This window comes from Myiozetetes cayanensis, unplaced genomic scaffold, assembly GCF_022539395.1.
Source record: "Myiozetetes cayanensis isolate MyiCay16 unplaced genomic scaffold, myiCay2020 scf211, whole genome shotgun sequence".
Taxonomy (NCBI): domain Eukaryota; kingdom Metazoa; phylum Chordata; class Aves; order Passeriformes; family Tyrannidae; genus Myiozetetes; species Myiozetetes cayanensis.
The window spans coordinates 1-71,274 of record NW_026087425.1 but is presented as its reverse complement, the minus strand read 5'-3'; the positions used below and the strand labels follow the sequence as shown (position 1 = coordinate 71,274).

Genomic DNA, 71,274 nt, shown 5'->3' with positions numbered 1-71,274 from the left:
CTGGCATAGTTTGTGTCCCTGTCTCAGCCTTAGCCTTCTGAGCATGGTCTACAGCGGCTCGATAAGCACTAGCCAGGCCCCAGCACAGAGCAGAGATTTGGGTATTTGGATCCTTGTATGTAAGACAACCCTCTATTAAACGACGGGTTATCTCACTAGGATCAAAGGCCTGTGCTGGCATGAAGTCCCAAGTAATGGGAGGTGCCAAGCGCCCTATCCATTTACCAAACTCTTCCCATGCTCCTTGCCAACCAGGAACTGCCCTTTTCAAGCCCCTTTCCAAAGCTCCAGCTAATCCCTTTGAGGTACGGCCTTTCCTATAACAAGGAAACCAGCATAACACAATCTTTCCAATTTTAAATAGCATGTTCATCACATTCATCATAAACAAAGTTGTTGCCACACAATTTAGATAATCATTGGAGGCAACAGTCAGTTTGGGAATTTCTAGCATCCAGCGTTTAATGTCAAGATAGGAAGAATACCTTTCCCAAATGTCTCACCAATTGAACACTGTTGGATTTGGATTGTCCCACATGCAGTAACCTAAAACAGGTGTGAAGGCTGCTAAAAGTACATTGAAAATTAAGAAAGTGGCCATTATTTATATAGTTGTCCTCACTGTTCTTAAACAAGAGGTATATTTATATAAACAAATCCCTCTTGGCTGCGATCCCAGCACTGTTCCCAAACAAAGTCTATGTTTGGCCGAACTTGGCCACCTGCCCAGGAATTGTTACCAAAACAGCCTACTGGTATCTCGGTGGAACCTCCAAAAATGTCCCAGGTTGGACTTGGCTCCCAGCCAAGTGCCTGGACCTCAGGGACAAAACCTTCCCCCTCCCTCTCGCTCTCTCCCAGCTGACCGAAAAGATCACGAAAAACAAATCAAAAGAACCCAAACCGAACTGAATTTCAAGTGGAAGATTTATATATATAAAGAAAATTATATACATTATTACACCCACAGGGAACCCCCCAAAAGGGAAAAGGGAAGGGAAAAGGAAAAGGGAAAAAGGGATAAAAAGGGATACAAAGCAAATACTTCCTTCAAGAGACAGTGAGCCACACCACACAACCGCCGGCACTCTCTGCCTCTCAAGACCAACCAGATGCACTAGGCCTCACTCCCTCGCCCAGGCAGAGCGACAGCAAAGCTACCTTCACCTTCAGTCCGCCGGAAGAAAGAGAGCGAGAGCTTCCTCTCTCTTCTTATTTATACTCTTGCTTACGTAAAAATCGTATGGAATACTGGGAACATGGCCTTGGTTCCTTGGTTACAACCTGGTCACCAAGGAAGGCCTAGTCTCAAAACCACTACAGTCTCTTAACCTGTTTAATGGCAGCACATGTCTCACAATCATGGATAATCTGGGAAATAGTGTCCATGGTTAAATTCACCCCTTGGTCTCGTGCTCATCTATAGGTGGCATCTCTGCCCTGATGGCCTGAGGCATCATGGGTCCCTCAAGATAGGAACAACTCTCCCTTGTGCTGTCAGTCCAGATCTACCTGTGACACCTCGAGCAGCTTGGTCTGCCTGTTCATTGTTGCAATGCTCCTCATTGTCTTGATTTTTATGTGATGCCAAAACAGCACAGAAAACTGCTTAGAGACGATTTTGTGTCTTTAAACAGCAAAGGTATTTATTGCATACAACGTTGGAGAGCCCCGATTCGCATGGGACAAAGTATCTCTAAAGTTTGAGTGAGAAGTCAGGGGTTTTATACAATTCCCGTGAGGGGTTGCAACATTTCTACATACATATTCATCAAGTTCCAGCATCTAATTATAATATTCATAATGGGTGGGGTTTAGGCAGAGCCTGGGGCAGAGTCGTCTTTTGAGGAGATGTATGGGGGTTGTTCCTGTTCTTCAGCCTCAGCTTAGGGTCTTCTCTCTTCTTCCTCAGTTGAACTCTTCAACTTTATTTGTTTCTCTGACTTTGTGTTAGGGCTTGAAAAACTCCCCTTGACCCACCACCCCTCTATTTCCTCGGATGCCATCTGTATTGGTTTGGCTGGCTTTCCTTGCCAAGGCCAAACTGATCCCCCTTCCTCCCCCCCGGCTCGTTCAAGCCAGGGGAAAAAAACCAACAACCGAAAACCTGAAAGAATCCCGGACAAAACTGGATTATATCAAAAATATATATTTACATATATTTACAATTATATATATTATTTGTACATGCAATAGGGAGCTCCCGAGGGAAAAAAGGGAAAAGGGGGAGAAACAGTGACAAAATCTAAAACAAGTAACCTCCAAATACCCACCGTTAGTAGGGAGCTAGCAAATAAGCAGAAAAAAATCCCGAATTAAATACTTCCCTGAATTAGACAGAAGAAGTGTAAGAAACACCAACCAACTCCCCACACCTCCCAGAGGGCCAGAGATTACAGCAGGTCCAAGCAGACAGGCTTTGGCCCACACAAGCAAACACCATCTGCAGAGAGATCTGTCATCGTCAGCCACCGGAAGAAAGAAGAAGAACAAGGTCTCTAATCTTCATCTTATTTATACCCTGGTTTACGTAAAAATCGTATGGAATACTGGGTACATGGCGACTTCCTTGGTTATGAGCTGATTACCAGGAAGGCCTAGACTAAAACCATCACACTATCCTATCTTTATTTATGACTACTAGGTTGACTTTTCTGCTTTCTTTTACTAGAACAGAACAGAACAAACTATTTCTGCTATATTTCTAAGATAATCCTTAGAGCCTGGTCCCTGCTTCTGCTATATTTTAACATAAATATCGCATTCCTCAGAGCAAGGTCCCAAGAGCCAGATTTCGACCCCTCTAAGTTAACTCTTTAAATCCTTTCTCTGTTTCATTCCCCCTCTTTTCTTACAACTTACAATTTCTTTCGTTAAGTTCCAAAGACAAAGGGTTTTGATAGGCATACATCATTGCCCACATTACTTGGGTTTTCTTAACTATGGTACTTAATTTTCACCATAGATAGATGTTCAAGAGGGACAACAGAACCATTCTTCCCAATATAATTATAATGGGATGTATCAGATAGTGGAATATTTGTGTGGCTTTAGGGGAGTATCCTACAAGAATATCCCACCAATGATGTTCTCCAAGTTGCTCTGCATCAGCTAAGATAGATTTTATGTTCTCACAAGCATGTTTTACTTGCCAAAGCATGCATTGGGTCATTCTATTTGCTTCCTGAACTAATTTTTCTATATCTGGGTATCTGTGTATTGCTTTAAAGAGACTAATATCCATTCCTATTTCCAATTTAGGTACATCATGAAATAAAGTATAATCTACTTACAAAAAAATTAGTACCATTAGTTATTTCATGACAATTATCAATAGTAATATTAACACAAGAGGTTCTAACAAATGCACATCCATTTCTTACATAAAATACTTGTGATTGGGCCTTAATATGTGAAAACATCTCAAAAGTACATGTGCTCCCTTTGATATCTAAACACAAATCTTCATTCTCTATGACTGCATTTTCACAGATGTATCCCAGCTGTTCTCTGGGAATACAGGCTTCAGTGCTAATTGATTGCCACTTGTCTTTAGTCTGATTGTAGCTTGCCCAGACATTATGGCCTAAGGGTCTAACAATAACATTTTGGTGTATGGCTCCCAGGGTCAGATTGTCTGCTCTTTTACTGCACCAATAGTGAGTACATATGCTTCAATTTGCTCATGTTGTAGGTGAAGTTTGCTAATTGCCACCAAACCTGGTGATCTTTCTCAAACTGAGTGGTGGAATCTTCTCTAGCTATTAATTCTCTAATTTCCTGAGGTAATACTCCTGATGTTCCTTCTCTTAGTGTTCCTGCAGCTATAGATTGCACCCATTGCTGAGTTTGGGAACATTGGATAGCAAGTGCAACCTTTTTACTAATGCCCCCAGTGTAATCAGCAATTTTGATAGTCTTCAACTGTGTAATTAGCTATTAATGTCAATAATCTGACAACCAAAGACTGAGTCTCTGCCAATGTTAGCATAGATGATTTTAGAGGAACTTTGAATTTTCCCAGATTAGAGGTAACAGCACTGAGCTTGTTGATTAGTACTTCTTGATCTATGGTATTTAATACACCCAATCCTGTGCTAATCCATCCAGGTATATCTCTTTGTGTCCTAGTGTGGTGGGATCTAGTTGCTAGCCAGGCACTCCATCCTTTAAAGCTTTGTTGTATGTAAGGCAGGGAACGTTTTTGTATGTGAGATATATTTGCCTGGATATTTAGTTGAACTCTTTTGAGTGAATACGTGTGGTCTAAAAATAATTTTCGTTCATTTCACTGTCTAATCACGTGACGTCCAATGAAAGTTAAGTTATGAACACATTCACAATTTGGAAAAGGAGTTGTTGTTTCAATAAGTGAACAGCAGTTGTTTTAAAAGGTGCCTTAGTAGTGGGGCTTTCTTCTAATCTAATGATGAGTATATAGGAAGCACCTCTGTCTTTACTAACCCATGAACACATAACTGAAACTGATTGATCTAACTGTATCTTAAGCTCACACTGTGCTCCATTTTGCCTATCTTCCTTAGTGCTATCCCACAGGCAGGAAATTGGTCCTTTTCTTTTTAGCCAAACGTTATCAGTGTTTCCCTTTTGACTAAATGTGACTGGTTCTTTGTAGGTGTTATTGTTAGCTTGTCTTGTCTCTTGTGCTAATACATTTACCCCTTTGCATCCTATTTGGATCTTATCTTCTTTTTTGCCTATTATGTTATCCAGTGAACCCTGGGTCTCTTTCCAGTCTTGTTGCGTATATGACTGGTTGTTATGTAAAATGTAAATGGCTAGATTCGGCTTGGGCCCTGGGTCAATTGAGAGTGGTGCACCAGCCCATGGAAGTGACTCGACAATATGTGCATTAGACCATGGCCATTCTAGAGTGGGGTCCCGAGATAAGGTTATACTTATCAAAAGTCCAAGATTCAGCATTGGGAGGGCTTGAGAGCAGGTACTTCTCGTTTGGAAGTCCATGGTTCCGGGTGCTTCCAGGAGCTTTCCAGGTTTTCTCCTGAATCTCTCTTGACTCAGGAGTAGTGGATCCAAGTCAGTCGTTCTTTCACCCTAACTGCCATGAAGGTGGTCAGCAGCACCTGGAAGGGTCCTTCCCACTTCTCTTGCAGAGGTTTTCCTAGAAGATTCTTAACATATACCCAATCACCTGGACTGAATGGATGTAGTTTAGTCAGGCTGCTTGGGTTGGTTTTCCAACACTATTGTAGCATTTTTATTGAAGTGTTTTCCTATAGCTTTAACATAATCATACACATATTGATTGCCTATTTGATCTAAAGCTTCACTATTTACAATCTGCATCACATATATAAGATTTCAAACAGGCTCAGCTTTTCTTTTGATCTTCGCTTGACTCTCACTCTGATCAGAGCAATAGGTAAAGTTTGATACCACTGAAAGTTTGTTTCTTGGCATATTTTAGCAATTTATTTAATGAGATGGTTCATCTTTTCTACTTGCCCTCTTGCTTGGGGTCTGTAGGGCGTATCCAATTGCCATTTAATTTTTAATGCTTTACTTACTGCTCGTACAACTTTTGCACAAAAGTTTGACCCCCTGTCCGACGAGATGCTTCTAGGCACCCTGAACCGTGGTATAATTTCTTTTAACAGAACTTTAATTACTTCTCTTTCCTTGCATGTTTTGCATGGGAAAGATTCAGGCCATCTGTTGCAGTTTGAGGGGTTTCTGGAGGGTCACTACTGGCTGCTCTGTGAAAGTTTTCAGGGCTGAGATCACCCCCGTTGCCTGTCCCTCGTGGCAGGGACAGGTGGCAGAGGCACCTATGCCAGGAGACAGAGACCACGCAGCACACAGGGAATCCAGCAGCGAAGAGAGTTTTATTCAAATCTCCCGCAGCTTATAAGGGCTGCTGGGGAAAGGAGGGGATTGGCTATTCGGCTAGCCAATGCAAGAAGACAATATAATAACTATGGCAACACAGAAACCAATGTGAGTTAACAACTTCAAAACCCTGGCAACCATCCAGAAAATGTGTCTGTCAACACCAAGAGATATTTAAAACCCCCTTTTCTTGGGAGGTCAGAGAAATCGATCTGCCAAGCTTCACCTGGGAATTTCCCTTTGTTTATTGGCCCTTGTTGTATTTTAATTCCAGTATTTGGATTATTTTTCAGGCAACGTTTACATCAGGATGTAACCTGTTTTATTGTGGTAAATAGTTTCAGCCCTGCTATTCTAACTTTTAAATACTGATAAAGCGAATCCAAACCCCAATGAGTCTTGTGTTCTGCTTTTACAAATTGCCATACCAATTTTCCTGGCAATACTAGTTGTCCCGTTTCCAGTTGACCCCACCCATTGTCCAATATTTTACCTCCAGTCTTCTGTATCCACTTATGGTCTGCCTCTTGTTATTCTGGCTGAAAATCTATGTCTAATTTCTCTGGCACTAAAGCTGCTACTGATAATTCCATTTGTTACAGCAGCTAATTTAGCTTCTGCATCAGCTTTTCTGTTACCTATTTCTGGGACGGTGTTACCTTTCTGGTGTCCCTTACAATGCATTATAGCCACCTGTGCAGGGAGCTGGACGGCTTCTAGCAATTGTAGAATTTCTTCTGCGTGCTTTACAGCTTTTCCTTGGGCAGTCAATAATCCTCGTTCTTTCCAGATTGTTCTGTGGGCATGGATGATAGAGAAGGCATATTTAGAGTCAGTCCAGATATTTATTTGTTTTCCCTTTGCCAATTCAAGAGCTCGGATGAGAGCTATCAGTTCTGCTTTCTTGGCTTGAAGTCCCAGCAGGCAAAGGATTTGATTCGATTACCTGTTCCATAGTGGTTACTGTGTAACCTTGCTTTACAAATCTGCTGCCATCCAAGAACCAGTTGTCTGCATCCTGAAATGGTTCTTCTTTGAGGTCTGGGCGGCTGGAGTACACTGCCTCAATAGTCTCCATGCAGTCGTGCTCAATCGGTTTCACTAACATTCCTCCTTTTAGGAATGAAGCTGGATCGACAATGTTAGTCACCTGAATGGTTACATCATCTGACTCAGCTAGGATCGCTTGGTATTTCAGGAACCGGGAAGGTGACAACCCATGGTTACCTTTTTTCCAATACAGCTGATACAGTATGGGACACCAACACAGTAATTTTCTGTCCCATTGCGAGTTTCCTGACTTCTTCTATGTTCACAACCACTGCAGTCACTGCTCTCAGCCAGGTGGGCCATCCTTTGCTGACTTCATCCAACTGTTTGGAGAAGTAGACCACGGTCCTTTTGTATGGCCCTAATTGCTGGGCTAGGACCCCTAAAGCCATTCCTTGGTGTTCATGCAAAAACAGCCAGAAAGGTTTGTGACATCAGGCAAGTCCAACACTGGCGCTCTCATGAGCTCCTGTTTTAATCATTTAAAGGTTTTGTCTGTTTCAGGGGTCCAGGTTATGTTATTTTTGGTCACTTTCAGCACATCATATAAGGGCTTAGCGAGTACTCCATATTGATATATCCACAAACGGCACCAACCTGTCATTCCTAAGAAGGCTCATAGGTCTCTCACCATTTCTGGTCTGGGAGTCTGGCAGATGGCTTCTTTTCTCACCGTTCCTAGGGATCGCTGACCTCTAGAGACTTCATATCCCAGATATATTACCTTCTCTTGTACCAGTTGTGCTTTCTGTTGGGAGACTCGATGTGGGAAACAACGTGGAATATATACAGTGGACACATCAGTCATAGAGGAGAAACAGACACAGCACAGAAAACTCCATATCACAAATTTATTGTTCCGGGCCACCCTATTCTATGTACAATTATCCTCTCTCCCCCCCCCATCCCCACATGGTGGCTATGTGCTGCGCCATTCTTGTCCTGCCCACAGAGCCAGGCCACGCCCCTATCCTAACCTCATTGGTTGTCTCCCCTGCCTCTCCCCAGTTCCTGAGTTCTTACTGGGTGTTAACCTCCTGGTCCCTCTCGCTGGCTAGCCAAGTAGCTGAGCCCCTCCCTTCCTTCCCACAACCTTATAAACCGCGGGAAATTTGAATAAGCCCTCTTTGTCTCCTGATTGCCTGCGTGCCGCGTGGTTCTCTGCTACGTGCCTTCACCGGGACTCTCATCACAGCAACTCCGTCTCTGCAAGATGGAGCGCAGAGAGGATTTTCCCCGCAAACCCTGTCAAATGGAACCCAATGTGATATTGAACTCCGCCTGCATTTCTACCATGTAGAAGTTTTTTTGGACGTCTCTGGGCTCAAGCGATGAAGTGAATGTTTGGCTTCCCGCTTGGACAGAATCTACAACTCAACTTTGGATTTCGACCTGCCCATTTCTTGAGGTAGGCCAGCAGTTGTACAGTCCCCTAAACTCTGCTACCACATTTTAAAATCATGGGTTCGCTACCCTCTAAAAGAGATCAGGATAGCTGCAAGCGCTTGAAAAACTTTATCTACCTTCACGGACACCCACTAGATAAACAATCCCTGAAAGCGCTCATTAAGTGAATTTCTAAGAATAATCATACTGTTCCCTATATAATAAACTATGAACAATGGGACAAGCTGGGACTTAATTTGTGGAAAGCTACACAGGCAAATGACACTCTCGCATCTCAAGCTTCCATTGCCTGGCGTTTAATTTTAACCTTGCTAGAAAAAAATTAAAATATAAACTCTGTGGTGAGAGAGGGGGAGGTAGAACAGGGACGTGATCATTGCGCATGTATGGCGTCGGGAACAGCTGTAGGGGGGAAAAATCTAGCCCTTGCGCCATCATCTCAGCAGCCAGCACCAGCCCATCCCACAGGACTGTGCTGCTCCTCCTGAGCTATCAGGGGGAACTGCAGCCTTTTTGGCTGCATCTCCAACTGCTGGCAATTATTCTGTCTCGCAGCCAGGTGGTGCAGTCTCGCCTTCCATACCATCGAGTTTTTCCGGTCCTCCGGAAGACAGGCCACCCCCACAAGCCTCGCCCACATCCAGTCTTCCGGAAGTGATGGCCTGTCAAAATGGCCACACCCATGAACCCACTATAACTGGGCCATGTGATCTAACAAGTAAAGGCGGCTACCCTTTACAACAGGAAGCAGCCCCAGATGATTTCTATTTCAACAAAGCATACCCTGTTTTCCACCGCGGTAACTGTCCTCCCCAATGGAATCCATTGCCACTTCCAATACTTAAAGATACAAAAAAAGCAATAGGCGATTACGCCCTCAGCTCGCCCTATGCTCTAGAGATTCTGAGGTCATTATTTGGAGCTTACAACCTCACTCCAAATGATATAAAAATGTTATCAGAAGCATTTTTAACAAAAATGCAAAACACTTTTTCTGCAAGAGTGGAAAGCTTTAATCCGCAAGCATGCAGAACAGGTCTTTCCTACCACAAGTATCCCAATTGACGATACCATTAATATGATGTTTGGCACTGGGCCATATTCCTCTAATCAAACCCAAGCCACAATCCCTTTAAATGAATTGCAAAGATCTAAGTTCTTAGTTTTTGATGCAATTCGAAATATTGCTGAAACCTCTGAAGTATCTCCGTCCTACACACAAATGTGACAAAAAGTGACAGAACCTTTTATGGATTTTGCCAAGAGATTAAAAGATGCTCTCGCAAAACAATTCAAACATCCAGAGGCTCAAGATTCTATGTTCCAGAGATTAGCTATCGAACAAGCAAAGGAGGAATGTCAACGCATCTTAAGGACACTGAAAGATCCTAGCCCTATGAATATGGTTAAAGCATGCCGAGATGTGATACCTAATACCCCCAATAAATCCCCACAAGCTGAAGCCATGGCTGTACAACACCAATGAACAGTTCCTACTTGTCACTATTGCAAACAACCGGGTCATTTTAAAAAGGACTACCCTCATCTGAAAAGAGCCACTAAAGTGCCACCCATCTTGTGTCCCCGATGCAAAAAGGGATTACACTGGGCAAGTGATTGTAGATCGCTCTTTGACAGACAGGGGAAACCACTTTCACCAAGAGCTGCACAAAAGCTGACCCCAGTTCTGGGAAACGGGGGACTAAGCGCGTAGGGGAATGCTATGATATAAATTAGCCTTCAATCCAGCCACAACCACCAGCTCACCCCACTCCCGAAAAATCACCCAAGGCAGGTGTCTCTAGGGTGGAATTAGCATCTCCCCACCCAGTCACCATAAACAGTGATGAGTACCAAAGAATTCTTGTGAAACCAACTGGTAATTTACCAGTACCTCCTGGACAATACATCTTAACTGGAACTACTAACTCAACTGAAACAGGTGTAACAGTGTTATCTCAATCAGTAACTATGGACAATCCAAAGGTAATAGAAGTGACTGTGAAAGCCTTGTTTCCACCTGTGGAGCTTGACACAGACACACCTATTGCCAATCTAACCCCCATTGATGCGGGGGAAAACACCTTAGACTCTATGCCTCTGGTTCAATGGACACAGTCTATTTTGCTTGATCGGCCAATGCTAACCTGTTTTTTTTTTTTTTTCCCAACTCTAACCAGTGTGTTGATGTTAAAGGTCTTATAGACACAGGAGCAGACATCACCATCTTCACAGAAAAAGACTGGCCGAAGGAGTGGAGCACCACAAAGCCCTATATCGACATCAAAGGGGTAGGAGGAGCTCAAACACCACTCCAAAGTGTCTGCACCTTACTAATCAAAGGACCAGAAGGTAAAACTGCTTCAGCAAGGCCCTATGTCCTTAATATTCCAATGACCCTCTGGAGGAGGGATATTATAGGACAATGGAACCTCCATCTCACTACCTCAAATTTAGCCTTGCAGCCACTGGAGAGCCACAGTCTCCCGCCCTCACATGGCTCTCAGACGAGCCCATCTGGGTATCCCAGTGGCCCCTAAAAAGGGAAAAACTGTGGCAAATCAAACTGTTAGTAAATGAACAACTTGCAGAAGGACATATTGTGCCAACAGATAACCCCTGGAACTTCTCCATTTTCACCATACAGAAGTCCAATGGAAAATGGAGACTGTTACAGGACTTAAGAAAACTTAATGAAATAATAGAGCCCATGGGAGCTCTCCAACCAGGGCTTTCCTCACCAACTATGCTGCCCTCTAACTGGTCTATTGTTATTATTGATATCAAGGACTGTTTCTTTAACATCAAGTTAAACCCTAAAGACTCTCGCAGGTTTGCATTTACAGTGCCTTTGTAATAGAAGGGTTAACTTTGTTCATAAAATCTTATATGTATGAGGGAGTCAGAAACTTTCTGTTGTAATTAAACAAGAGGAGTTTCACAGACAGCTTGCTAATCAAGCAAGTGTCAATACACAACTGATAAGAACTGCACCTTTTCATCTCTGACAAATACCAGACTACCACTTACCCAGCCACCGAACTCAAGCAACAAACAAATTTACATGTACACTTAACATGTACTTAACAACCACCAACGTGTATAAAAAGAGACACTGACTTCATTTCGGTGTGTGCTTCAGCAGGGCACTGCCCTCCAGGCCACCCAGCGTTGTTTTGCTTTATTATTGCTTGCTTAATAAATTTATCAGTGTTTAATTGGAATTGAGTTGTCTAAATTCTTATACTAACTTATAACAATTTTGGTGCATTGGCCGGGAATCCAATTTGCTTTGGTGTGAACTCCTGCAGAAAAGGGAGGCGCCCTATCTCCGGATAGCCCTGCTCTAAAAGTTGTTCTCACCAAACCCTGGATCAATGAACCTAGTAAAATTTCGATAATAAAGCAAAAGAAATCTGCAGACCCCTTAAATTTTGTGCACGAAGACCAAACGAGGACCCCAGGGAGGGGTAAGTATAAAATTTTCTTTTATGGTGAGCCGTTTGGTTGGGGGGTAATCCTAAGGTGTGCCTGTGTGAGAGGTCTCGATACGAGACCACGCAAGTGTGGACTCTCCTGTAGTGCAGCTCTCATATCCCACGAGGGAATGAGTCACGACCGAGAGAAAGCGAGTGTGTGTACGTTTCAAGGCACCTTAGAAGATGGGACAGAGGAAAGGCAAGCCTTCTGATCCCATGGGGAAGAGAAAACAGAATAAGTTACCCGATATTTCCCCACAAAACCCATTAGGATTAAGGATAAAACATTAAAGTAATTCCCCTAGGAGGAAAAATGATTCTAAGAAAAAAAAATGATACATTATTATATCGAAGTTTGGGGAGAGAAGTCACTCTCTAATCCCCATATTATATAACCTATATTCGGATCTTCCAAGGATTGGGTATATCAACAAGCCCAAAAACCCCAAATGACAATCCCTTATGACCCCCCCTCTATGCCCCTCATTACCCCCTCCCTTTCCACAAACCCCTCTTCAGTCTCCTTCAGTCCCTATTCCCGCAGCACAGTGGAATTCCCCATTACCCCCCCACCCGCTGAATCCCTCATTAACCCTCCCCTTTCACAAACCTCTCTTCACATTCCTTCAGCTGTTGTTTCTACAACACTGCTAAACCCCGTTACATACCCTTCCCCCCCCATCCCCTCTGCAGATCTCACTGCCTTATCAGATCAGAGGTGTGAAAATCCTAAAACCACTAAAACTCCTAAAAGGAGATAAACAACCCCAAGAGAAGTCAGAACTTTATTATTAAAAAACCTCTTGGGAATAACAAAACAGTTAAACCAAATTTTAAAACCTGATATATATATACCTGGGAGAAAATGCAATTCAACGACCCTCCCAGTGGGAACTATAACTCAACCCTAAATTGGCAACACGTAACTAATTATTATACTTCATTAATCTGGAGACTTTAAAATAACTAACCCCCATGAACAAAATATCATAAAAACATTAAAAAAATCAACAAAAAACATGAAACACCCAGAACATGTTTAAAAAAAAAAAAAAAAAAAATTGAGATCACTGTGTTAAAAACTGAAAAAAGAAAAGGGAGAGAGAGAGACAGAGCTGGAGAAACAGTGTCTGCTGTGATGGAAGGAGAAGTCTGCAGCTTTACTTTTGATAGTTTGGGAAGAGGGAAGTTACTTTTGTAGTCTTTAAAAAGAAAGATAAGAACAGTGTTGAAATCGATGGAGAAAGAAAGGAAAGAATTGCATGTAGTAGATTGAGAAGAGAAAGAGAGAAGAGGAGAATAAGTACTTCCCCACTCCAGACAAACTGGGGAAAGAAGATGGGATTTCAAATTAATTGATTATTTAATACTTTTATTAAAAATCTAAATTGAAATTAGAAACTCTGATATAATAAGTCTATGATTATATTTGCCAGTGTGACATAAGAAAATGTTGTATAATTTTGCTGTTAAAAATTTCATTTTTAAAGAAGATGCAGTAGAACCATTGTTAATATCATGGGCTATTATAATCATAATTCGTATAAATGTATTAAATGGTAAAATAATGTTACTTTCATTGCATATGTCTGTACCTTTCAATATTCTCACAGACCTAGAGTTGTACCAATTATTTGTTATCTTGAAATATGTACACGGAAATAACTTTTGTGTGTATTCTGTACTGAAGGCCATACTTTTAACAAAAACTTCAGTATTAATATCACCTTTACTTCTTCTCCCTTCCACCTGGGGAGAAAATTTTATGTACATCATATATGTGAACTGAGTGCCCATTAATTGCATTAAGCCTAATCTACCCTAGTTTCACTGGGAGAATATTTATTCTTCCCACTAGCCTTGTAGAATAACTTCCACACTGTTTATTGCCGATCTGTTTATATTGCCCTGTATAGGATGTAAACATATCTTAAAGAACTGACTGAAGTGACCTTAGTTGGAAAAAAAAAAAAAAAAAATAAGGGGGAAAAAAAAAAAAATTGGAGTTTGTATAGTGAATACATATGTTTTTATTTTTGTTTCTTTTCCATAAACTTATTTGGCGTATTTCTTTTGAGTTCCTGGCCTGGAAGGAACTCTGGTGGGTGGCTACCTGGCAGGGCAGATGCAGCTGCCCTGAATAAAGTTTCATTTCTATGCATTGTGAGAAGAAGAGAGAAAGAAATATTTTCTTTTTCCTTCCTAAATACAACCTTAAAGAGTGATTTTAGCATTTATTCTATACTGAAACCCATATTGTTAAAAATAAAAAGAGACAATGTAACAACCCAAGTAAACAGAATTATATTTATGACCTAAAGCCTGCTGCTGACTGTCAGCAGATCACTGTAATGACTGAGACTAATTATATTAATTCCTGTATACTAGCATATTCACAGCCTGGGACTATTCGTACTTTCTAAATCCTAATTGAACTCAGTGTAAAAGTGGAGGAAGCTGTGACAGAATTGGAAAGAAAGCAAAGGGGGACCTTAGCCCAAACAGCACCCTTAAATTTCAAAATGCATAGGATAAACCCTGGGAATTGGGAAGGAAACATCTTTAACCCCTTGTTGAGAGAATCCATTCCAGGAACTGCACACAACGGAGACTGCGATCCCTACTGCAAAGCAAAAGTGGACACATCCCTCCCGAATGACAGAACCTCTCCCAAGTGACCTTTGGACTACGGAGAGAGCTGCGGACGATCTGAAATTGATCTTAAGAGGGAAAAGACTGGTGAATGGATAATGATTCATTTCAAAATTTCTGGGAAGGTGTCCCCCCTTCTGTACAAGGGATTCCAAGTGCCTCCTCCATGTACTTTACAAATAACCCATTGTGTGCCTTGGCATCCAAACAGAATTCCTCTCGAATTAGGGGCAATCTTTGGAATAATAGAAACCCATATCCATCTGCCCCACTGTTGTAAAATAAAAACTAATATTCCTGTACTTCATGAAATACCTAGAACCATACCCTGTTTAAAACATCCCCATTTAAATCATAAAGGATGAATAGTTTGTCAATATACATCTATCAGTCCCAAGGACATGAAAAATGTCTATAAAGTATATACACCTATAAAATTATTGGTGGAAGCACATTATAAAGTGCCACCTAAGGAAAAAAATTTATTCTACCCTTTAAAGTAAAAAAAAAAAAACCAAACAATAATGATTGAAATACTTTGTCTATAATACTTCGGGACTGTGGGTTTGTTTTTTTTTTTCTCCTTCAAAACATCTTAAACTTAGAGGCCATATAAACCCTGAAGAATACGACTGCTGCCGAGAAGATTACAAAATACCTTGCTGCTCCATGCCACGGAGTTAGGCGAAGGGAGGCAGAGACGTACTAGAGTGGGTCTGTAAGTATATAACAAAGCCTCTCAATAAACTGAACTAAAACTAACACCGCGTAAAATAAAAAAGGACAAAACGAAACAACAAAACAATTGACCCTTAATTATGCTTCCTAAAGGTCTCCACCAATAATTTAAAACTAAGCATTTCAAAAACAAACACAAAAAATAACTAATAATCATCAACCCATTAAATACTAATCTATGTTTAACTATGTACCTTATTTAATTACTCTGTTGTCAACCTCTTATTTTATTAATTTTAAAACTAACATTTAAACCATGTATTTTTAATACAATTATTACCATTATTTAAAAAAAAAAAAATGAAGGATTGTAATAGAAGGGTTAACTTTGTTCATAAAATCTTATGTGTATGAGGGAGTCAGAAACTTTTTGTTGTAATTAAACAAGAGGAGTTTCACAGACAGCTTGCTAATCAAGCAAGTGTCAATACACAACTGATAAGAACTGCACCTTTTCATCTCTGACAAATACCAGACGACCACTTACCCAGCCACCGAACTCAAGCAACAAAGAAATTTACATCCGAAAAGCCAATGCCAGACACCACTTAACATGTACTTAACAACCACGAACATGTATAAAAAGAGACACTGACTTCATTTCGGTGTGTGCTTTGGCAGGGCACTGCCCTCCAGGCCACCCAGCCCTGTTTTGCTTTATTATCGTTTGCTTAATAAATTTATCAATGTTTAATTGGAATTGAGTTGTCTAAATTCTTATACTAACTTATAACACCTTCAACTAATGCAGAAGAACCTTCTCATTGCTATTGCTGGGCAGTCTTGCAATAGGGTATGAAAAATAGCCCTTCTATCTGCCAGAGAGTCATCGTGTTGCAGTGTGAAGCATAGGCCTGAAAAAGACCCCTGCCAGAAACAAGTCAGGGCTTGTCAGAGCTAAGTTGGGACTGCTTAGACATTAAGGCTGTGCTGACCAAAAAGAATCAATAAGTCAAGCAGAACCGAGACAAGAAAATTTGCAACTAGAGATAGGATGTAATCTGGTGGTGGGATTTAATTACATGATGTTTACAGTTAGGTAAATGGATTAACAGTCAGGTAAATGGATTAATATTTGAATATAATCAAAGTGATATGTAAGTTTATGTTTAACTGCTATGTCTCCTGTGAAATGTAAAACCAATCATGTAACCTTGCTTGGAAAAATAGTATAAAAGATGCGTTCAAAATGTGGGTCTTTGGGTACCTGTCTTGGGACAGGAGTCCACAGGGACCCTGGGCCCTGAATAAAGCACCGCATAAACTGACACTCTGTTAGTTTGTGTTCTCATTACGGGCAACAGTTTTCTGGCGACCACGAAGGGACCTCCGAGGGTCGCTGGGGCGGATCACGAGCTGATCTACTCCACGCCGGCGGCCAGGTGAATTCCTGGGGAGAACATCTACCCGTGACCGACCCCGCGCCCGTCGGACAACCATACGCGGTAAGCCCGGAGGTGCTTTATTCTAATATCGGTGGTAAAAGCCTACCTGTTAGACGGGACTGTGTATACCCACTGGGCTGGGCGAAAAAGAGGAATTTGGGGAAGCCTAGGCGCTAGCCGATAAGTCGCAAGCGGAAGCTGCACTGAGCTAGCACTTGTCGAAAGGGGGAAATCGGCAAGATTGGTTGTGGAAAAGGCTGCTAGCCGTAAGCGCAGCGAAGCTGCGCCGAGCTAGCATTTGCCATAAACAGGGAAATTCGGCAGGAATTGGTTGTGGTACCATATCGTTAGAAGCGGCGAAAGTGGCGCCGGGTGGAATTCGGCAGGAGTTAATTGTGGTAGCTAGTTCATTAGACGCGGCGAAAAGCGGCGCTGAGCCAGCATTTTGCCGTAAGCAGCGGGGTTCGGCGAAAATCGGTTGTGGTCGCGTATAGCGCTGGTCGTAGGCGCAGCAGAAACCGCGCGGAGCCGGCATTCGCTGTAAAACAGCAGAGCTCAGCAAGTTAGCCGTGAAAATGCCGCAAAGGCTGTGGCAAGTTGGCGTTTTCCGGCCGGCGGGTTGTAAAATCCGGTCTCGTAACTGCTTGTGGTATTTGTAGTTCACGTACGTGTCTCGTGTTGCTGTGGGTATGATGCCGTTTAAAGCCTCTAAAGCGTTATCGTGTTCTGAAATTCCTGACGATTCTCCGCTCGGTTGTATAATAAAGCACTGGAAAGAAGAAAATTTTGGGCAAGGACTGAGTAAGAAACAGTTAATCAATTACTGTAATATTGTGTGGCCCCAGTATGATACTGTGGGGGTGCGATGGCCGAGAAACGGCACGATAACATCAAAAATAATGACTCCTTTAATGCAATATCTGAGAGACAATAATAGGTTGGAGGAAATACCATATCTGGACTTGTTTTACTATTTAAAACGTAAGCCTGGGTGGCTGGAGGAATCTGGGATGCTGGCATTAAAAGGTATCACAAAATGAATGTGTGAAATGTAAAGAGCGAAAAATGCGGTCTCTAGAACCCGAGGAGGACGTAACCTTGCTGGTATCCCCAAGTCTTACCCCCTACTGCGCCGCTCGCATGTGTACAGACCCCCCACCCCCACCCCCGGTGCTGGCAGCTCCTCCCACCCCCACCCCCTGTGCTTGCAGCCCACCCGCACTCCGATGCGTACAGACCCCCACCCCACCTCCCGGTGCTGGCAGCTCCTCCACCCCCACCTCCGATGCGTACAGACCCCCACCCCCACCCCGGTGCTGGCAGCTCCTCCACACCCCTGTGCCCCCAGCTTGCACTCCACCCGTACCTCCGATGCGTACAGACCCCCACCCCGGTGCTGGCAGCTCCTCCACCCCCACCCCCTGTGCTTGCAGCTTCTCCACCCGTACCTCCGATGCGTGCAGCCTCTCTACCTGTACCCCCGACACGCGTACTTTCCCCACCCATGCCTCCATTAGAATCATCTACGGACGAAGAAGAAAAAGAGCGCCTTGATAAAACACCGTTAGCGAGAAGAACTCGGAGGGGGGGAAGGGAGCTGGGGAAACACCGGGAACAAAGGAGGGCTGTGTCACCCTCCCCTCCGAGGTTAATGGCTCCTTTGCGCGAAGCGGTTGGGGCAGGGAGGAACGCGGGTAATGGTAAAAGTTCCTTTTTTTCACCTAATGATTTGTTAATTGGAAACAATCAGCGGGAGCATACAGGGAAAACCCTGAGCGCGTGGCACGTGTTGTTAAAATGGTTATAAAAAACTCAGAATCCAGATTGGAATGATTTACAGGTTTTGTTGGATACAATTCTGGATTCTACCGAAAAGGAAATGGTATTACGAGTGATGGTTGAAAAAGCCAGGGAACGGGTACGTGCTCAGCCAGGACAGGGGACAGTGAATGATTGGGTGCCACGGGAGGACCCAGAATGGAATCCGAACGCGGCAGACGATTATCATAGGTTGAGATCTTATCAAGTCAAACAGAGGAAAAGGCATTCTTGTGTCCACTGGATATTAAATTTAGAGGAAAGCAATTAGATCATCAATTTCTTTACATGCCTAATAGCCCGGAATGTTTATTAGGGAGGGGTTTGTTGTCTTCCCTAAAAGCCACAATTGTGTTTGAAAAGGGTAGGGTCAAATTAGAGATTCCAGAACAAAATGTGGCACAGATATTTGCTGTAGAAACAGAAGCAATTCCTCATGAAATAGAACAAGCAGTGGTCCTTTGGGTATGGGAGACTGGGCCCCCGGATTGTCCAAAGCCGCAACCCCAGTAGTAATAGAACTCAAGGAAGGAGCACAGCCAGTACAGGTAAAACAGTACCCAATCAGTTTAGAAGCAAGAAGGGGGGGTAGCACCTTTAATCAAACAGTTTCTAGTTCTTGGAATATTACAAGAATGTGAATCAGAATTTAATACACCTATCTTTCCAGTAAAAAAAAAAAACAAAAAAAAACAAACAAAAAAAAACAAAAAAAAACAAACAAAAAAAAAACCTAACGGAAAATACAGATTGGTACAAGATCTACGGGCGGTCAATTTGTTAACTAAAGACATTTACCCTCTCATAGCAAATCCCTATACCCTGTTAACATCTGTTTCTGAGAAATTCCAGTGGTTTTCAGTAATAGATCTGAAAGATGCCTTCTTCTGCATCCGATTGGCACCGGAAAGCTGGCACCTTTTTGCATCTGAGTGGCAAGATCCCGACTCTGGAAGGAAAAGACAACTCACCTGGACGCGGCTACCCCAAGGATTCAAATCCTCGCCTACAATATTTGGTAATCAATTGGCAAAGGAACTCGAATATTGGAAGACAACTCAGGTAAAGGACTCTCCTTTCTCTTACATAATACTGCAGTATGTTGATGACATTCTTCTGGGCACTGAACAACAAGAATTATGTTGCAATACCAGGCCCTGCTCAGAGAACAGGATAACATTGAATTAAAAGTCACTAACCATCTCAATCCAGCTGAGTTTCTCAGGTCCACACAGGAAGAGGGAGTCCTGGAACATGACTGCATGGAGACTATCGAGCAGGTCTATGCAAGTCGGAAGGACTTGAAAGATGAACCGCTGGAAAATCCAGATTGGGAACTGTTCACAGACGGATCAAGTTTTGTGGAAAACAGAACCAGGTATGCTGGGTACGCGGTGGTTACTTCACAGGGGATTGTAGAAGCAAAACCACTGTCCCCAGGAACATCCGCACAGAAAGCTGAAATTTGGGCACTGGTGAGAGCCCTGAATCTGAGTCAAGGGAAAAGGGTGAACATATGGACTGACTCTAAATATGCCTTTGGAGTAGTCCATGTACATGGGGCACTGTGGAAGGAAAGAGGGCTACTTACTTCCCAAGGCTCAGCCATAAAGCACCGAGACGAAATACTACAACTCCTGGAAGTCATACATCAACCAGCAGCCGTAGCGATAATGCATGTGAAAGGACATCGGCCTGATTCAGGACCCGAGTCTCAAGGGAACAGACTGGCAGATCAGGCAGCTCGGCGGGTAGCTACAGGAACTTGGACTCAAATGGCTTTGTTACCAACTCGTGATAATCCAGCAACAGTGCACATGGAAGAAAAACCCCATTATACACCAGAGGATGAGAAACTGGCCCAAATGATGGAAGCAAAGAAAAATGTGAAAGGATGGTATATTGCCCCTACTGGACAGGTAATACTGCCAATCAGAATAATGAAGACAGTACTTGAAGTTGAACATGGTAAGTGCCATTGGGGTGCAGAGGCTTTGGTAAAATTTCTAAAACATAAGATTTTCTCAAATCAGATGTTAACACTAGCAAAAAGGGTGAATGCAACCTGCCCGGCCTGCATTAAGAATAACCCTATAGTTAGGAAACAGGTACAAATGGGGAAACTTCAAATTGGGCAACTTCCAGGGGATTATTGGCAAGTAGATTTCTCAGAATTACCAAAAGCTCAAACATACAAGTACTTACTAGTGTACGTGTGTACTTTCTCAGGATGGCCAGAAGCTTTCCCATGTAGAACTAATCAGGCAAAAGAAGTAGTGAAAACCCTCCTAAAAGAAATCATTCCGAGGTTTGGAGTACCGTTAGGATTGTCCTCAGATAGAGGGCCACATTTCATTGCAGGAGTTGTACAGGACTTAGCCACAACATTAGGGATAATATGGAATCTCCACACTCCATGGAGACCACAATCTAGTGGACAGGTAGAGAAAATGAATCAGACTTTGAAAAATCAATTAAAGAAAATTTGTCAAGAAGCAAAAATCCAGTGGCCCCAAGCATTGCCGCTTGCTCTGTTAAGAATTAGAATTAAACCCAGAGAAAGAATCGGAGTGAGCCCATATGAGATCCTATATGGAAAACCATACCATGCAGCAACCTACCAGGGTGATCCTCATGTACTGGGAGACCAAATTGTATTTAACTATATTTTGTCTCTAAATAAGACCCTTGCAGCACTCCGGGGAGCCTTACAGTGGAATCGGCCCCTGCCTCTGGAAAATCCAGTGCATGACATCTCTCCAGGAGACCAGGTCTACCTGAAGAATTGGTCAGCAGAACCACTGAGAGAATCATGGGACGGGCCTCGCCAGGTGTTGATGACAACCTACACAGCAGTCAAGGTCGAAGGCATCGACAACTGGATTCACTACACGAGGGTCAAGAAAGTTCCCAAGCTGTGGTCTGTAGAACCCATTGCACCGACCAAAATGGTGTTCCGGCCAGTCAAATAAAGACTGTAACACGAGCGATAATATTGTTGTTATTGATAAATACTACTGATGCATTTATTAAAGTCAGTGTTTCTAATTCCTCTTTCTTAGTACCCGAAGGTACAGCTGTCAATCTGACCTGTTCCTTCTCTGACGACCAGGGAGCTGGATTAGAAGAAGTGAGTGCTAGATGGCGGAAGATGGATCAGGACCACGTTATGATGAATGGTGTGACTACGGTATGGAATGTGACACAGCAAAAAGGCTATACCGTCCTGCAGGTACCCAATGTAACCTCTGATGCAAATGGTGTATATTCCTGCATAGTATGGATTCAAATGAGTTTTGATTATGGATATGTCAAAATACAGACACTCAATTTTACACACAATGAAAGCACTACAGTGCAAGTACCACCCCCTCACATGCAGTCTGCCAGATGGAATGGTCCTACCTCTATTTATGTAAAAACTGAGCGAGTGACTCGACAAACTCATGCATCACAAATCCCGCAGGTCCCACATAGAAAAATCACACAAGAAAATTTAGTAGTTGGATTAATTAGAGATTTTGGGAGAGTTCAAAATGTCTCCAAAATTACTGCATGCCTCCCGATGCCTCAATCAGCCGGAGATCCAATTCCATGGGGAGTAATACCAGTACCAGAAGTCCCTAAAATGTTTAGAAATACTACATGGAATTGTAAATTTGTGACAACTACTTCGACTGATCTAACACTTGCCTGTCTACTAACAAAAGTGAAAACTAAGAAACAATGTAAAGAAATGCCTGGTTTTTGGCAATGGTTAAACAACCCAATTGGTGATCAAATCAAAGGCAATTGTGTAGTGTCACCCTCGGCTGTTATCCTCAATACACCGTGTAAAGCGGTTAAAGTTCCTATCCTGCGAGAAAAACGTGAACAAGTGTGTCAAAATATTACTAGTTCCACTACAATGACAGAATGGCAAACAATTTGGGGGCCGAGCCTCTTAGAAGTTTATAGTTACATTGGACAGGTACAATGGTGCATCCACTGGGTAGGTACCACAAATCAGGATTACTCCTTTTTACATCCGAATCACAAACAGTGGCGAGAAATAGTCTCACCCACAGGACTGTGGAATTGCACTCGAATTTACACATGTGACACTCCCAATAATGACATCAGCTTAGTCCCTGTAAGTATACTTTTACAATTAGGCTGTGAGTGTCGTGGATATAATCACTCTATGACAGGTCACAACAATTTACGTAGTCTCGACTGCCTAACTACCACGGTGGCAAGTCCAGGAAATTTAGTCTGGGTAATGGGACATGGACAATGGACCACTCACATGCCCGTAGATGGACCGGCGACACAAATTACCTTGGGTGTTCCTACGCTTTGCCCATACTGGAAATCAGGAAAATTGACCACACTTGACATGCAACCTAGGCAAAAGAGAGATACAGAACAAGACTCTGAAAATTGGCATGACCCGTCAGACGGAGTAAAATTTGGGTGGGCGATGGAGTCTTTGTTCGCACCGATAGCATCATATCGCAATAGAGAAATGCTGTTTAAACTAATGCGACAAACTGAAAGATTAGCTGCAGTTACCAAGAAAGGTTTTCGTGATATGAATGTTCAATTACAAGCAACCACACGCATGACCATACAAAATCGAATGGCATTAGATTTATAATAATGGCCAGTCTTCGCGAGCGAAGATCCAGGGAAGGTCTTTACACCTTCCAGCCTGCGCATTGGATTTTTTAGGTGAGACACAGTGTGCGCGGAACTGAGCCCACCCTTTAATCCTAAGGTTCATCTGCCGGGGCCAAGCAAGCTTGGACAGTGGCAGCGAGGTCCTTAGGACGTAGGTGGGTTGCCTTTAAGGGCTAACGAGCCCCACCTGCCCGGGAGTGGCCCTGACCGGGAATCGAACCCGGGTCTCCGCGGTGATAGCGCGGCGCCTTTACCACTAGACCACCAGGGGCATTAGATTTAATTTTATTGAAACAACATGGGGTTTGCGGTTACCTGCATGCACGGGATGAGCACTGCTGTGTCCACATCCCAAATGTCACACATGAGATTGAAAATGATATTTCTCAATTAGAACAAATTGAAGGAAACATGCATAAATTACAACAAGAAGCAGAACATAATTAGATCGGCGAATTATTCAGCTCCCTCGGTCTTCATATGTCAGGATGGCTGTCTTCCATCATTCAATATGTTTTAATGTGTAGCATAATAATTCTTGTTGCTTTAATAATATATAAGTGTCTCTTAAGAATAATCGCAAAAGAAGGGCAACACACTCGGCAAGTTATGATGGCGCTGACTCGTAAAGAAGTCCTTATTCCGGACGGTGATTCTCCTCCCGAAGAATCATAAGCGACAACAGAAAGATTTGAGCATCCTTGCAATTGAAGATTGAAGAATGCTCAAAAGGGGGGAGTTGTTGCAGTGTGAAGCATAGGCCTGAAAAAGACCCCTGCCAGAAACAAGTCAGGGCTTGTCAGAGCTAAGTTGGGACTGCTTAGACATTAAGGCTGTGCTGACCAAAAAGAAACTATAAGTCAAGTAGAACCGAGACAAGAAAAATTTGCAACTAGAGATAGGATGTAATCTGGTGGTAGGATTTAATTACACGATGTTTACAGTTAGGTAAATGGATTAATATTTGAATATAATCAAAGTGATATGTAAGTTTATGTTTAACTGCTATGTCTCCTGTGAAATGTAAAACCAATCATGTAACCTTGCTTGGAAAAATAGTATAAAAGATGCGTTCAAAATGTGGGTCTTTGGGTACCTGTCTTGGGACAGGAGTCCACAGGGACCCCGGGCCCTGAATAAAGCACCGCATAAACTGACACTCTGTTAGTTTATGTTCTCATTACGGGCAACAATCGCAGACGTCTTATCACCAATCTGGCTCCAATTTCCAGAGGCCATCCTATATCACTACATGGATGACATCCTACTAGCAGCAAAATCCAAAAGACAGCTTGAACAAGTATATTTGTCTGTAAAAGCTGCGCTGTTGACATATCGCCTGGAAGTAGCAGCAGGAAAAGAACAAATGACAGTTCCCTGGAAATACCTTGGATTTCAAATCAATAACACTTCCATTCAACCCCAAACTGTCTCCTTACCAACTAATGTTCGCACTTTAAATGACTTGCAATTTTTTTTAGGATTGATTAACTGGATTAGACCTATCCTAGGGTTAACAACAGATGTCCTGCAGCCACTATTCCAACTCCTGAAAGGAGAAGCAGATCTAACTTCCCCTCGGCATTTAACACCAGAAGCCTTAGCAGTACTAAAAGAAATTAATCAGAGACTGAGTTCTTGTCAAAGCAAAAGAAAATTCTGTGTGTTACCTGTTATTGTAGTAGTCTTTAAGGGTATCAGATAACCTTATGCTGTAATAGGACAACTTGATTTAAAAAGCAAAAACTTTCTGTTATGGGAATGGGTTTTCTTAAGTTTCCAGTTTACCAAATCAATCACCACATACCCTGAAATGCTTTCCAAAGTCTGTCACAAAAGCAGATTGCGGCTTTGGGAGCTCTTAGGGAGAGATCCAGATGTCATTTCTTTTCCTATGTCTGCTGTTCAACTAACCCAATTACAAACTAATAGCTCTGATTTTCAGCTAGCCGTCGCCGATTACAGAGGACAATTTTCAGTTCACCTTCCATCTGTTCCTTTTTTACAGCTACTAACTCTAACACAACCAGTACTGTCATGGTTTTGCTGGTTCTTAGAAACTAAGCAGGAATTTTTCCCTTCCCCCTGCCCACTGTGTGCAGGGCTGTTAAGTGGGCAGTTAAGGAGCACAAAAGAAGCTGCCTTCTAGTTAATTGCCTCAGAATCTCCTGGGAAACTGGGGAGGGGGAGGAGCTTTTTTCTTTTTTTTTTTTTTCTCTTGTCTCCTGGGAAACGAGGGGGGAGGAATTCTACCTGGCTGCTAAAGCTGGAACAAGGTCAGAGTGGAAGCTCGGTGGGGTTTTGTTCTTAACCTGGTTGCCAGATGTGGATTCTGCTTGGATTTTTTCATCAGAGAGGAACTGTTTCGGGAGGTTTTTTTTTTTTCTTTTCCCTTCCCCATTCCCATTTGTTTCTTTCTTAGTAGTGGTTCTTGTGCACATCAAAGGGAGAAGGAAAACTATACCGAACGATTTGGCCAGCAGAAAGAGTGAGTTTTTTCCCATTGGGGAGGACTTTTTTTGTTGTTTCTCTCCCTCCTCTCTCTCCCCTTTCCTAGTGTGTGGGGCGGGAGGGAAACCCATTTTCGGTTTCTTCAACACACCTCGGAGGGTGTTACCCCCACGTGACAATGACCAGTGATTCCACAGCGCCCCCTGCTTACCAACATAAAGAACTGCAGGCTCCACATTTCCAGTGATCCAACAGCACCCCCTGGTGACTGGCACAAGACACTACAAGCTCTGCAGCTCCAATGATCCAACGGTGCCCCCTTTGACTGTGGTTTGAATTGCACCAAAGGGCGCAAACTGAACTGTTTACTTTTTTCTTTGCTTGTTTATTGGTATGTTTTGAAGGGGATTATTTGTGGGTATAGGAATATTGTTTGGTTGTTTTACTTGTTTTTCTGCCAATACACATATATCTTTAAATAAAGAGCTGTTATTTTTCCTTTTTCCACAATTTTTCCCCCTCAATCAGAGCCTCTTAATTTTGAATTTACAATTACTTAGAGGGAGGAATTTGGGTCTTCCTCATAACTCATCCTCAGCAAAACACCTGTGTCTCATTTTAAACTGAGACAAGTACTAACACATAATTATTCACCAATTCCACTAGTGCTAGGACTGTTTTCACAGATGGTTCGGGGAAAACATCCAATACAGTAGTCACCTGGTTTGCAGCAGGAGAGTGGGTATTTGACAAGCACAAGGTAAAAGGTTCCTCTCAAATAGCAGAACTCTCAGCAGTCATAAGAGCTTTTCAACTATTTCCAGAACCCTTAAACATTGTTTCTGATTCGGCCTATGTTGTCGAAGTAGTTCAGCGAATTAAAAATTCATACATAAAAGATATCTTTCAATTACAATTGGCTCATATGTTCAAATTTTTACTTTATGAAATTAGGTATCATAAACATAAATTTCATATTATTCATATTCGTTCTCATACCTCTCTCCCAGGGCCCATTGCAGCAGGGAATCGGATTGCAGACCAAATTGCTAATACAGAACACCTAGCTCAAACTGCAGTCATACCAAACAACTTTGAAAAAGCAAAACTGTCCCACAGTTTCTTTCACCAAAATGCAAAATCCCTTAAAAAATCATTCAATCTTACCCTGGCACAAGCTAAAACAATTCTCTGCATGCCCTGACTGCCAGAGACTCACTCCGATACCATCTGAGGGAATAAACCCTCAAGGCATAAACCCCCTAGAAATCTGGCAGTCAGACATAACACACTATCCACCCTTTGGGAAATTAAAATATATCCACGTGTCTATTGACATGTGCTCTGGTGCCATTGCTGCAACAGCCCATGCAGGACAAAAGGCTCGAGATGTTAAAAAACACCTTATGGCTACCATAGCAGTTCTTGGTATCCCCAAAACCATAAAAACAGATAACGGACCAACTTACACTTCAAACTCTCTAAAGAGTTTTTTAATGAGTAGGGTATCTCCCATGTCACTGGGATCCCTCACTCCCCCCCTGGCCAAGCAGTAGTAGAGTGAGCTCATCAGACCCTCAAAAATATGTTAACCAAACAACAAAATACCACAATTGGATGTACACCACAAAAAAAAAATAATTAAAGTGTTATATGTGGTCAATTTTTTAAACAGATTAGTTTAAGACGTCTCCTATAGAAAAACATTTTAAGGCACACCGAACCCAAATCAGTACCAATGCTAAAGTTATATATAAAGATTTTATAACAGGTGAATGGATTGTTCCTGTTCCACTTATTACCTGAGGAAGGGGACATGTTTGTGTCTCTACAGGTTCTGATCCTAAGTGTATTCCATCACACCTGGTGAAGTTCTACAACAGCGATTAATCACCACCATGATCTCCCTCCTCATCATCCTCACCTTAAGCCCTCAGACCATCAGCTCGTACCCGCCGTCTCCCATGCCTCCCCTACCAGACTGGGTTACAGCTGACCATACCAACATGTGGTTTTCCCTAGCTAAGTCTTTGAATACTGATCCAGTGTTCCTCTCAGTTTCAGATCCCTCCAACCCTTTAAAAACTTGTTTACTCACAATGCCTTGGTCCCCTAAAAAATGGTCTAGATTCCAAGATCAATTTGCAAACCCCCAACAATTACCCAGAAGAATTAGAAATTTTAGGTACTCTCCCCTCAGCACACTGTTTCTATTTTTATACAAAAACAGAGGGGAAAAGTAAAGAGTAGTTTAATGTAACATCTCATGGAGCCTATTCCAGTTTTGAGTTCTGGTGCAAGGAAAAAATGCCCTTTAAAACTGAATCTCCCTCCCTATCTGTTGCCCTCCCTAAAGAGGTATTCCTTATCTGTGGATTCTGGGTATGGAAATCAATCCCTAAAGAGGCAGTTGGAGGACCTTGCACCTTTGGACAAGTAACATTTTATAACCCTGCTAAGGCATTGCCCTCCCTAGTTGATGTTCCCCCAAAAAAGATCACAAAATGTGAAATATCAATCAAAAAGAATACAGACCCTCAAACAACCCCTGACACTTTGACTCACCATCATCCCCTGTTCAAATCTCAAAATTTACAACAATTCAAAGAGGACTGTGACTCTAACCTCAATTTTTGGTCTCGTAATCGAGATATATGAGGCAGTGTAATCATTCCAGCAATTGGGACCTCACATGCCCTAAACTTACTCACAAGCATGGGATGTTGGCTAGCCAAAGAGGTAAATGCTACAAGCACAGCACTGGAAGACCTATTACTGGATTCACAACAGATTGAAAAAACTACTTTACAAAAAAAAGCTGCCATAGATTTTCTGTTGTTAGTTAATGGACACAGGTGTAGTGAGTTCGAAGGTCTGTGTTGATAAAATTTCTCAGACCACTCTCAGTCCATCCATTCCCAAATAAACGATCTCCGCTCACTTATTGAACAGATCCAAAAATCAAATGAAGTTAGTTGGGATGACGTTTGGTTGGATGTCTTTAGAAGGACTCTCATCGCCCATTAAAAAAATTGCTATTATTTCTGCTTTTAGGGTTGTTTGTGTTATTAATCCTTCTGTGTGTTGTCCCCTGCATAGTCAAATGCCTTCAAGGTCTGGTGATGCACAATGTTTCTCAAGTCTATGTTTCATTATTAAATAAAAATGGAGGAATTGTGGGAAAAAACATGGAATATACACAGTGGAAACATCAGTCATAGAGGAGAAACAGACAGAAAACTCCTGAAGCCAGAACAAAAAACTCCATATCACAAATTTATTGTTCCGGGTCACCCTATTCTATGTACAATTATCCTCTCTCCCCCCCCCCATCCCCACATGGTGGCTATGTGCTGCACCATTCTTGTCCTGTCCACAGAGCCAGGCCACATCCATATCCTAATCCCATTGGTTGTCTACCCTGCCTCTCCCCAGTTCCTGGGTTCTTACTGGGTGTTAACTTCCCGGTCCCTCTCGCTGGCTAGCCGAGTAGCTGAGCCCCTCTCTTCCTTCCCACAACCTTATAAACCGCGGGAAATTTGAATAAGCCCTCTTTGCCTCCTGATTGCCTGCGCGCTGCATGGTTCTCTGCTACGTGCCTGCACTGGGACTCTCATCACAGCACAGAGAGGATTTTCCCCGCAAACCCTGTCAACTTGATAGCAGTTTAAACCCAAGAAGTTTAAAACGGAGATCGTCCATTGTATACATTCTTCCTCTGTTTCAGTTGCTATTAATCATAGAACCATAGAATCACAGAATCATAGAATTAACTGGGTTGGAAGAGACCTCCGAGATCATCAAGTCCATCCCTTGATCCAACCCCACTGTGATTACTAGATCATGACACTCAGTGCCATATCCATCCTCATCTTAACCTCCCGGGACGGTGAATCCACTACCTCTCTGGGCAGCCCATTCCAATGCCTGATCACTCTCTCTGTAAAGAACTTCTTTCTAATATCCAACCTAAACCTCCCCTGGCAGAGCTTAAGCCCATGCCCTCTTGTCCTATTGCTGATTGCCTGGTTACAACCTCCTCTCAGGGAGTTGGAGAGAGTGATGAGGTCACCCCTGAGCCTCCTCTTCTCCAGACTAAACAACCCCAGCTACCTCAACCTCTCCTCATAGGACTTGTGCTCAAATCCCTTCACCAGGCTCGATGCTCTTCTCTGGACCTACTCCAGCACCTCAATGTCTTTCCTGAACTGAGGGGCCCAGAGCTGAACACAGTACTCAAGGTGTGGCCTCACCAGCTCTGAGTACAGGGGAAGGATCACTTCCCTCGTCCTGCTGGCCACGCTGTTCTTGATGAAGGCCAGGATGCCATTGGCCTTTTTGGCCACCTGGGCACACTGCTGGCTCATTTTTAGCTTCCTGTCAATCAGCACCCCCAGGTCCCTTTCCACCTGGCTGCTCTCCAGCCACTCTGTGCCCAGCCTGTAGCACTGCATGGGGTTGTTGTGGCCAAAGTGCAGGACCCGGCAATTGGAGTTCTTGAACTTCATCCCATTGGAATCAGCCAAACTCTCCAGTCTGTCCAGGTCCCTCTGCAGAGACCTCCTGCCTTCCAGCAGGTCGACACTCCCCCCCAGCTTGGTGTCATCTGCAAATTTACTAATGATGGACTCAATCTCCTCATCTAAATCATTGATAAAGATGTTAAACAGGACTGCGCCCAGCACTGACCCCTGGGGAACACCACTGGTGGCCAGCCACCAGCTGGATGCAGCCCTATTCACCAACACTCTCTAGGTCCAGTCATCCAGTCAACTCTTAACCCAACAGAGAGTGCACCTGTCCAAGCCATGGGCTACCAGCTTTTCCAGGAGTATATTATGGGAGACAGTGTCAAAGGCTTTGCTGAAGTCCAGATAGACTACATCCACAGCCTTCCCCTCATCCACCAGGCAGGTCACCTGATCATAAAAGGAGATCAGGTTGCTCAGACAGGACCTGCCCCTCCTAAACCTTTGCTGGCTGGCTCTGATCCCTTGTCCATCCTGAAGGTGCTATGTGATTGCACTTAGGATGATCCGCTCCATAACCTTGCCAGGCACTGAGGTCAGGTTGACAGGCCTGTAGTTTCCCAGGTCCTTCTTGCAACCCTTTTTTGTACATCGGCTTGACATTCGCTGACTTCCAATCATCTGGGACCTCCCCAGAGAGCCAGGACTGTTGGTAAATGATGCAGAGCAGCTTGGTAAGCTCTTCTGCCAGCTCCCTCATCACCCTAGGATGAATCCCATCTGGTCCAATGGACTTGTGTGGATCCAGGTGGCTCAGTAAGTCACTGACTATTTCCTCCTGGAATACAGGGGGGCTATTTGGCTTCCTGTCCCTGTCTACCAGCTCCAGAGGCCAGTTGTCCTGAGGGCCCCCTGTCCTACTGGTGCAAACTGAGGCAAAGTCGGTGTTAAGTACCTCAGCCTTCTCCTCATCCCTGTTAACTATGTTCCCCCCCAAGTCCAACAAGGAATGGAGGTTTTCCTTGCCCCTCCTTTTGTTATTAATATATTTATAGAAGCACTTTTTGTTATCCCTAACAGAAGTAGCCAAATTGACTTCAAATTGCACTTTTGTGTCTCTAATTTTCTTTCTGCATGACCTAGTTATGCTCCTAAACTCATCCTGAGTATCCAATCCTATTTTTCACAGTCAGTAAACTCTCTTTTTATCTCTGATTTCCTTCAGAATCTCCCTGTCCAACGAAGCTGGTCGTCTACCCCGCCGGCTTCCCTTTTGGCACACTGGTATAACCTGTTCCTGTGCACTCAAGATTTCCTTCTTGAAGCACATCCATCCCTCCTGTAATCCCTTGTTTTCAAGGGTTTTTTTCCATGGTATGCTCTGGACCAGTCTTCTGAACAGGCCGAAATCTGCCCTCCGGGAGTCCAGTGTGGAGGTTTTATTGGTGGCCTTCCTTGTATCCCTGAGTATTGCAAACTCTATTATTTCATGGTCACTGTGACCCAGGCGGCCTCCGACTACTACATCTCCCACCAGCCCCTCTCTGTTTGTAAACAACAGGTCTAGTGGGGCCCCACCCCTGGTAGGTTCATTTACCAGCTGGAGCAGGAAATTATCCTCTATACACTCTAGGAATCTCTTAGACTGCCTCTTCTCTGCCATGTTGAGCTCCCAACAGGTATTCAGTAGGTTGAAGTCGCCCACAAGAACAAGGGCTGGAAATTTTGAGACATCTGCCAACTGCTTGTAGAATAATTCATCCCTTTCATCATCCTGGTTGGGTGGTCTATAACAGACTCCCATTAGGATGCCAGCCTTGTTGGCCTTCCCCCTGATTCTGGTCCACAAACACTCAGCCTTATCATTGGTGACCTCAAGTTCTACAGAGTCAAGAGACTCTCTGACATATAGAACCACCCCTACCCCTCTCCTGCCCTTCTTATCCTTTCTGAAGAGCTTGTAGCCATCCATGGCAGCACTCCAGTCATGTGAGTCATCCCACCACGTTTCTGTTATGGCAACTACATCATAGCTTTCCTGCTGCAGGATGGCTTCCAGCTCCTCCTGTTTGTTGCCCATGCTGCGTGCATTAGTGTACATGCACTTCAGCTGGGCTGCTGATTTTACTCTTAACTCAGGCTTTTCATCCCTGGGCTTCTCTTTGGAGAGCCTTGATTCGATCCCTTCCCTGTTCAAACCTAGTTTAAAACCCTCCTGATGAGCCCCGCTAACTTATGGGCTACAGTCCTTTTGTCCTTCCTAGATACATAAAGCCCATCTGATTTAAGAAGATTGGGTACTATGGAGTTTGCCCCACGGTCAAAAAAACCCAAAATTTTGATGATGGCACCAATCCTTTAGCCACCTATTGATAAGGTAGGCTTTCCTACTCTTCTCCTCATTCATTCCATCAAGTATAGGAACTGAGGCAAATACTACCTGTGCGCCTGTCCCATGAACTGATCTACCCAGTGCCTTGAAATCCTTTTTGATTGCCCTGGCACTTCTATTAATGTCATCACTGCCAGCCTGGATTACCAACAGTGGACTGTAATCTGAGGTCTGAATTAGCTCAGGAAGTCTACCCATGTCCCTCACCCTGGTTCTGGGAAGGCAGCAAACCTCCCTGTGGGATGGGTCTGGTTGACATATAGGACCCTCAGTTCCCCTCAAAAGGGAGTCACCTACTACAACTACCCTTCTTTTTTTCCTTATAGCTATAGTTGTAACCCGTCTGGTAGACAAGGTGCAACCTGCAGACAGATCTTCCTCTTGCCTGACCTCTACTTGACTTTCTGAGTCTAGGGCCTCATATCTGTTCTTCAAGGGCACTTGGGAAGGTGATGGGGGTCGAGAGGGTGTTCTTTTACCTCTCTGAACAGGGACCTGTTTCCATTCCCCCCCATCCCCTCGGTTTGCTGCATCTGCCTGACAGCAGGAGGGGCAGGGCATCACTGTCTCCTGTTGGACTTCCTTGGGGGTCGAAAGGGTGTGACTCCACCAGTCTATTTCCCTTTCCCTTTCCCTTTCCCTAATGCTTCTCAGCCTCTCTACCTCTTCCTTGAGCTCTGCTACCATGCACAGCAAATCATTCACCTGCTCACATCGCACACAGGTGCCTCTCACAATGTCATCTGGTACTGCTGCCAGGGTCAAACAGTCTGCACAGCCAGAGACCTGAATGGCTGCATCCTTCTTGGAGGGTTCTGTCTGTGTTGACACACTCCTAGTGGTAACAGTAGTGACAACTTTCATTTTTTTAGAAACCATTACCGGCTTTAGTTGGAATGTGAGGGGGAAAAAAACAAAACAAAAGAAAACAAAACACCTAGGTGGTTGTGCCCTGTCTGTTTGCCTTGCCTGTGCGAACTACCGTGCCACGCCCTCACTGACATGCTACGCCCCTGTTTGCCCACTCCTGTTCGCTGAGCTCCCTAGAGACGTTTATATAGGCCTCTCTAGCACTTGCTAATGAGCCTGTCCGGCCCCTCTCTCACCTGAGTAGGTTCCTGAGGAGCAGCCAAGCCCAAGCAGGAATCAACCTGTAACTCTACATATTGCAAAAGAACGCTACCTTTCGGTGGCTGTTCCCATTGCTCTAATTCTTTGACCACTTGGTTCCCAAATAAAGTGGGGCTATTTTTATATCCCTGTGGTAAGACCGTCCAAGTTAACTGAGTCTTTCTCCCTTTATTGACAGATTCCCATTCAAAAGTAAAGATTTTTTGGCTTTCTTGAGCTAAAGGTAGACAGAAAAAGGTATCTTTCAAATCTAACACTGTGAACCAAATCAAACTGTCCCTTAATTTTGTTAGAAGTGTGTAAGGGTTAGCTACCACAGGATATATTGTTTTTGTGATTTCATTTATAGCTCTTAAATCTTGAACTAATCTATAAACCCCATTTGGTTTCTTAAGTGGAAGAATTGGAGTGTTAAAGTCTGACTCACACTCTATTAAAAGACCCAGTTTCAAGAAGTTCTCTATTATTAGTTCAATTCCTTTCCTGTCCTCTAACCTCAGTGGATAGATACTGTTTTCTAACTACTGGCTTTACTCCAATTAAATGTGAATAGAGGTTGCCTCCTTTGACCGTCCAGGTATATCAGTTGCCCAAACCAGGGGATACACCTGATTCAAAATTTGGTTAATATTTTGATTTTTTTGTTCTGGTTCTATGCCACCCATGGCTAAGCTCAGGGTTGTTATTAACTGTTCTTCATTTACCTGAAATTCAAGTTTACCTTTTTCAAATTTAATCACAGTTCCTAGGTTTTCCAATGTCTCTACCCAACAGAGGTTTTGGAGAATTAGGTAAATATAAGAATTGATGAATTCCCATTTGTTTTCCAATTTTGTGTTTGAGGGGTTTCAGAAAGAAAACTTTTTCTGATTGGTCTGTTGTTCCCACAACCTGAACAAATTTATCACTTTTAGGTACCAATTCTTGATTCAAAACCAAAAATGTGGCTCCAGTGTCGATTAGAAAGTCTAATTCCTTTTCACCTTCCCCTAGTTCCATTTTAACCAGTGAGTCTGCTAGGGAACAGTCCCCCTCATTCCCTATTTTGATGGGCTATGACAGCTCTTTCTCTTTGCTAATTTTGGGCAACCTCTTTTCCAGTGTCCTATTTGTAGGCAATAGGAACACTGGTTTGGTCCTATTCTTGCTTGCTGAGAGGGAAAGTTTCCTCTCCCTTGTGCGGAGTGGCCTCTGCCTCAACCTCTGATGCTTGGTCCTGGAAGATTTGAATTTTGGGTTATGGCAGCTACTACAACTTTTGCCAATTTCCTATCTTCCTTTTTCGCTCTATTGTTATATACTTTCCAGACTTCATTCATTAACACTTCCAAATTTTTATTAGAAGGATGATCTATCATTTGTAACCTTTTCCTAATATCAGGGTTACTTTGTCCCATTAATAATCCCAACAATTGCTGTTTGCCTATTTCTGATGACAGGTCCAGGGTAGTGTATTTTCTCATAGTAACTCTAAGCCCGTCTAAGAATGCTGTCAATGTCTCATCTCGTCCCTGTCTGACATCATACAATGCTGCCCAGTTTACAGCTTTAGGTATAGCATTTCGCAATCCCACCAGGATCAAGTCTCTATATTGTTCTAACAATTCATAATGCTCTGGATTGTTTGGATCCCAGTTAGGTTTTTGTAATCTGTCATTCCACATGGTTTCTTGCTGGTTTTATTACCAGCTCCTTTTCTGTTTCTGTCAATTCTGAGAGCATTAGGGCTATATCCGACCAATCAATATCCTGATTTTTCACAATTAGTTCAAATCTCTTAACTACTTTCTCAGGGTTTTCCCTAAAGCATTTCACTTCCTCTCTCCAGTTGTTCAAATCACTTGCTAAGAAAGGCACTTTCACTCTTGTCTGTCCCCCTCTAGGTGCTATTCACAATACATTATTTTATCCCACTTCTGGTGTCTACAGAGAAACAGTATGAGTTGTAAAATTGTATTATAATTGAGACTCCCTTCCGGTGGCCATTTTTCACCCTCATCTGACTTATACAGAGGTCACTAGTTTTGACAATATTTTAAAAATGTCCTTTTATTCAGGTTTCTCCTGGGAATTCCACCTAATTCTTTCCAGTGCTTCAAAATACAACCCAGAGGCATTTTAACATTTACTTCTTTATTCAGTGTGCTTACCATTATTATAGGAGGTTAGTATACCTTTGTATACCAGCAACATGTATTTATCTCGGAGTGCAGTCTCTTTCCGAAAGGGTATAGTATAGTCCACACTTATAAAAGTACAGGGGTTAATTTAATCCATCTGAGCATGAGTAATATACCATCCTATATAGGGGTTGTGAGCCCACACAGGTTCCCACCTGTTGAAGTTTTCAATTACTAAGAGATCGTATCCCTTTCGCTCTAAACAGTTTATAAATTTATGTAATGTTTCCCTTAATTCTTCAAGTGCCTCTCACTGCTGAATTTCTCGTTCTAATTCTAATGTCGCTATGCTCCACTCAGCATCTTCTACCCAAGTCGGTCTTTCATCAGTCTCTCTTCTAAAAGTGTTTTTCAAGTTTTTCCACCATTTTATGTGTTATATATATTCGATCACTTCGTCCTTTTCTGGTCGGCTCCCTCTCGGGCAACACGGAAACGCAGAGGGGGACTCAGCACTCGCCTGGCAGAAAAACTGCATCTCACGCACACATTTGCACACTATACACACACTCAAAAAGGAATTTTCCCTACCTTACAACTTTACGCGGTTGATTTTTGCGTTACCTCACAAAGTCACAAGATGTCTTTGTAGACCGCAAAATACACGTTCTATAATAGGTCTGAGCGAATTCTTACAAATAGGTCTATTTGTTGAACCACAATAATATCTCAGCCATCTAATCTCTTCCAGGCTTTGATTAGCTCCGCATCCAATACAATGCAAATTTAGGGTTTGATTTAATCTTATTTCTTGCTTTCCCCTGGGTCCTAAAACATATTTACCACAGTTGTTGCACAAAACCTTTGCCTAAAATGAACAGTAACAAAAACGACAAATCTTAATTTTGGGTTTCAGATTGCAGGGCCAGTTCTCAGTTACTTATTCAGAGTTACCAGATTCACTTCCCATAAACGATTCCCAATTTTAACCATAAGAACAGACAGCATTCAACACAAACCAAAACAGATACAGACACAGAGCGCTACTTCAGTTGTTTACATTCCAGGAATTCCTACACAACACAAGAAGAAAAACAAAAGGACACAACGTTTTGGTTCCCAAATCTTTTAAGAAAACCTAAAGGAAGCTTTTCGCTTTCCCAAATCTCCAAGGTAACCAAAAGAAACCTAAAGGTTCAGTTTACTCAAATCTTCAAGTCAGAAAAAAAATATTTGGGTAATTACAATCATAAAGTAAACCAAATCTGGGATAAACCAGACAGGGTTATGCCTCTTTAAGAAGGCATCCCTTTTTCTTATCCCCTGCGGAACAGCATCCTGCCTCCATCTTATGGGGTAAACTTAACCAAATTAAACCTAGGAAGTAAATATAAATACCTTTTATATTCAGCTGAAGTCCTTGTCCTTGAAACCGAGGGGCAGAAGGAGCCTTGTTGGCTGAAAGTCTAGCTGGGGGTGCCCCTCGAGGGTCCCCCAGTCCCTAGGTTCCAGCATCAGTCAAGAAAAGGGTCCCAGTGGAGTCACCAATTATGACTGAATTATGAAATATGAATTATGAACATTTCTAAACCCCCATCCATTATGAATATTATAATTAGATGTCAGAACCTGATTAATATGTATATAGAAATGCTGCAACCCCTCGTGGGAATTGTATAAAAAACCTGACTTCTCACTCAAACTTTAGAGTTACTTTGTCCAATGAGAATCGGGGCTCTCCAACAATGTATGCAATAAATTCCTTTGCTGTTTAATGACACAAATTCGTCCCTAAGCAGTTTTCTCTGCTGTTTTGGCATCAGGTTTAGGTGAAGCCGTCTTCTGAGGAGATGGACGGGGGTCGTTCCTGTTCTTCGGCCTCATCTTAGGGTCTTCTCCTCTCTTCTTCCTTGGTTGAACTCTTCAACTTGATTTGTTTCGTTGACATCATGTTAGGGCTTGCAAAACTCCCCTTGACCTACCACCCCTCTATCTCACCGTATGCCATCCTATCTTTATTTATGGCTATGATGTTGTCTTTTCTACTATCTTTTACTAGAACAGAACAAACTAACTCTGCTATATTTCTAAAGATAATCCTTAGAGTCTGGTCCCTGCTTCTGCTATATTTTAACATAAATATCGCATTCCTCAGACCAAGGTCCCAAGAGACAGATTTCAGCCCCTCTAAGTTAACTCTTTAAATCCTTTCTCTGTTTCATAGGCACATGGGTATCTACGTGGTGGACTCTCACAATCAGTTTCTCTAATTGAGTATCAATGTCTTGCCACATAGCAGCAGCCCTGATGGGTTTTCCTCTACGTTTCCAATTGACCTTCTTCCATCTGTCTAATCATTCCCACAGAGCATTGGTCACCATCCACGAGTCAGGGTAGAGATAGAGCTTTGGTCACTTCTCTCATTCAGCAATGCCCAATGCCAACTGGACAGCTTTGAGCTCTACAAATTGGTTCAATTCATCTCCTCCTTCAGTAGTTTCTACAACTTGTGTAGGGTTCCATACAGCTGCTTTCCACTTACGTTTCATCCCTAAAATGTGACAGGAACCATCAGTGAAAAGGGCATAGCATGTTTCTTCTTCTGGTAGTTCATTGTATGCTGGGGTTTCCTCAGTCCGTACCACCTGTTCTCCTTCTTCTTCATCTGCTAGACCAAAATTCTCACCTTCCAGCCAATCTGTGATGATTTCTAGGATCCCAGGACGATTTGGATTTCCAATACAGGCACGCTGCGTGATCAGGGTGATCCACTTACTCCATGTAGAGTCAGTGGCTTGATGCATAGAGTGCGCCTTACTCTTGAACATCCAACTCAACACTGGTAGTTGAGGTGCCAGGAGAAGTTGTTCTTCTGTGCCAATCACCTCTGAGGTAGCTTGTACTCCATAAGCAGCAAAGATCTCCTTCTCTGTTGCGGTGTAGTTGATTTCAGATTCTCTGTAGCTTCAGCTCCAGAATCCAAGGGGGTGGCCTCGGGTCCTGCCAGGCATCTATCTGAGTATGCTATCTGGGAATGAGAGAAGAAGATTGACTTGTTGTATTGTACGCTGTCCCAGGCTGAGAGATAGCCTGCCTTCAAGTTGTGCAAGAAGGTAAGCCGGAATCCAACCTCGAGCTGACTGAGGCAAGTAAGTCCCGAGAAGAAGGAGACTGGATGCTTGTCTGTACTCAGGGTAGAAGGAAGAATGCTCCCCCATCTCCTGAAGTGCCCCTACATAACTGACAGGATGCTCTGGGGTTGGAGACTGAAGAGCACGTGAGTAACGAACAGGACTCAGGACAAGTCAACCATGCAAAGCTGACCTAAGCACCTGCCCACATTAGAACCAGTGCCACCAGAAAAGTATGTAAAGGTATTAGTAATTGGAGATTCCCTCCCGAGAGGCACCGAAGCACCCATTTGCCATCAAGATGATTTCTCTAGAGAAGCCTGCTGCCTACCAGGAGCTCGCATTCGTGGTGTCAATGAGAGGTTGCTGGGCCTGGTAAACCCTGCAGATTATCATCTGCTCCTACTCTTCCGTATAGGGTTTGACGAGGTTACTTAGAACGCTCCCAGGAGACTATATCTCCGTTGGAGCAACGTGAAAAGGATGGGGAGCACAGGTGGTGGTCTCCTCTATCAGAGTCCAGTCAGACGAAGGGGTCTGGGAAGGAGAAGACAAACTGAACGGGTGAATGCTTGGCTGAGCAGCTAGTGCCATACTCAAGGTTTTGGTTTTTACGATTATGGATCTGCCTTTAAGAAGCTGGGTCTGTTGGGAGCTGAGGCGATTCACCCAACCAAGTGGAGCAAGAGGGTCTTTGCCAACAAGTTGGCCAACTTAAAAAGAGGGTTTTAAATGAGACTGAGCAGGGAAAGGGGATGGAGTTTAAGCAACAGAGAAGAGTCAGGGGTTGTTGATGCATTGGGAACCAAGAGGGGAATACCTGAGAAGGGTCACAAAGGAATCAGGGTTTGATCCTCCAAAAAAGTGACGCGGTCAACAGCCCAACTGAAGTGCCTCTATATCAATGCACACAGTACGCGTAAGAGAAAGGAGGAGCTGGAAGTCACTGTACAGTCGAAAAGTTAAGGATGTAATCACTATAGCAGAAATGTGGTGGGACCACCCAAATGACTGGAACTCTGAAATTGATGGCTATAAACTGGACAGAAGGAAGGAGAGGCAGGGGTTGCCCTCTATACAAACCAAAAATTAGAGGGCTTGTCTGCACAGAGATGTCTTTAAAAGACAGCAATGAACAGGTTGAGAGATTGTGGGGGAAAATTAGAGGCCAAGTTGTTCCTTAAGAGTAAGAAACTTGGTAGAAAATAAACCCCTTGCGTTCCAGCTGGTCCTCAGAGATCAGAGGGGTTGGGTGCGGTTAGGTTTAATTTCCGATTACAATCAATTTGGCACTATAAGTCTGGTCGCGTTCTCTAAGAACCTTTGCGTGCAAAGAGTCACGAATAGTGCGGTTTATTGAAGCTACAGAAATACAGATTCGAAATTGCCATTGAGAAATGCACTAGCTGCGTTAGAGCTCGAATAACACCAATGCTGTTGTGTCAACCCGGGTAATAATGATACTAATCGTACCCAGAAACTTCCCAAGAAGGCGTCCCCACTTGGGAGGAGGGAGAGTAGCCCGTTGACTGTCGCTGAGGTCTTTTGGGAATTCCTCCTAACGAGGTGAAATTTCTACCCTCCTTATACACAGCCCAATCTATCTCCTTGCGAAGAGCTGAGTAATCTAGTCATATATGTGGTAGCATTGACTCTGAGATTAGCTCAGATGGCTAAAGCATGGCGCTAATAACACCAAGGTTATGGGTTTGAGCCCTGTATGGGGCATTCGTTTAAGAGTGGGCATTGATCGATGATCCTTGTGGGTCCCTTCTAACTAACTCAGAATATTTTATGATTCTATGTACTTCCTGGAGCTTATTAGCATACGCAGGGGTGTGCGTTTTAATATTTAATGGCCTTTAATCAGGTAAAGGTTACTTTCTTCTGGCATTCAAGCCGGCAGTGCTGAACAAACGCACATTTCCTATTGTATTTTCTCCCAGGAGGTGTGCCGCTTAGAAACGTCTGCAACTGAGGTGGGGCTTTCAGGGAACAACGTAGAGCAAATTCTGTCGGTTGTGCGAAATGTCCTGAGAAGCTAAGGCCAGGCCCTGGCAAAAGCAGTCATTTGACTGGAGGGAGCAGCACCAAAAGGCGAGAGGCACGTTTTTGGGGTGGACTTGGTGCAGTAACAAATAACAAGAAATGGTACTTCTAGCTACTGCAGCCTCTTCTGCGACCTCGTTGCCCGCCGTCAGGGTCGCAGCACTACACGGGACAGATCCCTCCGCGCCCCGAGGGCGCGCAAACTCCCTGAGCCCCGGTATACGCCAGGTCGACGAGGGCGGACCCGCCGCGGGGGCGGGGGCGGGGCCGGGGCCGGGGACAAGCGAAAACGACAGGCGAGTCAGCCAATCGAGTCGCGGGAACGGCCGGCGGCGATCCGGTGGCCCAATGGGAGCGCCGCAGAGGGCTTGGCCGAGTGGAGGAAGCGCGGGCGCGACAACGGGCGTTGTCGTGGCTGACGAGATTATCGGGGCGCGGGCCGCCCGGCCTGGTGGCGCCACTACTATCTTCGGAAAGATCATCGGCAAGGCGCTTCCCCGGTACCGTCAGCGACGAGGACGAGGAGGTAGCCGCGGCTTTGCTCTGTGCGCGCTTCCTCTTCCCTTTCCCCCCTGCCCTGACCCCCCGCGCTCGCGGGCACCCTGAGCCGAGGACCCGGGGCGCGGTGCCCGGGGGCGCGGCAGGGCGGGCGGCGGCGCTGCTGCTGCGCGTGGGTGGAGAAACGGGGGACGGACGGAACCTATCTGGGTTGTGGCGCTCTCTACTGCACCATCCCCAAAGCTTGTTCCGTGCCCCGCCCCCACCCCCACCTCCCCGGCTGCCGCGGCGCGTACTGGGTTGCTGCTGCTGCTGCCCGGGCTCGCCTCGGTTCCCAGCCCCACCGCGTCGTGTGCGCGCGTAGAGAAGGGCCTCCGACGGTAACGCACTTGGCGTCAGCCGCAGACGTTTGCCGCACGATGTCCCTTTGGCGCTGCAAGTCGCGCAAAGTTTGCTGCCGAGGGATGGGGGTGGTCCTACCTCGTGGAGGATGATAATTCCGAAAGCTTCTTTTAGGCACGCGCAGTCAATCTCCTCGGGGTTTCCGGGTGGGGTGGCGGGGTGGGGGTGCGTGTGTGTCTGTTAACAGCGTACGTCTGAGCAGTGACCGTAATGAGTTGGCTCTGCATTGGAGACGTGCAGGTCTCGATGTGCGTCGTAATGGCACGGAAGAGGTTTCGCAGCTCTGCTGTGCTAGGCTTCGGTTCTGAACCCCCCAAACTGGACTACGAAAGCAAAGAATTGCAGCTTTTTCTCGTTTTTCTTAAAAAAAAAAAGCCCAACCCCAAACAATATCTAGAACCTGGTCGTCCTGCAGGCTGCAAAAGCTTCCCAGATGTTGTTTCTGTGGGGAAGTGGGACCGTGATAACAGCATGCTTGCGAGATTCACGGGTGCTGGTGCTGGGAACTAGAGTGAGGTGCTTAGAGCGGGGGGTGGGGGGAAAAGAACGCAGCCGTTGCCTATGGGATGTTAACTTTAAGTTAGTGTGGTGGTTTTAATCTAGGCCTTCCCTGGTTGCCAGTTTGTAACCAGGGAGAGACGCAGTGTTCCCAGTATTCCATACGATTTTATGTAAAGTGGGGTATAAATAAGAAGGGAGGAGAGGCCTTTGCTCTCTTCTCTTCTGGCGGAGTTCAGGGAACAGTGGGTCCTTGCATTGGTCTCGCTTATCTGAGGCTGAGGCCTGCAGCGACCGCTTTGGCCTGCCGTGTGAGGGGTTCGGAGAGTGCTGGCTCTGTCTGCCAATCCTGCTTTTCTAAGGGACGTGGTGAGATTTGTTTTACTAGTTATTTTACAGTTCTCAGGTTTGATTGCGTATATCTGCTCAGTGTCCCTTTTGCCCCCTTTTGTTCTTTTTCCCTTTTCCTATCTCTTGGGGGGTATTTGGATTCCCTTTTGCTGTGTACATAGCATCTTAACTGTAATATACATAAAATATTTATTTTTATATAACTAACTTGATTTTGGGTTCTTCAATTTGAGTAGTTTTTCCTTTGCCCTGGGGGAAGAAGGGAGGGGAAGGGCGGAGGCTGCTATTGGGGGTTTGGGCATTTGGCAGGGTAGAGTCGAACCATCACAGTTAGTGTCCCGTATATTTTGTTCTTAAAATGCTGAAGGTTGAGAGTTAGGGACGTCTTCTGCTTTTGCAGCAATATGGTTTACGCGCAATATAGAAGACAGACTCGTACTGTGCGCTTGCTCGCTCCCTGTGACTACGCGTTTGTTCCATACTTGAGCTTCCTGTACCGTGGGAGATGAATGGCCGCTGGTCTTCCACTTCGCCAAACTCTTTGCTGATTCAGTTAAGCCATTTGTCTCCTGCCTCTGCGCGGACCACATGCAATAGAAAAAGTGCTTAGGAAACAATCAGCCCGAACGAAAACCTACCGGAGGTCGCTAATCGCAAGTAGTGGCCCGTCTCCTTGTCCCCATGGTCTTGCATGCCGAATGGCGCTTCTGGAGGGGGCTCTGTAAATACGTTGCATTCTGGGTATAGAAAGCATTGATATTGCGCAAGACAGACCAACGTTCCGGCTTGTGTTTGGGGTACCTGGCAATCTGCTTCTGTAGGAGTTCAGTGGGGCAGCTGGATTTGCTTAAGCCATTACCTTTCTCTGAAGCCGGTTGCGTTTTAACTGTTTACTCTTCCTCCAGTGCCTCGCGTTCCACGACCTTTCACCCCAAGCTGCGACGCTTTTCCTAGTCGTGCCTAAGGAGCCAGTTATGGGGTTATCTGAAGCAGAAGATTCTGGGGAATGTGTAAGTACTGTGGGAGCTTTCTGTACGCTAAACCGTACCTGTAGTTAGTTCCTCATTTACTAGACTCCTTCCCATCCCGTCTTTCCCTCCTGATAGGGCACAGTAGGCGACTTTGGGTTTTCTGGCGCTATAATCTTTTGCCTCTAGCTTGTGATGGAGTTGAGCTTTTTGACTAAAAGCAGTGATCTAAAGCAATGCTCATCCCTGGGTATGTCCTTGTGGGGCAAAATGCAGTGTTGTCTTGGAGGCGTGTCTGGTGCCTATTGTCATGGTTTAGAGTAAGAGTAGTAGTACTTCTTCTAACACGGAGAAGAGGGCTTGTGGTTTTGGCAGGTCAGGGTGAGGAAGGGCAAAGCTGGTTGAGGGTGCTGGCTGCTTTGCTTTTAGCTCATGAGCGTCAAGTTCAAAGACTTTGTAAACCCGCGCAAATGGCAGCCTAAAGTTTATTTTCCGCCAGGATTGCTTATGCTGCCTGAAGGTAGAACCTAAGCTTAACCCTAATTCGGAAACCAAGTCAGCCTCTGTGTGTGTTTTGTAGTCCGTTCCTGTCTAGCTTGAAAAAAACTGCCTAGCTCTTTTTTCCCCCTATGGCGTTCCTAATCGGTCATTGTAGCTGCTTGGCAAACGTGGGTTGCAGGCGGGCGGAGGAGCAGTAATTCGAAGCGCAATGGATTGAATTGCTAGGAATTGGCTAGCTGCTTTCTCTGGGTGATTTCTCTGCTCTCATTCCTTCCCTTCCTGCCCTCTCCCGTGTTTGTGTGTTCCATTTTGGTTTTATTTTATTTTATTTATGCGTGTATACTTCCTTCTCCAGCTTCTTGGGCGTGTAATGGTTGTTGGCGAGGCGTGCTGCTCACCTGGGCCTGACCGATGGATTCCGGATGGTTTGTGGGCCGAAGGGCCCGAGGTGGGCAGTCTGCGTATCACACCATCCTACGTGTTCTGGGTGGCTTTCAGTTGGGCTGGCCGCCCGGCTGAAAGTTCTGCACCGCAGGAGATTGCCGCGCGTGTACAAATGGCCACTGAATGGATTTTATCTGTTGCCCTGTCAATCCTAGCTGCTGTTGATATGCAAGTTTTTGTGACGTGTGTCTGCGGAAGGTAATAAAAGCTTTGAGCGGCAGTTGCACAATAAAGATTTAGCATGGGGATATCATTTCTGTCTTGACCATCTTAGCATGAGTAATATACCATCCTATATAGGGGTTGTGAGCCCACACAGGTTCCCACCTGTTGAAGTTTTCAATTACTAAGAGATCGTATCCCTTTAAGCTCTAAACAGTTTATAAATTTATGTAATGTTTCCCTTAATTCTTCAAGTGCCTCTCACTGCTGAATTTCTCGTTCTAATTCTAATGTCGCTATGCTCCACTCAGCATCTTCTACCCAAGTCGGTCTTTCATCAGTCTCTCTTCTAAAAGTGTTTTTCAAGTTTTTCCACCATTTTATGTGTTATATATATTCGATCACTTCGTCCTTTTCTGGTCGGCTCCCTCTCGGGCAACACGGAAACGCAGAGGGGGACTCAGCACTCGCCTGGCAGAAAAACTGCATCTCACGCACACATTTGCACACTATACACACACTCAAAAGGAATTTTCCTACCTTACAACTTTACGCGGTTGATTTTTGCGTTACCTCACAAAGTCACAAGATGTCTTTGTAGACCGCAAAATACACGTTCTATAATAGGTCTGAGCGAATTCTTACAAATAGGTCTATTTGTTGAACCACAATAATATCTCAGCCATCTAATCTCTTCCAGGCTTTTGATTAGCTCCGCATCCAATACAATGCAAATTTAGGGTTTGATTTAATCTTATTTCTTGCTTTCCCCTGGGTCCTAAAACATATTTACCACAGTTGTTGCACAAAACCTTTGCCTAAAATGAACAGTAACAAAAACGACAAATCTTAATTTTGGGTTTCAGATTGCAGGGCCAGTTCTCAGTTACTTATTCAGAGTTACCAGATTCACTTCCCATAAACGATTCCCAATTTTAACCATAAGAACAGACAGCATTCAACACAAACCAAAACAGATACAGACACAGAGCGCTACTTCAGTTGTTTACATTCCAGGAATTCCTACACAACACAAGAAGAAAAACAAAAGGACACAACGTTTTGGTTCCCAAATCTTTTAAGAAAACCTAAAGGAAGCTTTTCGCTTTCCCAAATCTCCAAGGTAACCAAAAGAAACCTAAAGGTTCAGTTTACTCAAATCTTCAAGTCAGAAAAAAAATATTTGGGTAATTACAATCATAAAGTAAACCAAATCTGGGATAAACCAGACAGGGTTATGCCTCTTTAAGAAAGGCATCCCTTTTCTTATCCCCTGCGGAACAGCATCCTGCCTCCATCTTATGGGGTAAACTTAACCAAATTAAACCTAGGAAGTAAATATAAATACCTTTTATATTCAGCTGAAGTCCTTGTCCTTGAAACCGAGGGGCAGAAGGAGCCTTGTTGGCTGAAAGTCTAGCTGGGGGTGCCCCTCGAGGGTCCCCCAGTCCCTAGGTTCCAGCATCAGTCAAGAAAAGGGTCCCAGTGGAGTCACCAATTATGACTGAATTATGAAATATGAATTATGAACATTTCTAAACCCCCATCCATTATGAATATTATAATTAGATGTCAGAACCTGATTAATATGTATATAGAAATGCTGCAACCCCTCGTGGGAATTGTATAAAAAACCTGACTTCTCACTCAAACTTTAGAGTTACTTTGTCCAATGAGAATCGGGGCTCTCCAACAATGTATGCAATAAATTCCTTTGCTGTTTAATGACACAAATTCGTCCCTAAGCAGTTTTCTCTGCTGTTTTGGCATCAGGTTTAGGTGAAGCCGTCTTCTGAGAGATGGGCGGGGAGTACGTTCACTGTTCTTCGGCCTCATCTTAGGGTCTTCTCCTCTCTTCTTCCTTGGTTGAACTCTTCAACTTGATTTGTTTCGTTGACATCATGTTAGGGCTTGCAAAACTCCCCTTGACCTACCACCCCTCTATCTCACCGTATGCCATCCTATCTTTATTTATGGCTATGATGTTGTCTTTTCTACTATCTTTTACTAGAACAGAACAAACTAACTCTGCTATATTTCTAAGATAATCCTTAGAGTCTGGTCCCTGCTTCTGCTATATTTTAACATAAATATCGCATTCCTCAGACCAAGGTCCCAAGAGACAGATTTCAGCCCCTCTAAGTTAACTCTTTAAATCCTTTCTCTGTTTCATAGGCACATGGGTATCTACGTGGTGGACTCTCACAATCAGTTTCTCTAATTGAGTATCAATGTCTTGCCACATAGCAGCAGCCCTGATGGGTTTTCCTCTACGTTTCCAATTGACCTTCTTCCATCTGTCTAATCATTCCCACAGAGCATTGGTCACCATCCACGAGTCAGGGTAGAGATAGAGCTTTGGTCACTTCTCTCATTCAGCAATGCCCAATGCCAACTGGACAGCTTTGAGCTCTGCAAATTGGTTCAATTCATCTCCTCCTTCAGTAGTTTCTACAACTTGTGTGGGGTTCCATACAGCTGCTTTCCACTTACGTTTCATCCCTAAAATGTGACAGGAACCATCAGTGAAAAGGGCATAGCATGTTTCTTCTTCTGGTAGTTCATTGTATGCTGGGGTTTCCTCAGTCCGTTACCACCTGTTCTCCTTCTTCTTCATCTGCTAGACCAAAATTCTCACCTTCCAGCCAATCTGTGATGATTTCTAGGATCCCAGGACGATTTGGATTTCCAATACAGGCACGCTGCGTGATCAGGGTGATCCACTTACTCCATGTAGAGTCAGTGGCTTGATGCATAGAGTGCGCCTTACTCTTGAACATCCAACTCAACACTGGTAGTTGAGGTGCTCAGGAGAAGTTGTTCTTCTGTGCCAATCACCTCTGAGGTAGCTTGTACTCCATAAGCAGCAAAGATCTCCTTCTCTGTTGCCGGTGTAGTTGATTTCAGATTCTCTGTAGCTTCAGCTCCAGAATCCAAGGGGGTGGCCTCGGGTCCTGCCAGGCATCTATCTGAGTATGCTATCTGGGAATGAGAGAAGAAGATTGACTTGTTGTATTGTACGCTGTCCCAGGCTGAGAGATAGCCTGCCTTCAAGTTGTGCAAGAAGGTAAGCCGGAATCCAACCTCGAGCTGACTGAGGCAAGTAAGTCCCGAGAAGAAGGAGACTGGATGCTTGTCTGTACTCAGGGTAGAAGGAAGAATGCTCCCCATCTCCTGAAGTGCCCCTACATAACTGACAGGATGCTCTGGGGTTGGAGACTGAAGAGCACGTGAGTAACGAACAGGACTCAGGACAAGTCAACCATGCAAAGCTGACCTAAGCACCTGCCCACATTAGAACCAGTGCCACCAGAAAAGTATGTAAAGGTATTAGTAGTGGAGATTCCCTCCCGAGAGGCACCGAAGCACCCATTTGCCATCAAGATGATTTCTCTAGAGAAGCCTGCTGCCTACCAGGAGCTCGCATTCGTGGTGTCAATGAGAGGTTGCTGGGCCTGGTAAACCCTGCAGATTATCATCTGCTCCTACTCTTCCGTATAGGGTTTGACGAGGTTACTTAGAACGCTCCCAGGAGACTATATCTCCGTTGGAGCAACGTGAAAAGGATGGGGAGCACAGGTGGTGGTCTCCTCTATCAGAGTCCAGTCAGACGAAGGGGTCTGGGAAGGAGAAGACAAACTGAACGGGTGAATGCTTGGCTGAGCAGCTAGTGCCATACTCAAGGTTTTGGTTTTTACGATTATGGATCTGCCTTTAAGAAGCTGGGTCTGTTGGGAGCTGAGGCGATTCACCCAACCAAGTGGAGCAGAGGGTCTTTGCCAACAAGTTGGCCAACTTAAAAAGAGGGTTTTAAATGAGACTGAGCAGGGAAAGGGGATGGAGTTTAAGCAACAGAGAAGAGTCAGGGGTTGTTGATGCATTGGGAACCAAGAGGGGAATACCTGAGAAGGGTCACAAAGGAATCAGGGTTTGATCCTCCAAAAAAGTGACGCGGTCAACAGCCCAACTGAAGTGCCTCTATATCAATGCACACAGTACGCGTAAGAGAAAGGAGGAGCTGGAAGTCACTGTACAGTCGAAAAGTTAAGGATGTAATCACTATAGCAGAAATGTGGTGGGACCACCCAAATGACTGGAACTCTGAAATTGATGGCTATAAACTGGACAGAAGGAAGGAGAGGCAGGGGTTGCCCTCTATACAAACCAAAAATTAGAGGGCTTGTCTGCACAGAGATGTCTTTAAAAGACAGCAATGAACAGGTTGAGAGATTGTGGGGGAAAATTAGAGGCCAAGTTGTTCCTTAAGAGTAAGAAACTTGGTAGAAAATAAACCCCTTGCGTTCCAGCTGGTCCTCAGAGATCAGAGGGGTTGGAGTGCGGTTAGGTTTAATTTCGATTACAATCAATTTGGCACTATAAGTCTGGGTCGCGTTCTCTAAGAACCTGCTGGCGTGCAGAGTCACGAATAGTCGCGGTTTATTGAAGCTACAGAAATACAGATTCGAAATTGCCATTGAGAAATGCACTAGCTGCGTTAGAGCTCGAATAACACCAATGCTGTTGTGTCAGCCCGGGTATAATGATACTAATCGTGCCCAGAAACTTCCCAAGAAGGCGTCCCCACTTGGGAGGAGGGAGAGTAGCCCGTTGACTGTCGCTGAGGTCTTTTGGGAATTCCTCCTAACGAGGTGAAATTTCTACCCTCCTTATACACAGCCCAATCTATCTCCTTGCGAAGAGCTGAGTAATCTAGTCATATATGTGGTAGCATTGACTCTGAGATTAGCTCAGATGGCTAAAGCATGGCGCTAATAACACCAAGGTTATGGGGTTGAGCCCTGTATGGGGCATTCGTTTAAGAGTGGGCGTTGATCGATGATCCTTGTGGGTCCCTTCTAACTAACTCAGAATATTTTGTGATTCTATGTACTTCCTGGAGCTTATTAGCATACGCAGGGGTGTGCGTTTTAATATTTAATGGCCTTTAATCAGGTAAAGGTTACTTCTTTGGCATTCAAACCAGCAGTGCTGAACAAACGCACATTTCCTATTGTATGTTCTCCCAGGAGGTGCGCCGCTTAGAAACGTCTGCAACTGAGGTGGGGCTTTCAGGGAACAACGTAGAGCAAATTCTGTCGGTTGTGCGAAATGTCCTGAGAAGCTAAGGCCAGGCCCTGGCAAAAGCAGTCATTTGACTGGAGGGAGCAGCACCAAAAGGCGAGAGGCACGTTTTTGGGGTGGACTTGGTGCAGTAACAAATAACAAGAAATGGTACTTCTAGCTACTGCAGCCTCTTCTGCGACCTCGTTGCCCGCCGTCAGGGTCGCAGCACTACACGGGACAGATCCCTCCGCGCCCCGAGGGCGCGCAAACTCCCTGAGCCCCGGTATACGCCAGGTCTACGAGGGCGGACCCGCCGCGGGGACGGGGACGGGGACAAGCGAAAACGACAGGCGAGTCAGCCAATCGAGTCGCGGGAACGGCCGGCGGCGATCCGGTGGCCCAATGGGAGCGCCGCAGAGGGCTTGGCCGAGTGGAGGAAGCGCGGGCGCGACAACGGGCGTTGTCGTGGCTGACGAGATTATCGGGGCGCGGGCCGCCCGGCCTGGTGGCGCCACTACTATCTTCGGAAAGATCATCGGCAAGGCGCTTCCCCGGTACCGTCAGCGACGAGGACGAGGAGGTAGCCGCGGCTTTGCTCTGTGCGCGCTTCCTCTTCCCTTTCCCCCCTGCCCTGACCCCCCGCGCTCGCGGGCACCCTGAGCCGAGGACCCGGGGCGCGGTGCCCGGGGGCGCGGCAGGGCGGGCGGCGGCGCTGCTGCTGCGCGTGGGTGGAGAAACGGGGGACGGACGGAACCTATCTGGGTTGTGGCGCTCTCTACTGCACCATCCCCAAAGCTTGTTCCGTGCCCCGCCCCCACCCCCACCTCCCCGGCTGCCGCGGCGCGTATTGGGTTGCTGCTGCTGCTGCCCGGGCTCGCCTCGGTTCCCAGCCCCACCGCGTCGTGTGCGCGCGTAGAGAAGGGCCTCCGACGGTAACGCACTTGGCGTCAGCCGCAGACGTTTGCCGCACGATGTCCCTTTGGCGCTGCAAGTCGCGCAAAGTTTGCTGCCGAGGGATGGGGGTGGTCCTACCTCGTGGAGGATGATAATTCCGAAAGCTTCTTTTAGGCACGCGCAGTCAATCTCCTCGGGGTTTCCGGGTGGGGTGGCGGGGTGGGGGTGCGTGTGTGTCTGTTAACAGCGTACGTCTGAGCAGTGACCGTAATGAGTTGGCTCTGCATTGGAGACGTGCAGGTCTCGATGTGCGTCGTAATGGCACGGAAGAGGTTTCGCAGCTCTGCTGTGCTAGGCTTCGGTTCTGAACCCCCCAAACTGGACTACGAAAGCAAAGAATTGCAGCTTTTTCTCGTTTTTCTTAAAAAAAAAAAAGCCCAACCCCAAACAATATCTAGAACCTGGTCGTCCTGCAGGCTGCAAAAGCTTCCCAGATGTTGTTTCTGTGGGGAAGTGGGACTGTGATAACAGCATGCTTGCGAGATTCACGGATGCTGGTGCTGGGAACTAGAGTGAGGTGCTTAGAGCGGGGGGTGGGGGGAAAAGAACGCAGCCCTTGCCTATGAGATGTCAACTTTAAGTTAGTGTGGTGGTTTTAATCTAGGCCTTCCTTGGTTACCAGTTTGTAACCAGGGAAGAGGCAGTGTTCCCAGTATTCCATACGATTTTTATGTAAATTGGGGTATAAATAAGAAGGGAGGAGAGGCCTTTGCTCTCTTCTCTTCTGGCGAGGTTCGGGAACAGTGGGTCCTTGCATTGGTCTCGCTTATCTAAGGCTGAGGCCTGCAGCGACCGCTGGCCTGCCGTGTGAGGGTTCGGAGAGTGCTGGCTCTGTCTGCCAATCCTGCTTTTCTAAGGGACGTGGTGAGATTTGTTTTACTAGTTATTTTACGAGTTCTCAGGTTTGATTGCGTATATCTGCTCGGTGTCCCTTTTTGCCCCCTTTTGTTCTTTTTTCCCTTTTCCCTATCTCTTCGGGGGGTATTTGGATTCCTTTTTGCTGTGTACATAGCATCTTAACTGTAATATACATAAAATATTTATTTTTTATATAACTAACTTGATTTTTGGGTTCTTCAATTTGCGTAGTTTTTTTTCCTTTGCCCTGGGGGAAGAAGGAAGGGGGAAGGGGCGGAGGCTGCTATTGGGGGTTTGGGCATTTGGCAGGGAGCCAAGTCCGAACCATCACAGTTAGTGTCCCATATAATTTCGTTCTTAAAATGCTGAAGGTTGAGAGTTAGGGACGTCTTCTACTTTTGCAGCAATATGGCTTACGTGCAGTATAGAAGACAGACTCTTACTGTGCACTTGCTCACTCCCTGTGACTACGTGTTTGTTCCATACTTGAGCTCCCTGTGCCGTGGGAGATGAATGGCCGCTGGTCTTCTGCTTCACCAAACTCTTTGCTGATTCAGTTAAGCCATTTGTCTCCTGCCTCTGTGTGGACCACATCCAATAGAAAAAGTGCTTAGGAAACAATCAGCCCGAACGAAAACCTACCGGAGGTCGCTAATCGCAAGTAGTGGCCCGTCTCCTTGTCCCCATGGTCTTGCATGCCGAATGGCGCTTCTGGAGGGGGCTCTGTAAATACGTTGCATTCTGGGTATAGAAAGCATTGATATTGCGCAAGACAGACCAACGTTCCGGCTTGTGTTTGGGGTACCTGGCAGTCTGCTTCTGTAGGAGTTCAGTGGTGCAGCTGGATTTGCTTAAGCCATTACCTTTCTCTGAAGCCAGTAACGTTTTAACTGTTTACTCTTCCTCCAGTGCCTCGCGTTCCACGACCTTTCACCCCAAGCTGCGATGCTTTTCCTAGTCACGCCTAAGGAGCCAGTTATGGGGTTATCTGAAGCAGAAGATTCTGGGGAATGTGTAAGTACTGTGGGAGCTTTCTGTACGCTAAGCCGTACCTGTAGTTAGTTCCTCATTTACTAGACTCCTTCCCATCCCGTCTTTCCCTCCTGATCGGGCACTGTATATTACTTGGGGTTTTCTTGCCTCTAGCTTGTGATGGAGTTGAGCTTTTTGACTAAAAGCAGTGATCTAAAGCAATGCTCATCCCTGGGTATGTCCTTGTGGGGCAAAATGCAGTGTTGTCTTGGAGCGTGGTCTGGTGCCTATTGTCATGGTTTAGAGTAAGAGTAGTAGTACTTCTTCTAACACGGAGAAGAGGGCTTGTGGTTTTTGGCAGGTCAGGGGTGAGGAAGGGCAAAGCTGGTTGAGAGGTGCTGGTTGCTTTGCTTTTAGCTATGAACGTCAAGTTCAAAGACTTTGTAAACCCGCGCAAATGGCAGCCTAAAGTTTATTTTCCGCCAGGATTGCTTATGTTGCCTTAAAATAGAACCCTAACCCTAAACCCTAATTCAGAAACCAAGTCAGCCTCTGTGTGTGTTTTGTAGTCCGTTCCTGTGTAGCTTGAAAAAAACTGCCTAGCTCTTTTTTCCCCCTATGGCGTTCCTAATCGGTCGTTGTAGCTTTGCTTGGCAAACGTGGGTTGCAGGCGGGCGGAGGAGCAGTAATTCGAAGCGCAATGGTTGAATTGCTAGGAATTGGCCAGCTGCTTTCTCTGGGTGATTCTCTGCTCTCATTCCTTCCCTTCCTGCCCTCTCCCGTGTTTGTGTGTTCCATTTTGGTTTATTTTATTTTATTTATGCGTGTATACTTCCTTCTCCAGCTTCTTGGGCGTGTAATGGTTGTTGGCGAGAAGCGTGCTGCTCACCTGGGCCTGACCGATGGATTCCGGATGGTTGTGGACGAAGGGCCCGAGGGTGGGCAGTCTGCGTATCGCATACATCTACGTGTTCTGGGTGGCTTTCAGTTGGGCTGGCCACCCGGCTGAGAGTTCTGCACCGCAGGAGTTGCCGCACGTGTACAAATGGCCACTGAATGGATTTTATCTGTTGCCTGTCAATCTAGCTGCTGTTGATATGCAAGTTTTTTGTGACGTGTGTCTGCGGAAGGTAATAAAAGCTTTGAGCGGCAGTTGCACAATAAAGATTTAGCATGGGGATATCATTTCTGTCTTGCGTGTCTTACTGAGTGGAAATAGTTCTGCAAGTTCAAATGGTGTCTCCCAGGAGTGCAAGTATGTGGAACGTTTCAGCCTGTTAACAGCGTTCCATAGACAGATAGTGATTTGCCCGGTCATTTGAAGCATTATGCTGCAAGCGCTTAGCAGTCCCCTGCGCCTTGTTGGAAGCAAAGTCTTAGCTCCCGTTGGAGCTCTTTATCAATGGCTGTGTGAGAAGACCCCCTTGATATCCCTTTTCTGCTGAGGAGGGATGTGGTAGGAGAAAACAGTTGGTCTGACCGGCAGCTGTGGTGCTTCCATAGTACAATGGAATCTTTCTTTTGTCAATTTGGGTCAGCTGTCCTGAGTGTGTCCCCTCCCAACCTCTTGCCCACCCCCAGTTTACTGGACTGTGGGGGTGGCAGTGGTTGGAGAGACAGCCTCCATGCTGTGTGAGCAGTGCTCCGCAGTAGCCGAAACACGTCTGTTGTCAACACCCTTCTAGCTACAGCTGCAAAGCACAGCACTATGAGGGCTGCTATAGGGAAAGTTATCTCCATCCCAGCCAGACCCAAGCCAAAACTGCATCACAGGGAGACAGCAAACTATATCTTGCTTTAACAGCTCTTAAAAAAGGGAGATGGGTGTGGGAAAGCAGGGCGGTCCTTCATTGCCCTTGAACACTAGGTTATTTGCTCCAAGTTCTGAAAAATGTTTGCATGTGCAGGTTATTTAGAACAGGCTTGATCCTATGGACCATGTGGGGATCGTGTGGGTTACTCTCAGCAGGAGCTTATCCCTGTGGAGCACCTTCACAGGAAGGACCCCATTGGAGAAGAGTGTAAAAATACAATAGCTCAGTTAGTTAGAGCATGGTGCTAATAACACCAAGCTTGTGGGTTTGATCCCTGCATGGGCTATTCACTTAAGAGTAGGACTTGATGATCCTTGTGGGTCTCTTCCAACTCAGAATAATCTGTGAAGGTGAGGGAGAATAATTCTTTCTTTCATTCCTGAGGCATCTGAGGCATCCACTGAAAGGCCTCTTCATCTCTTCGATATCCCCAAGCTATGGGGTGAAGTTTGGTGATGTGGGTGTGTAAGTAAGTAACCTGTGGACTTCACCTTTATTTAATTGTCCCCAGGAGGAGATGGAAATGATTTACCTGAAAGAGATGGAAACTGCACTGGCGCGGTGTTTGCTTACTGAACGGTTGAGGTAGGGGGCTGTGGGAACCAGTTAAGCCGGCAGCACCTGCATTCAGTAAATTAGGATCCAAAAGGAGTGTTTTTGCCTTGACTGATGTTTTTGATAAAGTGAGTCCTGTGTTTCCAAAGCAAAAACCACTTTGAACTGTCGGCATGATAGCGTGTATTTTTCTCTCGCGGCTAAGCACAGCTCCCACATAATGTGAGGTGAGTGTGTAGGATCAAGGCACTGGTTTAGGATGATCCTGGGAATTCCCATTTAACTAAAAGACAAACACCATGTGCTGTTTACAAAGGAACCCTAATAAAAGGGGAACGCTAGAAAGATTGGCGGACAAGTCCCGAAATCGAACTCGGTGTGGTGTTCAGCCTCATTTCTTTCAGTGCCCATATTCACCATGTATGGTAAGTCCGACCTGTGACCTGCATTATGGGACCCTTTTTCAGCGCCCACTGCTGAATGGGGGTGCTCAGTGCCGGCATTCATCCTGTTAGAACAAGACGGGAGCCTGCAGTACAGGAATCTGCAGAGTCCTGTAGTAATAATGGGGCAGTGAATTTCCCAAGAACACAGACTTTATTTGAAGATTTTGCAACACATCTTGAATGTAGCAGGACATAGGGTTATGGATGAGCAATATGGATGAGCAATGAACATTTACTTTTATGCAACCGTTGAGAGTAACAGAGCCTGATATAGGGACAAAGGAACAATTAAGACAATTTTATACATAAATTTGGACACCTTGAAAATGCACTCTTTTAGACTTATTGGACTACTTCTTCAGGGAGAAGATGTATTACCTGCTGTTTTTATTTGCTCTGCTGATCAGCCCATTTATGTCCCCCGCTGACGCGGGCTTTAGGACTTCCGGTGAGGGGGTCTGACTTCTACCTTTAATCATGCTAATTTACCTTCGGCGGGGGTTTTGTCCCCCTGTCCTTAATCATGGCGCTTTTGGCTGCGGCCTGCCGTGCCGGGGCCGGGCTGCCGGGCGGGATGCCGCGCGGGGTGGCGGGGCCCGAGCGGCGACAGGGGCAGCCGGAGGCATCAGCGCCGCCCGACACTTCAACACTTCCCCCCCCCTCCCCCAACCCCGCCGCCCGCGGCCGCCGCGCAGGATGCCGCGAGGGTACTCCGGCGGCGGGGGAACCCGAGCAGCGGTAGCGGTGGTGGCAGCGGCAGCCGGATAAAGCAGCGCCCGGCTGCTTCTCCCCCGCGCCTCGCCGTGTGCCGCCGTGGCAGCCCCCCCTCTCTCTCCGAGCCTTCCAACATGCCAATGTGTCGGGACTAAACTTCAACTACGAAACCGAAAGAAGAGAAGGAAGGAGAGAAAGAAAGGAAGGAGAAAGAAAAACAAAAAAAAAGAAGAAAAAAACCGGGGGGAGCTTGGATGCATGAATCATCTTAAGAATGGACACACAGCATTGGAACCTGTGAGAGAGCTCAGACTACAAGCTTTGGAAAGAACATCTTTAGAAGAAAAGTCACCGCAGATGCAGCTTCCCGAAGTCAACACAGAAAAACATTTACAGTTTAAACTCAGGCATCGCGAATTTATTGTACGGGAACTCCCTATGCTGTGTAAAATCTCTCTCACTCAGTCCCCACGTGGTTTCCCTGGGCGGCTCCATCTTGATTCTGTTCACTGAGCCAGCCCCCGCCCCTGTCCTAACCCCATTGGTTGTCTCACCTGTCCCTCTCCGGTCCTTGGGTTCCTATTGGGTGTTAATATCCAGTCTCCTCCTGTTGGCTAGCCGAGTGGCCAAGCCCCTTCCTCCCAGCAGCCTTATAAGCTGCGGGAAACGTGAATAAACTCTTTGTTACAAGATTATCTGCGTGCTGTATGCTCCCTGCGGCTGCTCGGCACCGGGGCTTGCCTCTACTTTGCAGCGGAGAGCATGTCTCCCTCAAACCCTGTTAGGAACCATTGAATGTATTTGATAAATTAAATGCCTATAACTTTGTTCTTGGTAACTTTAAAAAGGGAAGTTATTTATACAGTGTTTTTTGTGCTTTAAACCAACAAACACCTAGTCCTAGGTACATGTGTACAATTACATGCCCTCATACGCATGCCATAGTCGAGATTTAAAGAAAAAGGTTAAGAATAATACTAAAATTGGTGAAGAAAAAAAAGTTGAAACTTAAGATTGATTGATTAATTTATGCTTGTGTCAGGGACCTGAGTCGTGTCTGACACCGTGCCATAGTTGGTCCGTGGTTGTGCTCGTCAGTGTGGCATTGGAAAATATTGTATAGTTTCACTGTTGGGAACTTGACTTTTGGAAAAGAAACAACAGAGCTGTTGTTGGCACGGATTTGATATCATAAGCCATTGTGGTCTCGGTTCATGTGCTGGCCACACGTGAGCCGATGTCACAATTGGAAAATTCCACTATTGTGATTGGGATATAGGAGGTGGTTCTGGGTTGGACAGGGGGTGGGGGGAGGACAATATGCACACTGCTTTGATCCAGGGGACGCCCTGAAAGGTACATTTCCTGCCTGCCCCTCCCGACGAGTACCACGCTCCATCTCCTTATCTTGCTCAGTAGCTTTTCAGAAATTCAGGGGTCGGTGTGTATTATCGCAATTAATAGGATAAAGTTGCTTTGCTTACACCCTTCATGTTTCAGTGTTTATGATTTTGGGAATCCTTATGAACCTAGAACAATGCCAGATTATTTGTTGCCTTGAAACATGTCCATGAAGATTGTTTTGATATGTGTTTAAATCTTCCTTGAAAATACAACTGATACAAAACAATGTAACAAAGAAAAAAAAAAAAAGAGAAAAAAAGAAAAAGAAAAAAAAGGAACAGGGGAATGAGAAAAAAAAACAAAAGAAGAAAGAGAAAAAAGAAAAAAGAGAGAAAAAGAAAAACGAGAAAAAGAAAAAAAAGAAAAGGGAAAAAAAGAGAACAAAACAAAAACCTTAACTATCCCAGGTGCAAGAAATGTGTACTCTGTATTAAATACCATACTTTTAAAACAAAAGGGGGAATATGACACCCCAAGTAGATAAAGCTGTATTTACCCTTAAGTTTTTGAATTTAGATCAATAAGTATTGTACAAAACCCCACAAGAAAATACCTAATGACAAGGTCCTATTGAGTTGTTAGTATGGGGAAAGGGTATGCTTGTGTTTTGCCTCCTGCAGGACCCTCCTGGCTTCCAGCACATTTGATGAAACCTTATTGTGAGTGGACCCAAGACGCAATCTGATTCTGCAGATGCGGAGGCTGTCCCTCAAGAATCCCAGAAGGAGACCAATGAATGCTGAGCTGCGTAAGGCCTGCCCGAATGTCACATGGAAGAAAATATTTTAGGGATAATTCATTGTGTCTACTCTTACTAACCAGCATGACTCAGTCATGGTGTGTACCTCTTGCTTATATGCCTTCTTGGCCACACCTGACGTGATTAGTGTTACTAACAATACCTTTAACATCACTGTAAGTAATCCTTACTGTTTTAGTTGTATCAGTATCCACTCTCAATTTATCATTAATTATTCCCATGCACAGAAGAGCCGAACTGTGGCTCCCAGTGTACCTAACCAGAAGCTGGGAGGATGATGTAGTATACAGTAAATTAATGAAACTGTTAACACAATCAAGAAATCATCAGTGGATGACTAATTGCTTTTATCATCTCTGCAGCAATCATGGCAGCTACCACAGCCATGGTTACTATGGCATTGGCCCATTCAGTGCAGGCCATGCATACAATGGCCAGTGTATTGGGTAACATGTCAGCATCAATAGCAGATTTTTTAATAATTTGTCTGGTTTTAATATTTTAAGTCCTCTGGAAGCACATCGGACAAACCCGAAGACAAGAAGCCTGGGTCCTGGCCCTCTTTGCAGTGAACTCTGTGTGTCAAAACAAAAAGGGGGAGATGTGAGAACCAGTTAAGCCGGCAGCACCTGCATTCAGTTACTTAGGGTCCAAAAAGAGTGTTTTGGCCTTGAATGATGTTTTTCATAAAGAGAGTGCTGTGTTCTCAAAGCAAAAACCACTTTAAACGCTCTTCATGATAGCGTGTGTTTTTCTCTTGTGGATGAACACAGCCACCACATGATGCGAGGTGAATGTGTGGGATCAAGGCACTGGTTTAGGACGATCCTGGGAATTCCCGTTAACTAAAAGACAAACACCATGTGCTTTTTACACATAATGGCCAGTCTTCGCGAGCGAAGATCTGGGGAAGGTCTTTACACCTTCCAGCCTGCGCATAGGATTTTTTTTTTTTTAGGTGAGACACAGTGTGCGCGGAACTGAGCCCACCCTTTAATCCTAAGGTTCATCTACCGGGGCCAAGCGAGCTTGGACAGTGGCAGTGAGGTCCTTAGGACGTAGGTGGGTTGCCTTTAGGGCTGACGAGCTCCATCTGCCCAGGAGTGGCCCTGACCGGGAATCGAACCTGGGTCTCGGCGGTGACAGCGCCGCGCCCTTACCACTAGACCACCAGGGGCTCCTGTTTACACAGGAACCCTGATAAAAGGGGAATGCTGGAAAGATCGGCGGACAAGTCCTGAAATTGAACTCTGTGTGGTGTGCAACCTCGTTTCTTTCAGTGCCCATATTCACCATAGGTGAAGTCTATTATTCCGCCTCTGTATACTCACTAAGGTACCTAGAAGGCGTTCCTGCTTCAGTGGGGGTGGGGGAGTTTTGAAGAAGCTAGGTATGGCTTATACATTCCAAGAGATGAGGGATTACCATAGGGGCATGGTAAAAGGGTTTTTTCTGCCTTTCAGGACTCGACCCCTCAGCAGCACTGGGAGGGGGATGGGCCCCACTGGGTGAGCAGCTACCTCTTCCCAGCCTGCAAAAGTCCCCTGGTTGTGGAGTGCTTAGCTGAAAAAAGATACACTATGAACAAACCATACTAATGCGCCTCAGTTAGACCTGGGTTTGACATAGCCAGAAACTTACTAGTAGGCTGTGGGAAAGTACAGGGCAGTGATAATAGACAGCAAGAATGTAAACATGTTGGAGTATGCAGCAAGGCCGTGGAGCCTAGCAGCAAGGAAAGAATGTAAATAAGAGGTGAACATCCAATCATATGTGAAGGCTAGTGGTAAATATATAGATAATAGAGCTAAGAATAGTTTGGTATGTAAGATTCTACAGTCAGAGTGTGAGTGCAGTTGTGTGAGAACAAGATGTAATATACTGAATGAAGGAATAAAAGCTGAATTTAGACCATCATCAAGTGCCTAGTTTTATTTTTATGGTCATCCTCTATTTACTACAACATAAACATCTGTAACCTGTGGCAACAATAAGGAGGAGTTTTTGGAGAAAGACAATGATTTCATATCGTGTGCACAGCTGCATGTACCCAATGGAAAGGGTGTTAGTGATACATGTTTGGCTTGTGATTTACAGCATTTGATCAATGGTTTGAAGGTGTTCACGCGCTGCAGGGCTCTGAAGGTATATAAGAGACTGGGTTATGTAAATAAAGGGGAACATCTGCTTAAATCATATTGATTTGTGTGCATTTGTTCACCGGAAGCTCCTCTGCCAATAGGTGGCGCCCAAACAGGGACCTCGGATTGCTGTTCTTCGGGACATTAAAGCAACGAAAGGAGAGGTTGAGGAAAGCCAGCCGAAATTGAGTGGCGTTTACCCTGGCGCTAAGAATTTAAAGAGTCCATACACGGCAGTTTTTGGAATCTCACCCTGATCAGGTAAGCGGCTGGAGGGAGGAGAATGGGGTCGGCAGTAACAAAAAAGGAAGAGGCTGCCAAAAAGCTCCTCCAACTTACTCTTTCTAAGAAATGTGGGATACCTGCCTAAAGAGCAGGCTGTGGACAAGCTGTTAGTGGGCCTTAAGCCTGAATCAACCAAGGACTTTACCTCAGGAAAAGTACTGGCACTGATGTCAGCCTGCAAGAATGCTAACTGTGAGATAGCAGCAAAGAGAAACAGGCGGAGAAAAAGGGCAGAGAGAAAGTGCAGGGAGAAAAGGCAAGAAGATGTGCCTGGACAACTACGTATGAGCCAATCACAGGATAGCAAGTACTAAGTGCTGAAAAGTGTGTTTAACTATTTCCAACCAATCATGTAAGAACATGTATGTGTAAGAAAAGTATATAATGGAAACTGTAACGCATAATAAACGGGATTTTGCCTCTTGATCATATTGGTCTGCGTGTAGTTTCTCCGTACCCTCTCGCAGTGACATTTGGCGTCCGGAACCGGGACTCGGGACCCTTCGGCTGTGCTGACTTTGAGCAGTAAACGGCGGGACGAAGGGAAGAAGAGAGGAAGCTGGCTGTAAAAGAGTGCTGTCCCCGGCACTGATTTTCAGCGTGCTGGTCGCGGTAAGCCCATCTCTTGCTAGCAGAAGAAAGCCTGGGTGGGGGCTTCCCAGGCAGCCAGGGAGGAATGGGGTCTGCTCTGTCTAAGACGGAAGAAGCAGTGGTAAAACTCCTCCACCATATCCTCTCTACGAGAGGGATCAAATATGATGAGGCTGCATTGAAGCAGCTACTGTCCTGGGCGAAAGGAAGAGGACATTTTGCGTCATTTAACGATGTCTTTGAAGTGACTTTATGGGAAAAAATTGGACAAGATCTTTGGGACGAGGTCTCAAAAGGTACCAAGGACATGACCAGACTATCTGTAACGTGGCGTCTAGTGAACGATGCCCTGAAAAACGTAAAAGCCGAAAGAGAAACTCAATCAGCTTTTGTTGCCGTGGGACTGCAGCTGCCTGCAAAACCCTCTCTGTTTTCGGGACCGATTATACCTGGTCCTGCAGCAATAGTTCCCTTACCACCCTGGACACCGGCTCCCCTACCGGCAGCAGCGGGTCCTCCTGTAACTGCTCCTGTTGTTCCCTCTGCACCCCCCGACCCAGCAGTGCGACCGAAACCGAGAGGCCGTTACGGGCTGACAAAATCCGAGGAGGGGGAAGGGGATCAGTTTGACCCGCCACAAAACCCTCCCTATCCCGATTCCGCTGAGGACTGTACAAAGGAAAACCCGGTGAAGCCCGTTCCGTCGCAGTATCCACCGCTACCTAACTCAGCGATGGAGGCAGCGGGGGGGGAAGAAAGTGTTAAAAGGAAAGAAAATCTGAGGGGGGAGGAGCGGCGGCAGCAGAAAGGACTCCGAAATCGCCCGCCTTCGGGAAGCATCCAGCAAGAGAGGGAATTACAAAACGAAAAAGAAAGCATCGATCTACGAGATCTGGAGCGGCGACTGGAACAGCTGCGAGCAGAGATGCAAGCTACTCGACGACACGAAAATCCTGGACACGTGAATATGCCACAACTTCCAACCCCCACCCTGAGTTTGGGAAATGCCGGGACCCCTACCCTGGGTTTGGGAACTGCGGGGGCCCCGCCCTGGGTTTGGGAACTGCGAGGGCCCCGCCCCCTCCATTACAGCTTCCAACCCCACCCCTGGGTTTGGGACTGCCGGGAAATCGGCCTAACGGGGCTGCCGTACCGGGTGGCGGGGAAGAGGGAGGGGTGCGCTGGAAAGGTATCATACGGGATGCTTTGCTAGATGGAGTAATAATTCAACAGGCATATCCAGCAACTACGGGACAAACGTAGTAGAAACTACTCGGCATGTCAAACGTCATCTACTAGCTTATTTTGCTAGTTTAGGACTGCCTCAACAAATCAAGACGGACAATGCCCCGGCATATTGTTCTCAAACTTTTCTCCGGTTTCGTCAACTGTGGAGTATTTTACACGTTACAAATATTCCACACTCCCCGACAGGACAAACCATAGTAGAACGTGCACATGGCACGCTTAAACACCTTTTGCAAAAACAGAAAGGGGGAGAGGTGATAGAGCCCCGTGACAGACTTGCAAAAGCTGTTTATGTCTTGAATCACTTATCTTTAACAGGAGAAGCGGAACAACCTCCAATAGTGACACATTGGGATGCGATACGTCCAAGATTAGCAATACAAGGAAAGAGTAAAGAAAAAGTGTGGTACAGGGATCCAGGAACCAGCGAGTGGCTAGGCCCTGGGGAACTCTTAATAATGAGCAGAGGTTATGCTTCTGTTTCCACAGATGCTGGTGTACGATGGTTCCCTGTGAAATGTATTAAACCACACGTGGCAGTGGAAACCAAGCGGAAACCCGGAGGTCCGGAAGAGGGAGCAGCATCACGCCAAGCTGGTGCTGGTGCCCTACCTGGGGGTGCTGGGAGTCAAGGAGCCCCCAACGAAACAGCTGAATAACTATTGCCAATGAAACAGGACAGCAATTATTTTTGTCTCTCAATGGCAATGCTGGCTGGCCCTTCGGGGATGAGGCCTCTGCTATGGGAGTTGCATATGGATCGTGTTGTGGTCAACAGCGGGAACTTTACTTATCACAATACTGATGTTTTCCTGTATTCACCGGCTGTTTCTCTTGTTTCATATGGAGTTTTCTATAAAACTGCAGTGTTTTTTATTCATAGGTTATGTGGTTTGTTTGTTTTTAGGAAGGTTAACTGTAGGTAATTAACTTGTTTTACTATTCTCTTTCTATAGTCAAATATTTAATTTTTTAGTTAAGGAGTTTTAATCTTGTGTGAAAGTGTGAATGTCTGTGGTGGTCACCTGTTGAATGAGTGGATGAAAGTGGTGTGTAAGAGAAAAGTGCTGTGTAGATATGCACATATATAAGTATTCGTAGTTTTAATAATACATTACATAGGTATTAGAAAAATCTTTTAATCAAAGGATGTTGTGTGAATTTATTAATCTCCTATTAGCGTATATAGTTTGTCCACAAAAAGGGGGATTTGTGGGATACCTGCCTAAAGAGCAGGCTGTGGACAAGCTGTTAGTGGACCTTAAGCCTAAATCAACCAAGGACTTTACCTCAGGAAAAGTACTGGCACTGATGTCAGCCTGCAAGAATGCTAACTGTGAGATAGCAGCAAAGAGAAACAGGCGGAGAAAAAGGGCAGAGAGAAAGTGCAGGGAGAAAAGGCAAGAAGATGTGCCTGGACAACTACGTATGAGCCAATCACAGGATAGCAAGTACTAAGTGCTGAAAAGTGTGTTTAACTATTTCCAACCAATCATGTAAGAACATGTATGTGTAAGAAAAGTATATAATGGAAACTGTAACGCATAATAAACGGGATTTTGCCTCTTGATCATATTGGTCTGGGTGTAGTTTCTCCGTACCCTCTCGCAGTGACAAAGAAAGACTCTACAGTCGATGTTAATGCTGTAAGAGAGCTGCTCGAATGGGCCAAGGGAAAAGGCCTGCTCCCCACAATGACAGATGCCTTTAACGTGTCCATATGGGACAATATTGGGCCAAAGCTGTGGGAAGAGACCAAAAAGGGGTCTAAGGAAATGAGAAAGTTTCCCACCTTGTGGAGAAAAGTTATGAAGTCACTGCAAGAATTAAAGACTGAATGTCAAGTTACAGCGTCTGCCTTTGCAGGGTTGGTGGGGGATAACGAGCTATCTACTCATACCTCCGTGAAACAACTCATTTTCAGGGCACCGGGACCGCCTGCACCAGCGGGACTGAGAGCGTGGAACACGGAAGCTCCCAGAGTGGCGGGTGTGGCTCCATTTGGCAAACAGCCCACAACAAAAAAAAAAAAAAAAAACAAAACAAAACACCAAAACTGGAGATGGAGCGGGGAGCGGCGCGCGGCGGTGACTGTGCCAGCTGCGGCACCGTGCCGCCCTCCTCAGCCGCTGGATTTGGCTGCGGTGCGGCGGCAGCAGCGGTGGCTTTGGCGGCGGTGCTGGGGGAAGTTACATCGCATGCAGTGGCTCGGCGCTGGCTCTGCCCCTGCTTGCTGGAACTGTGCATCAGCAACAGCAGATGCAGAATCAGGCTGCTCAGCACTTGACTCAGACACCTCAAGCACTGCAGCCCAACTCCTCGAGGCAGCTGGGGGGGTGATTGAACAGGAGAAAGCAGCCTTTGTGGCTGCTGCAGTGGGGCAGCTGTCAAACCCTTAGTATCAGAAAAGGGGAAAAGTCATATGGCAAAATGAAGCTGGTTTGTTAATCTAAAACCATTTTGCTCACTGGAACGTGGAAAACAAAATAACATTGAAAAACGAGCTTTTTCTAAATGAATCTTCTTTGCACCAGTTCAGTTTGAATTAATTTTGTTTCCACTGGACGGTTTAACCAACCACACTGTGGAACTTAATTTTACCACGACCTTTTTGGAGAAATACCACTCAAGCAGTTGAAGCTTGACATCTCCACGTGATGTTCTGTTCTTTCTTTTTACTGTAAGAAATTGAACAGTGCCTGGCATTAAATGGCTGAACTGAAATGTATTTCTCCTAGGCATTAGGAATTTCAAATTGGTAATTTAGTTCTTGCAGTTTACAGGATATTAATCCTGTTGATTTTTTTTCTTTTTCTTCAGTGAGATTCAGGATTACTAGTGAGCTAATTTAAATCTTAAACTCCAAAAGGTGAGGATAGCCTTTCTGTTTTGTTTTTATTCAAACAGTATGTAATACAAAGGGAATACTGTTTAAAAGGTTTAAGATCATTTTTACACAGATTAATGACACAAACTGATTTTCCCTATGTGGGGGAACATGATGAATGTGTGAGCAATTTATATTGTGTGTGGTACTTTTATAGACTTTCATATAGTTTTATAAGCACTATAAGTTATAGGTGTCAAGATGGTCGCGGGCGTCTTTTCAAGAACAAAAGGAAATCGGTGCCAAGAAGAAGGTGGAGTTCCATAAAGTAAATAATGGCCTTGTTACCTGTTAATAACCAATTATAAAGGTATTTGTAATGCATGTTTACATCTGGCCAGTGACCTGTAACCAATTATGTGCTTCTTGTCATGAGACCTTGTATACAGATGCTATAAAAACCCTGAGCTATCCTAATAAATTGGACATATTTTAGATCTCATAGGTTGTGTATGTATGTCTCAGAGCCTCCCCGTCAACAGCCCTATAAACAAGTTAGTCTAAAACAATACAGAAGTGTTCCTGTAATGGCTTTAATCTGTTTATCTAAACCCAATTAGTCTCCAGGTATATTTTTGCATGAACAGATAGTGGAAGGTTGATCTCTCTCTCTTCCCCAATACAGTTTTACTTAAGAAAGCACTCTTGAATTCATCAAAATGTGTAATTGTATTATCTGATTGAGTGGCTGCCCAAAAAATTAACGATGTAACTGGAACACATCAGGATGGGCACTGAAAGCTGTGGATTTTACTGGATATTCTAAAGGGTACCTAGTGACAGCATTCAGCATATAAAAATGTCGTGGTTTTGCTCTGGTTCAATTTACTTTTATACTTCCTATACAATTACTATCAGTTGAGAGAAGGTTTATGCAGACAAAAAGAGACTGAATTGAAAAAAAAAAAAGGTATGAGTATTTATTATTAACAAACTAAAACTAAAGAATTATATTTACAACAATTCTACTTAAGTAAAAGGTATTATGTATTTACAGAAGATACTTCTCCCCCCACCTCCCTTTATATTAGTCCAAGGAGGAGAAGCAGTCCTTTTCTGTTCTTAGAGTTCCAGCTCTCTCTCTCTCTCTAGTAACTCTGCAGCACTTTCGTCGCAGTTGGAACTTCTTTATCTCTCTCTCATTCTGTGTTGGCCTCCAGGGCTGGGCTTACCCCCCTCCTGGGTTAAAACCGAAGGTTGAGGGTTACCCAGGTCTTGAAGGGTCTTCTTCCATAGGCTTGCAAGGGGACACTTGCTTACTATGGATCTTCTTCCACAGGGTTACAGGGGATAATGGTTTAAGAGTTCACCCCTGTTTCCCTATGGAGGTTCCTCCCCATGGGAGAACAGTCCTTGATTGACTTCTCGGCATGGGTCTAGTCTGGATCCTACACGTGGATCCCAATATCCTTACCCGAGCCGTTCCTGCTCCAGCGTAAGGTTCTCTCATTCCCCTCAGGGTCATAAATCTTCAACATCCCTACCCGAGTTGTTTTTCTGCTCCAGCGTAGGTTCTCTCAGGATCACAAATCTCCAGCACCAGCAGCATGGATCCCACACATGGATCCCAACATCCCTACCCGAACCGTTTCTCTGTTCCAGCGTAGGTCGTCATCCCCCTCAGGGTCATAAATCTTCAACAGGATTCTGCCTCATCTGAGCCGCTTTTACTCCAGCATAAGGCTTTCTCTCTGTTAAAGTCACAAATCTCTGGTGCATTCACAAGCTCCTCTGTGAGCCGCATGGAGGGTCTCTTCACCCCAACAAATTTTCACAGGTGGCAGGGTTTTATTTTTCAGTCTTTACCCTGCTGAAGGGAGGGAGAGCGAAAGGAGAAAAAGCAGCTCTTCCCCCTTCGAACTTTTCTTCTCTCTCCTGTTGCAGCTTCAGCTGCCAGCTTCGACCTTGGAAATCTTGTTATCTCATGGCTGGAATTCTTCTGCAGCGGTTTCTCATCTAAGCAGTTCGTCTTTTAAACCTTTTTTTTTCCTTCACTCTTTTACAGAAGAGAAAGGAGGCTTCAGTACTACACCTGCCTCCCTCCCCGGCCCAAGCCGGGGGAGGAGGGGGCCTTGGCCCTCCTCGGGCCAGCTAACCTTCTACATGGCTGCTGCTCCTAATTTCAACTGCGCCACCAACTTTCTCTTCCGTTTTCTTAAAGATGTAATTAGCAAAGGCGTCACTGAACTTTTTGATTGGTTTTTTGTCCGGAAATCACTTGGACAAAACCATCCTTAGCCCCAGGGATGGGCTGGTGGGCAAAACCATGACAAAACTAAACTCATGACATATCTCATTAGGTTCACGTTTTAAGACTGTACTACCAGCAAAGTTCGTCAAATTTGAAATTTGAATTGCTCCAATTTAGTTAAACATTTATAGGTGATAATCCCACAAGTAGAAATTCTACCTTCCCCTTCTCTTGTTGCTCAAAATGTCTTTGAGATTTCTTTTTTCCTCTCCTCCCCAAGGTACCTACTTTCCAAATATTTCATTGTTGACTCCTCTGTTGAACAGTGGATCTTAAGTTATGGAATTCCTTTACCTCAAATAAGGGACAGCATACAGGATTTTCTGAAGTCTGAGTCAACTAGGTTGAAACTGTTCATCCCAAGTGGCTTCCTCTTCTTTGTATTTGGCTCTTATTCTGTGAAATCTGCTTATCCTGTAGCTGAGAGTGTCCTGTAGCATTTCTTATGGGAGGAGAAAGCTCTAAATCCTCCTGACCAGACCAAGTACTTTTCTTCCCCTGACTAACAGTGAGCCTGCGAGGAGAAGCAACCCATGATTACCTAAGGAAGGGCTGATGGATGCAGCTCTAATCTGTCACAGTTGGTGAAAATACAGAGAGACCTGGCCAAAATCATATTAAGGCTGGTCTTCCTCCTGCCAATGTCTTGAGTCAAGATCTCTAAAATTGCTATAGCTTTGAAGTTGCCCATGGTGTCTTATGTAATAAGAGAGAAGACCTCAGAGCTTGGTTGCCCCATATGTCCTCCCTGTCCACCATACAGCATTTGGATGTCCACAGATTAAAATGTCTTCAGAGTATTTCAGGGTTTCTGGTTAAGTTTGTCTTGTATCCACTGGCAAAGCTGCTAGTATTTTTGTTTGAGAACAAATGTTTCTACATGTTTATCCCTGTAACTTGAGTGATAACTATTAAGCAAGGCTTTCATTTCCTGTGCAACGAGTTTGACATAGTTTTTTACCTGAAACAAAAGAATCATAGCATAGAGGCCAAAAAGGCTGTGTAGGTGAACCATGAGTAAACAGCTTTGTCTTCGAAAGCTCAGTCTTAAGCTGTGCCTGAGCTGAATGTGCCACACTTGATGAATGTGCTCCTGTGGACTCTCTTGCCTTCATTAGGACAGTGTCCATTCCTTCTTGGATTTTTGTAACTTAAGACAACACTCCTAAGCCTGTTTTGTGATGCAGTTTCAGACCTGGCTTACTCTAGACAATGCCAGTTGTACGTTTGTGTTGCAGTATGCTTTTAGGATATAAAGTATGCTGAAGTTGTAATGACTGTTTAAAGTGAGCACGCTTCCAAAATGGTGATTGTAACTCTTTGTGTAACCCTTCTTGTTCCCAAAATCCCTCACTGTACCTCGGAATGTCTAAGAGATACCTGGAAACTCACCTATTGGCTGTTAACCCTTTCTTGTAATTGGTTGGTTTGTAACACCTCCTGAACTCCCAGTGGTCACCTTGTGATCTCCCCAGCCCAGAAGCTATTTAAGCTGTTACCAGAACAATAAAATTCTCTCTGCTTGCTTCCCTCCGGCCTGGCTGCTGGCCCCGTGGTCTCTCTGGGGGGCCATGAGGTGCCGTGGGGTGGGGGGACCAAGGGGAGGGCACACTTCCCCTCAAAGCAAGGGGTAAAAGGAAAGGCTTCTTGCTCCAGGGTTCCTTCTCCCTATCCACCTCAGCGTTTGTCACGTTTGTACGTGAATCTACTTGTCTTTCTGTCAGGAATTATGCAGAGAGCTCCTAACCATCCCTAATTCCAGGAATCCAGGCATGACTGGTAGCAGCTCTTTCTCATTCAGAGCTCTCACAGGTGCAGTCTGTTATGTTGCAAGGACAAATGTGAACTGCTGGACTCTGAGTCCACCAAGAAAAGAAGGTCTCTTCTGGCACTTAACAAGTCTGTATTTTTTAAATGTGCCCAGGTTTCAAATAAGCACCCTTTAGCTACCAATGGGAAAGTTTTAACTGAGCTTAGCAGTTATTCCTTTAGGAGATCTGCCTCTAGGTAGAAAAATGCAACATCTATACCATGGGACCCAGAGCATATCCCATCTATGTCCTGACTGTGTATCAGGATGAGACCAGGGACCCGTCTTTGCACTCCGGTTTCCAAAGAAAGGAAATCTCGGCATGATAGCAGCAGGGAGACACCATATGTTCCCACAGGACCTCCAGTACAGGATAGGTGAAAGTGGTGATCCCAAAGCTTTTCTAATAGAAGTTTCTTGACCAAAAACATATCCACAAACAGGCAGAGCTTTGGGCAGAAGGGGATAATTTTCCATGCAAAATTGAAAGGAAACAATAAAATTGCTGTAACAAGAATTCTGTAACTGTACAGCGATGACAATGAAACTTACTAGTAGGAAAGTATAGAGCAGTGATAACAGACGGCAAGAATGTAAACATCTGTAACCTGTGGCAACAATGAGGAGTTTTTGGAGAAAGACAATGATTTCATATCATGTGCACAGCTGCATGTACCCAATGGAAAGGGTGTTAGTGATACATATTTGGCTCATGATTTACAGCATTTGGTCAATGGTTTGAAGGTGTTCACACGCTGCAGGGCTCTGAAGGTATATAAGAGACTGGGTTATGTAAATAAAGGGGAACATCTGCTTAAATCATATTGATTTGTGTGCATTTGTTCACCAGAAGCTCCTCCGCCAATACCTGGCGATCCTAGAATGCATAAATCATTAACCGTTTTAGTCTCTGACACCACCCCATGATTTATGCATTCAATAATTTCTCTTCTTTTTTTGTTCACTCTGAATCTTCTTTGTGAGTGGTGCCTTTCATATAGCGGACAGAAGGAGAAAAGAGAGAGTAAAAAGAAGTGATAGCACGATTTTTTCCCCAATGCAATGCAATTACCAAAAACCCATCAGTAAAATTGTAGGCATATGGGACATAACAGGATCTGAATAGCTAAAGTCAAATTTCCTATTATTAACAAAGTTACAAACATTAGTATTTAATACTGACACAAACCTAATTGTCATTAGCCACTGTCCCCACCCCATGAGTAATTGGGGTCTCCTTCAATGGGTATTGGGTGTGAGGGATTCTACAATACTATGGTCCTGCACTTTGGCCACAACAACCCCCTGCAGCGCTACAGGCTGGGCACAGAGTGGCTGGAGAGCAGCCAGGTGGAAAGGGACCTGGGGGTGCTGATCGACAGGAAGCTGAACATGAGCCAGCAGTGTGCCCAGGTGGCCAAGAAGGCCAATGGCATCCTGGCCTGCATCAAGAACAGTGTGGCCAACAGGACGAGGGAAGTGATCCTTCCCCTGTACTCAGAGCTGGTGAGGCCGCACCTTGAGTACTGTGTTCAGCTCTGGGCCCCTCAGTTCAGGAAGGATATTGAGGTGCTGGAGCGGGTCCAGAGAAGAGCAACCAGGCTGGTGAAGGGACTTGAGCACAAGTCCTATGAGGAGAGGCTGAGGGAGCTGGGGTTGTTTAGTCTAGAGAAGAGAAGGCTTAGAGGTGACCTCATCACTCTCTTCAACTACCTGAAGGGAAGTTATAGCCAGGTGGGGGTTGGTCTCTTCTCCCAGGCAACCAACAACAGGACAAGGGGACATAGGTAGCTCTAAGCTCTGCTAGGGGAAGTTTAGGTTAGATGTTAGGAAGAAATTCTTTACAGAGAGGGTGATCAGGCATTGAATGGTCTGCCCAGAGAGATGGTGG

The 71,274-nt window shown here is 45.0% G+C and overlaps 1 protein-coding gene across 1 annotated transcript; it reads left to right on the top strand.

Annotated features, from left to right (window-relative positions):
* Nucleotides 1–21,541: 21,541 nt before the first annotated feature.
* Nucleotides 21,542–53,662, top strand: LOC126641802 (histidine triad nucleotide-binding protein 1-like). Its single transcript, XM_050318885.1, has 5 exons — nt 21,542–21,590; nt 41,018–41,331; nt 43,460–43,564; nt 52,415–52,519; nt 53,322–53,662. The coding sequence occupies exons 1-5, from the start codon at nt 21,542–21,544 to the stop codon at nt 53,484–53,486; spliced, it is 738 nt and encodes a 245-aa protein (XP_050174842.1). The 3' UTR covers nt 53,487–53,662.
* Nucleotides 53,663–71,274: the final 17,612 nt, after the last annotated feature.

What these genes read in the sequence shown, in the direction of transcription:
- LOC126641802 (XM_050318885.1), top strand. Translation starts at nt 21,542, where the DNA reads ATGGCGGAAGATGGATCAGGACCACGTTATGATGAATGGTGTGACTAC. An exon ending in TCAGCGACGAGGACGAGGAG is followed by an intron (nt 41,332 to 43,459) that starts GTAGCCGCGGCT and finishes CTCTTCCTCCAG; the next exon opens with TGCCTCGCGTTCCACGACCT. An exon ending in CAGAAGATTCTGGGGAATGT is followed by an intron (nt 52,520 to 53,321) that starts GTAAGTACTGTG and finishes TTCCTTCTCCAG; the next exon opens with CTTCTTGGGCGTGTAATGGT.